At 39.3% G+C, this 72,089-nt stretch overlaps 4 protein-coding genes across 6 annotated transcripts in view; 1 reads left to right on the top strand and 3 right to left on the bottom strand.

Moving 5' to 3' along the window:
- LOC135210749 (uncharacterized) overlaps positions 1–601 on the bottom strand; it is a 134,121-nt gene extending 133,520 nt beyond the window's left edge. The window contains exon 1 of the mRNA XM_064243578.1: positions 296–601. Coding sequence (XP_064099648.1) covers positions 296–386 — 91 coding nt within the window. The 5' untranslated portion in view covers positions 387–601. The remainder of the gene's footprint in view (positions 1–295) is intronic.
- A 5,881-nt stretch (positions 602–6,482) lies between these two features.
- Positions 6,483–20,909, top strand: LOC135210748 (ankyrin homolog). The gene is made up of 11 exons (XM_064243577.1): positions 6,483–7,075; positions 8,115–8,213; positions 8,823–8,933; positions 9,904–10,002; positions 10,461–10,562; positions 17,876–17,974; positions 18,207–18,305; positions 18,745–18,843; positions 19,250–19,348; positions 19,547–19,624; positions 20,541–20,909. The coding sequence occupies exons 1-11, from the start codon at positions 6,994–6,996 to the stop codon at positions 20,891–20,893; spliced, it is 1,320 nt and encodes a 439-aa protein (XP_064099647.1). The 5' UTR covers positions 6,483–6,993; the 3' UTR covers positions 20,894–20,909.
- A 2,194-nt stretch (positions 20,910–23,103) lies between these two features.
- Positions 23,104–65,680, bottom strand: LOC135210745 (anaphase-promoting complex subunit 4-like). Of its 3 annotated transcripts, none has more exons than XM_064243574.1 (6): positions 65,376–65,680; positions 57,533–57,638; positions 57,280–57,429; positions 31,543–31,671; positions 30,231–30,361; positions 23,104–25,178 (listed from the first exon to the last, which is right to left on the bottom strand). In XM_064243574.1, exons 3-6 carry the CDS (start codon positions 57,389–57,391, stop codon positions 23,214–23,216), a joined length of 2,337 nt encoding a protein of 778 aa, XP_064099644.1. In that variant the 5' UTR covers positions 57,392–57,429; positions 57,533–57,638; positions 65,376–65,680; the 3' UTR covers positions 23,104–23,213. The 3 variants fall into 3 exon arrangements, with proteins under 3 accessions (XP_064099644.1, XP_064099645.1, XP_064099646.1); XM_064243575.1 differs by lacking the exon at positions 65,376–65,680 and adding an exon at positions 64,379–64,728; XM_064243576.1 differs by lacking the exon at positions 57,533–57,638.
- Positions 65,681–69,883: 4,203 nt separating this feature from the next.
- Positions 69,884–72,089, bottom strand: part of LOC135210744 (M-phase phosphoprotein 8-like) — a 317,022-nt gene continuing 314,816 nt past the window's right edge. The window contains exon 12 of the mRNA XM_064243573.1: positions 69,884–70,012. Within this exon, the coding sequence (XP_064099643.1) occupies positions 70,000–70,012 (13 nt within the window). The 3' untranslated portion in view covers positions 69,884–69,999. The remainder of the gene's footprint in view (positions 70,013–72,089) is intronic.

The raw sequence follows: 72,089 nt of genomic DNA, 5'->3' as shown, positions 1-72,089 counted from the left end.
CCACTAGGGATTGGGGCGTCCAATGTATTTCACCGTGTTTAGCTAGTACTGGCCCCTGGGGGAGATAATTACAGTCGTCCGAATAATTATTAGGTAGTACTTAAAATTCTTGTTCAGTAAGCAAAACTGCATAGAAAAACTGCAACTGCCATAGTCTGGGCCACCGCGGATACCTAGGTACCCTAGATCTAGGTAGTACCTAGCTAGTAGTACTACCTAGTAGTAGCCTAGGTCTACCTATTCTAAACTGGCTACTTTTTTTTTTTTTTTTACAATTTTCCTGTATGCTACTTACCACGGACCTTATATCCACTTCCAAGATATTCCAGGAAAGAAGATGATTCCAAATTACAATGGAGTATCACGGGGCAAAGGTTTGTGGCCATAGTTTATGTGCAAATTAGTAACAGGCTCAGTGACATTGTTTGACAACTTGACAAGAACCATGGAATCAGGTGTTTACATTCACAGTGACAGATGGCGTTCTTCTTCTTCTTCTTCCAGTAGATTTCGAAGACTTTTTAACTTTGAGACTGAGCAAACACAGCACTATATAACTTTGCATTCAATAACGTTATTTCTAAAGCAAACATGACAGTTACTATCAATATTAATAAAATATGAAATAAATGAAAGAACTTTCATATAAATGAAGATTCTTTCACTTTTTAGACTGCAGCAGCGATGGATCTCTGCACACATACACACACACTGCATTTCTCACTCTTATTTGTTTTGAGTCCCGGGCATGGAAATAATTCCTTTCTCATATTTCTTAAAGTGTGGCTATTTTCCATCCTCTATTCTCTTTACAAAACCGAACTACCCCAAAATAACTTTAGCCATTCATTCATCTTTTTTGCCCACGTTAACCTTTTTACAACTGCTTCATATTTCTTATATCCCTCGCCCTTTCAACCACTTTCATTCTATATTAAGATGTAAATCATTCATATCACTTTCATTTACATTCAACATCCATACTTCAAACTGCAATAATATTGGCCGAGCAAATCTTTCAGTCATTATCATGGACATTCTACTCTTCCAGCCTTTTTACAATGACACAGCTTCCTGAGTGTAGTACAAATATTGGAATCTGCCTCCTCTCTGGCCCTCTCATCTGCTCTAATTTTGCAGTTCAATAGGCCTACTATTCTCTGTTTTTCTCCATCTGTCCAGCCGCCTATGGTGTTTGCGCATGGCAACACTGCGTCCCGGGCTTTATATAATATCCTATTTCGAATATTAACGGTGTAATTCGCATACAGTAAATTATTAAAACACTTTCCAGTTGCAAATGTACACCCAGATATCCTTTTATTTAGCTAAAATTTAGACATAACGTAACTATTTAAGCACGGGACACAGTGTTGCCATGCGCGACCACCACAGGCGGATGGGCAGATGAAAAAAAACGGAGTATAGTTGAATCAACCGTTCCATGATTCTACTACCCATGCCAACACTCATTTTTTAAATATATTTTTGACAATATTTCTCCTCACAGCCTAATTCTTGCTTACTTTCACGGTCAGCATTCTCTTCTTACATAGACTTCAAGCTTATTCACCATTCTATGGCATCTCCTAGCTCATGGTTATACCAACTGTCGGTGTAGCTACTATGAGATTCAGGGTCTCTGTAACACGGATTTTTGGACTTTGCTCCTTGTCAAAGCATAGGATGTAGCTGAAAGTTGACATATGTATATTTTACAACCACACACATATTTTGTCAGCATTATCAATAACCTAAACCCGACAATTTTAATTTTTATAGAGTAAAAATGATCTAGCCGACGCCATGGCCAATGATTACGAGCCAAGAGTCGAAAAACATTCATTACGAATTAAGCTTATATATATAATATATATAATATAATATACTTAGATATATATATATATATATATATATATATATATATATATATATATATATAGATATAATTTATTAAGTATATATATTATTATATATATCGCTCGTTCGGTTTTCCCATTTAAACTTGCTGGACCCCCAAGTAAGCGGGAATGGAGGAAGAGTAAAGAAAAAAAAAAAAAAAGTGTGTGGCTAGGGGAGGATGGGATGCTGCAAACACACTCTAGTAACGCCTACAGTGCAACACGTCAGGTACACAGACGCCTCTATAGCCCCTTTTTACGGAGTCAAGACGCCTAATCTTCATGAGACTGCACCTTTTTCTCATTATATATTTTGTCATCTCATGCTTGGCTGCGTCACCGCAAACAAGGAGAGTAAGAATGTAAATATTCTCGATTTTAATCGTGTGTTTATTACCTGAAGTAACATTATTATGACAAGGTTTCCATTTATGTACTCTTGGGTAACATTAAAAAAAAGAAAAGAAAAAAAAAAAAACAGCCTTCAAACCCATCCACCCCGTTTTAACAAACTTGTATTTCACTGCGAATTATACACAGCGACAAGCTTATCTTCCACGCATAAAAAAACGGAGCCGACATTGGTTTTTTATGGGCGTGATACTCACAACGGTCGAACAATGGCGGGCGTAGCAGACGGGCGGGTAATTCCAAACCAAATCGTGGTGGCTGACTGACTGTATGGAAATGTTCATGGAACGGGCGCAGTGATTAGGCTGGTTGTGGCAGTGGTAACGTTGGGGGAATTTGGTGTACTTTACAAGTGTATTATAACCAGAAGGACAAGGTAATCTGCGTCGATAATTGGCGATCTGTCAGGTGACGTTCTCTACAGAAGGATCATCAAAGTTACGAGTAACGTGAGTATAATTTTGTGTTTGATTAGATGCTTCTCTTTTCCTGTCTTTTAAGGGGATTCCTAAGCCAGGTATATTAACCAAGGTAAGCACAATAACTTACAAGCCTAAAGAGCGGAATTTAATCTCGATAAATACACATGCTTTCTTCATAGACTTATAGGACTAAACAACCGAATTCAAGCTCGACAAATACATATATACCTCATTCATAAACACGTAACTAATAAGATATACTGCTAAGTAGATAGGTTTTGCTAAACTCTCTCTCTCTTCTCTCTCTCTCTCTCTCTATCTCTCTCTCGTTCTCATCTCTCTCCTCTCTCTCTCTCTATATATATATATATATATATATATATAGATAATATATATATATATATATATATATATATATATATATATATATATATATATATTGGCTGGTAAAAATGTTCTGTTACAACAGAATTCCATCTAATGAAAGGAGCCCATTAAAATACCAAATTATAGAAAGTAAGTACTATATTTCAGAAACTGCTGTCTCTCTCTTCAGGCAGGTAATGAATGAGAAAAATTACAGAAAAGGTGGTATTTATACCAAGAGATCCATCCACAGGTAGCTTTTTTACTGTCACCTCCACTGATAATTCCTCTTTAATATTCTTAAGCGTTGGTTGAAGGAAGATTTTTATGTATATCTGAATCCCATGTTCCATTTGAGATGTTCATTACCTGTCTCTGTTTAACCAAGGCCGATTCTATCGTCTGACTCTTGTACCGGCAGTTGCTGCTATAAATTATACGTGACAAATTCCAGTTTATTCTGTGGTTATGTTCATTTATATGGCTGAAAATACCTGAGTTCTGTTGTCCACACCTAACTGACAGTTTATGTTGTATTAATCTCTGAGGAAGGGATTTTCCTGTAAAACCGATGTAAGATTGGTCACAGTCCAGGCATGGGATTTCGTAAATGCCCGTGTCCTTGGGGGATGTCTTTTGTTGGACGTTAATCAGGGATTTGGCTAAGGTATTTGGGTAAATAAATGCAAAAGGGTTAGATTTTCCGAGAGTTTGTGTTACTGTCTTAATCCTGTCCAGGTGTGGAATTTTTATTTTATTGTTGGGTGTCTCTCTGGTCTTGTCTTGAGTGAGTCGGTAGAAAATTACGTTTGCTTTGTGAATTGCTTTCTCAATTACAATTCGTAAGGCTCGAGCCTTACGAATTTGTTCCCCAGATTTCCTAGAAAAAGAATTTGAACTAATTCGTAAGCAGCTTTCGTCCTTAAGATATCCTGACCATATAATTGAGAAAGCAATTCACAAAGCAAACGTAATTTTCTCTAATGTGTATATATATATATATATATATATATATATATATATATATATATATATATATATATATTTATATATATATATATATACTGTCTCTTTTTTTTATCTGTGGATATGTGTGATAAATGAATCACGTGCTAAAGTGATTATATCATCATATATATATATATATATATATATATATATATATATATATATATATATATATATATATATATATATATATATTATATATATATCATACGACACACTCCTATCTCATGGAAAACAACAAGAAAGAAGACAAACGTTAAAGCGCAACAGAGATGCGAATCTCTCGTCACAGATAAATTTATCGTCTGTTTTTTGTTCACAGTTTCGTGCGACAAGGACTTCCGCTTATACAACAAACTCCTTGTTTTTCTTTTATATTATTCGTGCGCTTGTATCAGAATAACGACTTCCGTTTTAAAAGACAGATCCAGACTCGTTACTGTACATATATTAAAAAAAATGTAAAAAATTAACAATTATACGTGAGTAGTATTTGAACTGTGGTATCAGAGTTTACGAACGAGATACAAAGAGTTGACGTGGAAATAAAAGGGTATTTTTCTAATGATTAATTTTGTTTATATGAAAAACTGTTAATATAAAGTCACTTCCCACGGAATTCTCCAGGTATCGACCCAAGACAAGGTTTGGGTAAAATACTTCACGCTGAAAGGATAGGAACCACTTTTGTTGTCCGTTGAATGGATGTTTCCTTACTGAGAGAAAGACAATGAAAGAACCGAGTCATTTCTGAAGAATTCGGTTTATCCAGCATTCTCTAGGCTAAACCAGCTCTGAATACACACTTGAAAATGAATATAAAATGCGAAGTATGTATGCGACCATTCGTGCCAGGTCATTTGTGTGTGTGTACTTACTTTCTATTGTAAAGTTTTGGACGCAGAAAGTGTATATATGCCTCGTGCAACTGCGCCATTATGCATGCAACCAAACTGCAGGTGAACTTCGTGCAAAATTGTGATGTTAAAGCTTTGACTGAGACTCGATTCATAAGATACCTTTTATCTTTCTTGCGTGACTGGCGAATATGCCTCATGTATGATGTTAGCCAAAACGTTCGAAACGTCACTTATACGAAGAAATTTAAGATTCATCCACTTTAAACGATGAACTTTTGAAACCACTTTGTAATATGAGCTGAATACTGTTACTGCTTTTCCCAGGTAAGAAAAAGTTTATTCCCAGTTTATAGAAATAGTTTATTCTCAGTCTATGAAAATAGTTTATTCCCAGATTAAGGACAGGTTTATTCCCAGATTGTGAAAAGTTTATTCCCAGTTTATGAAAAAGTTTATTCCCAGATTAAGAAAAGGTTTATTCCTAGTTTATGACAACGTTTATTCCCAGATTAAGTAAAATTTTATTCCCAGACTAAGAAAATGCTTAATTCCAGACTAAGAAAAATGTTATTCCCAGATTAAGAAAAATGTCCATTCCAAGATTAAGAAAAAGTTTATTCCCATATTCTGAAAAATAAAATTGATTCCCAGATTGTTTAAAGTTTAGCACCAGATTATGAAAAAAAGAATACTTTATTCCCAGAATACTTGTGAAAAAGCATTTTATTCCCAGAATACAACTTTGTTCTCAAAATATGAAAAAAAAAAATCCTTCCATAATACAAGAAAAAAAAATTTTATTCCTAGAATGTGAAAGAAAAATTTTCTATTAGAAAAACCTTTTCCCAGAATACGAAAAAACTTCTTTTTCCAGAATATGAAAAAATTTCCTTCTCCAGGAATATGAAAAAAACATCCTTTTTCAGAATACGAAAAAACTTCTTTTTCCAGAACACAAAAAACTTCTTTTTCCAGAACACAGAAAAACTTCTTTTTCCAGAATACAAAAAAAGGAACTTATTTTTCAAGAATATGAAAAGATATCTTTTTCCAGAATATGAAAAAACTTCTTTTTCCAGAATTCCCCCCCCCCCCAATTCCAGAATACAAAAAATTCTTTTTCCTGAATAGGAATAAACTTATTTTTCCAGAATTCTATAAAACGTCTTTTTCCAGAATACAAAAAAAAAAAAAAAAAAAAAAAAAAAAAAAAAAAAAAAAACAGTTTTCCAGAATACAAAAATATCTTTTTTATGAACACACACAAAAAAATAGTTTTCTAGAATATAAAAAAATCTTTTACCAGAATACAAAAAAAACTTCTTTTTCCAGAATAAGAAAAACAAATCTTTTTTCTAGAATACAAAAAAAAAAAAAAAAAAATTCCAGAATACAAAAAAATCTTTTACCAGAATACGAAAAAACTTCCTTTTCCAGAATACAAAAAAAAATCTGTTACCAGAATACGAAAAAATTTCTTTTTCCAGAATACAAAAAAATCTTTTTCCTAGAAGACAAAAAATTTCTTTTCCCAGAATACAAAAAAAATCTTTTTTTCTAGAACTAAAAAATTCTCTTTCCAGAATACAAAAAACTTTTTTACACAATACAAAAATTTTTTTCCCCACAATACCAAAAAACACCCTTTTCCAGAATACAGATAAACATTTTATTCCCAGAATGAAAAACAACATTTTTCCCAGCATGGAAAATAATATTTTTCCTACAATTCTTTTCAGAATAAAAAAAAATTATTCCCAGAATAATTTTTTTTTTTTTTAGAATATGAAAAAAACATTTCACTCCTAAAATGCAAAACAACATTTTCCTCGAAAACATAAAAACATTTTTCCTAGAATATTAAACAAAAATTTAATTCCCAGGTTCTGCAAAATAAAAGAAAAAAAATTATTCCCAGAATATGAAAAATCGCTTCTGGAGACGCACATGGATCACAAAACTTCGGCATTCTGGTCCTTCCAGTGACGAAGGCATCTAAGGGCAAGAACTGACCCTTTCAGAAGGATGTGGATTCAACTGCTGACTGCAATGGGCATAGTGTTGATGTATGAAAGCGTCCACGGGATTTATCCCACCAAATCTCCAGGTGAGTTGGAGTACGTATAGCCAGTGGAGTTTTGTTTTAGTTTTTGGACTTTTTATTAACATTACTTTATGATTTTTACTGTACACACACACTATATATATATATATATATATATATATATATATATATATATATATATGATATATATATATATGATATATATATACATATATTATATATATATATATATATATATATATATATATATATATATGTGTGTGTGTGTGTGTGTGTGTGTGTGTGTGTGTACAGTAAACACCGGATTCTTACCTATTCGTGGATTTTTCTGTGGAACCTACCTATAAACTATTCAAGAAAAATTGGGCAATTTGCGGACTTTTCTGTCAATAAACATTCACTAATTAGAGTATATTTTGATGTTATTTTCATGACTAAATACATTTTTATGATACAAAAATGATTTACTAATTTTCAAATGTTGATATTGATTAATACTGTATGTAGTATTAAGTTTAATAAGATTAAATGATGTTAATAAAAATAATTCACTGTCTCTTCCTGAGATGTCCTATTACTGTAGTAATCTTTGAAAATATATGTGTATTATTAATATAATTTCAGTCATCTTAACTGTCAGTACCCTTAAAATATATATACATACATACTTCTAAACCGTTCCAGCCAAAACAAAGAGAGAGAGAGCCGAGAGAGAGAGACGAGAGAGAGCTGAGAGAGAGAAGAGAGAGAGAGAGAGAGAGAGAGAGTTTATTTCTTAATCTCTCAGGAATGTTGAACTTTACTAATGACTGTCAACAAAAAATGCATATATATATATAATATATATATATATATATATATATATATATATATATAGATATATATATATATATATATATTTATTATTTATATAGTAACAGATACACACTGATCATTTAGTTTTGGGTTCTTGTACAAATGGGGAAAAAAAATGTCATTAGAAAACATTACATCTAAATATATCCAATTGCTTTATTCTATTTTACTAAACCACCTTCTCTATCTAGTATTTTATTTTATCCTTATTGTTTTTCTTTTTCAGGAATCGCACTCCTGACTGCAGTCAAAAAAGGTCGCAAAGGGAGACTCGAGAATATATTTAAGCGGCCAAATTTTGATATCAATTATGCAGAAAAAGAGGGTAAGAGCCTATCTCGTCTTTCAGTGGTGTGGATTGAAATTATGTAAAAAAACTATGACAAAAATAATAATATTTATCATCAAAGCTGCCTGTCGCCGGGGAATTCTGTGAAATTGCGCCACTAGTGTTTTCCTGTGCTTTATCTTCCGTGGTGTTCCAATTACTCCAGGTAAACAGGCTCCCATCTTCCTATTCTACGCTCGAAAAAGAAATTATTTGTTTTCAGTCATCAAACCAGTTTGTGAGCTTGTCAGTTTTGTCCGCCATGCTCTTAATTTTCATATATTTTCATTTGGTTAGCTAGACAGGAATCTGGTTTTGTAAGAGGGGAGATATTTCTTTGTGAATGATTACTACCTGATATGAAATGTCCTCTGCTACTAAAATATTCCTTTTACTATAGAAATTTTGAGATGCTTCATGAAAACTTCACTATTCAAAGACCATTTTTCTACTATTTTCATATTCTTATACGTGGAATTGTGTCCGCAGCATGTTTTGGTAGGGATGACAAATCCACTGAAATCTCCATTTATAAAAAGTATGATCCATACTTTGAACTCTCAGAAGGCCAGCAATGTTTACTCACAAAATTCTAATCCTCTCTAGGAAGGTATCGCGGATACACAGCTCTGATTTGGGCGGCAGAGATGAACAGCATAGACATCGTGCAAAGTCTGCTGGAGAGAGGGGCCAACATAAATCACAAAAGTTATTTTGGTAAGCACTGTAAGGACACATAATATTACTATATCATGAAAGGGGGCAAATCTTGAAGGGGTTTACATATGAAAGTACATAAAGAACATTCTCTTAGTTTGGATGATTTTTTACTCTTATTTTTATTTCATGGATGAAATCTAAGTAAATTAGTAAGTAATTATAGCCCTTACAAAAGTATCAGTCTTTTATAGCTTGCATTATATCTTATAAGTTACAAAAATTTTTTTTATGATTTTTTGAAATTATACAAGTGCTTCTATAACAAATTACATAATCATGATTAGTGATTTAAAGTTCAATCAATGAACAATGGATTTTGATATGCGAGGGACTCTGGATTTTGCTAAGGTAAAGTTAGTTTATCTACACCGAATAGCCGGAAAATGGCTAAAATTTGAGGTGGAACCTAGGTCATTACTATAATCATGGTCCAAAAAGTGCAAACACTTGTGTTAACGTAACTTATGAACATCACCCACATGCTTAGTAAACTTCTATACGCTGAAATAACCACAAATTTTGCAATATAGAGAAAACGGAGCAGAGAAGTATGGGAAAATACTGATAAAAACAACACAAAGATAAATAAGCATACAAATTACCACATGTACAAATGCTCAGGAACTGCAAAATGATTAAGAAAAATGGGGCATAATCTCCAAGTGCTGTTGCAAAAGCAGTACCTCTCTAATCTCAAACAAACTGAGGAAGAACTGATGATTCAACTAAATTTCTCTCTTATCTCCTAAGGTTACAGGGTCTAAGCATCAAGCTAAACAGAATTAAAATTTCAGAAAATATTGGTGCAGATTTTTTGGTTTATTTTCATATTGTCTCATGTTTACTTGGCCGATGAGAAAAATCAAGACTGTCAGGGAACAAATTTCTCTTTTAAATCTTACATAATTTATTTAATTTTTATGCAAAATCTACTTTTTAAAATCAGCCAAATGTTTTGCTTTTACAGGTGAAACAGCAGCGTACATTGCAGCTAAAAAGGGGTCATTAGAAATTTTGAAATTGTTGTTGGAGAATGGAGCGAATCCTAATGTTCCAGCAGCTGAGGGTAAGTTCATTTGATGAACCAATCACTATAGGTGCAAAGTCTTATTTGCAATATTCTCTCTCTCTCTCAACTGAGACTTCAAAACTAGACAATGGACATAAAGAAACCTGAAAAAAGTGACTAAGAAAGTAGTATAAGGTTTTCTCAAAGAAAATATCAGGTAAAATTAATACTCTCCACTCTTGCACTTTCTCTGATCCCTGTAACCTTCTATCTCTGAGTTGACAGATCTATTATGATCTTTGGGACTAGGCCTCAGCTCTTTAACACCTCCTATGGTGTCCCTTTGTCATTTTGTTATAACAGTAAGTCTAAATGTAATGGTTTAGGAATCAATCATACTTGTTCCGTATTAATAAAGGTTTACGAAAAACGTGAGATCAAATAAGGCACTGGAAGAGAAATGGCATTATTTACATCTCTAAAAGAATTATTCATTTACATTCACCTGAACACAGGTTACACAGCTTTACTGCAGGCTACGTGGCATCGTTCTCTACAGATGGTCAATGAATTACTTGCAAAAGAAGCCAATCCAAACTATCAGACACCAAGCAGCCGTAAGTCTTTCAAGAATTACTAATAAATTTTAGTGGTGATTTTAGATGTTTTGTAAATGAATGAAGCAATTGTGATTCTCATTGTTGTAATTCACTATAACCAGGTAAAATGATATTGTTAAGATACAATAAAGTTTTGTACATACTTACCTGGCAGATATATACTTAGCTATAGACTCCGTCGTCCCCGACAGAAATTCGAATTTCGCGGCACACGCTGCAGGTAGGTCAGGTGATCTACCGCCCCTGCCGCTGGGTGGCAGGAATAGGAACGATTACCGTTCTAGAACCAGATTTTCTCTTCCACCTGTCTCCTGAGGGGAGGTTGGGTGGGCCATCAATCGTATATATCTGCCAGGTAAGTATGTACAAAACTTTATTGTATCTTAACAATATCATTTTTGTACATGGAACTTACCCAGCAGATATATACTTAGCTGATTGACACCCTTGGTGGTGGGAAAGAGACAACTATTTACTGAATAGACAGGTAAACAACATACGTTGTAGGTAATAAATAAATAAAACCTTGGTTCCTACTTGATCAGGCGGAAGCCTCCATGGCTAATGCCTAGGAATCTGCTTCGCCTCAAGAGCCTCAGCGAGGATGTGACCTATGGCTAAGAGTTCTTGTGGGTCTGTCGATGGGGTCTTATCCATTTACTCGACAGAGCTCTTACATGACAATATGCCTATGCCTAGTGGCATTAATTAAGGAGCACAACACCGATCCCGATCACCTGATCCTAACACGAGGGTTAGTGCTTAAGTTGAAAAGAGTTATCTACAAACTCCTTTCAAACAACCCAAAGAAAAAAACACGACGTTAAATAAAATTTAACTCACTAGTTAAGGATCAGTATCTGCTCCCTATCCCAGCAATGTATCCGCAGACACGTATCAACCAAGAGAGAAGGATCCCTCGAAGGTTATCTTGACATCCTTCGGATAATGGGAAGTCAACACAAGAGTTGCATCTCCCGTATGTGACAGCTAATATGTCCTTATGACATATTGTTAGGGAAAAAGAACAAGAATTCGGAAAAGCTCGCACTTCATGCGCTTTTAATTCTCAGCTGTTTGAAGGAATCATCAATGCACTTATCAAGTGCTTAGGAGATCACAATGTCTCAAAGAAGGCCAGGGCGTTCTTTGATATAGATCTCTTCTGGGTGAAGCCTGGAGCCTGGCTAGCGCTTGGCAGGAGCCTAGCGCCTGTCTAGCGCCTGTCTAGCGCCTCGCGCCTGGCTGGAGCCTTGCGCCTGAATGGCGCCTAGAGCCTGGCTGGAGCCTCGCGCCTAGATGGCGCCTTGCGCCTGGCTGGTGCCTCGCGCCTGGCTGGTGCCTGATTGGCTCCTCCTTCCTGGCTAGCGCCTCGCGCCTGGCTGGAGCCTTGCGTCTGGCTGGTGCCTTGCGCCTGGAAGGCACCTGGAGCCTGGCAGAAGACTTCATGATTACTGTCTATGAGTCTGCATGCCTCAAGAGATTCAGCGAGGTAGGGACCTCATGACTGACAAACCCTTCTGGATCATGTCAATGGGGGCTAGCCCGCTTACACGACAGAGCCTTCTCGGATCGTGCCAATGGGGGCTGACCCACTTACATGGCAGAGCCTTACCTGTATCATATCAATGGGGACTGAGCCCTCTTACCATGACAGAGCTTTAGGTTTCTCTTTACTGGAAGGAGCCTTGCGTCTGGATGGATCCTCAATCTGACTGGAGCTAGCCTTGAAGGAGCCTGGCACCTGGATGGCGCCTGGCTGGCTTCTAGAGCCTGGCTGGCTCCTAGAGCCTGGCTGGCTCCTAGAGCCTGGCTGGCTCCTAGAGCCTGGCTGGCTTCTAGAGCCTGCCTGGCTCCTAGAGCCTGGCTGGCTCCTAGCGCCTGGCGGCGGCTCTAGAGCATGGCTGGCTCCTAGAGCCTGGCTGGCTCCTAGAGCCTGGCTGGCTCCTAGAGCTGGCTGGCTCCTAGAGCCTGGTTGGCTCCTAGAGCCTGGCTGGCTCCTAGAGCCTGGCTGGCTCCTAGAGCTGGCTGGCTCCTAGAGCCTGGGTGGCTCCTAGAGCCCCTGGTTGGTCCTGAGCCTGGCTGGCTCCTAGAGCCTGGCTGGCTCCTAGAGCCGGCTGGCGCCTCGCGCCTGGCTTGGCTCCTCCACACTTGCTGGAGCTTCGAGCTTGGAAGAGTCTCTAGGCTGTCTGACGATGTCCACATCGGACACTCTTATATCTGTCCGATTTGTTCGCCTCTGGCGCATTTGCGCCAGGTTGGAGGCCCGCTCCTTCTCAGTATCCGACCATGACAGAGTTCCTTGGAACTGTTCCGCCTCTGGCGTTTTTCGCCTGTATTGGCATTTGGCGCTTGGCTGGCGCTACATTGTCCGAGAGTCCTGAACAACCACATATTTATCAGGAGACTGGAGAAGGGTGGAAGAAATTCTTCCCCTTTGAGCTTTTGGCCCCTGGCAAGGGGAGGTGATTTAGTCAGCTACAACCCCCAGTAGACGACAGGATATCTAACAACACGAGAGAGAGTCGTTCCTCCGAGGAGGATCCTTCGTGAAGCACTTCTTTTGCTAACGAGATCTCTTCTTACATGTTGATAGAGGTTCCTCGTTGCAGAATCTTCCCTATCCTTGCCCGAAGGAAGGGAAGGAGTCTGGAAGTCGAAGGAGACTCTGAGCTGAAATTGGGCGGAACCCTGATTTCTAGCTCTTATTGTATCCTTCTGAATACCTTCTGGGAAGCATTTTGAGCCCTCATCGCACCCCGAAGACTCTGTAGGCAAACGTTTAAACCATCTCTTCTTCTGTAGATGAAAATGTAAGTACCCTGCCTGGGCAACTAAACTTCTCTCTGAAAGCGTTGCGTCAGGAATAGAGGGATTTATTTCTTTTGCCAGACATACTATGCTGGCAAGAACCCATTGCCGAGTCTCCATTGAATCTGATGCGAGATTCCAATGCACAAAAAATTCACTTGTCTTCTTGGTCGTTTAGGGTTAAGAGAAACAAAGAATTCCTTCATAAACTTCCTCAAAGAAGTTAGATGAGGAGCAGTTCCATTTTGTCGGAACACGGAATCTGTGGCCACAAAAAAAAAAAATCCCATTCGAAGTACATGATATCCTACTCTTGTCGTATTGCGGTATCGTATAAGATCCCGAAGATTCTTAATCCTCTGTTATCTCTAATTCCCTTTGTAGAGACAGAGTATGGCCTTTTACTGCGTTCTTTGATAGCAGATATATACATAGGTGATTCTTCCCTCTGAAAGTGAAGAAAAAACCTCGCTATGTGGTTCACAGAGGTATCGGAAGAGGACAGTTTCCTCATTCCATCTAGCACGATCTGCAGCAATTCTATGTCTTAGCCATGACTATTGTCATTTACCTTGAAAAAACCTCTCATTCATGTCCACTTCTGGTCAGTCTGCACGCGGACAGACTCAGAGTGGAGAGAGGTTTTATAGGTCTATTTATAATAGATTCTGATAGAATATCCAGATACTCTTGGAAAAGCCTTACGAAACATGCTGTGAGAAGAACGTGACTTCTGTGAATCCAACCTCTCTAAGGCCAAAATGAGGCATACATCCTCTCTTCCTTTGACGCCCAATTATCTTAATATCTGTTAAGAATTTATAACTAGGGGAAAAAAGGCTAAAGTTTATTCCCCTTCTTTAAATTTAAAGATGTCTTATATTGCTACCTCTCTTGTTCGAGGAAAAAGAAGCAGTCTAAAGGAAGCCTGTTCGTCTTCTACCTTACAAAGAGATCTATGAAGAAGACTTTCCGCAGGTTCTCACAACTCTTTTCAATAAATGTTAGACATACGTTAACAGTTATTATCTTCGATCGAGAAGGTTCTCACGGACATGCAAAATCTTGCATCGAACCTCTTAAGGATCATTACGTTCCGTGTCTGTTCCCAAATAGGTTCTCTTTTGTTAACGCGAACCGGGGCGAAAAAAGAGATTCTCGATGCTCTTTGCGATATGAGAGTGTCGTGGAATTGGCCTAAGTGATTAAAATAAATCATTTCATCATTCCTTGTAAGCGACCCCTTTTCGATTAAATGGGTAACGAAATCAGGAACGAATCTTGCCGTTACCGAGCCTGCTGTCCGAGAGGCTACTGGACTCTTAGGTTAATAACTCGCTAAAACGAGAAAATATCTTGGATGGTGCTTCTGGCACAATTTGCGCCAGGCTGGCGCTTCCTTCTAGTTCTTTTAGGTTATGTGCCATAACATCTATGCCTTTATGGTAACCCGACATCCTTCACATGTTAATTCCGTTCTTAGTGGGAAAAAACTTTTATATACTGTAGTATAGTTCCATTCAGGGAAACAACTTCTGCCACTAAGAGAAGTTTCCCATCCGACTCACCCAACTTCTCTTGAGCAATATCCGAATTTAAAAAGGTTGTGTGCGTTTCTCGAAAGGATGAGAGAATTATATATATCGCGCGCTGCCGTATTAGAATCCTTTATAATACTGTCACATTGTGGTAAACAGCATTAATCTAGGAAACCTTTGTAAGGATACTAGGAATTCTGTAGTTAACCTCGGTATGTGCATAAGACTTGACCATACCGTAGTCTTAAAGTGAATTCTCTACTACATTCATCTTCTCACTAAGCATGTACTCTAATAAGCCCATGCTTTCGTAAGCATGAGAGCATTATACAATATAGAGTTTCGCTGCGTTAGAATCCTTTAAAAATGTTACCTACGGTAAACAGCATTGAAATGTAATATCTTTCTTATTGAAAGCTATTTAGCCAAAGGCAGACAATATTTTATTTATGTTTGCTTAACTATCCCCTCAATCCGAGGCTAAAACCACGATTGTAGGGGAGAGACACGTTATTCATTCCATCCCGCAGGAGAGAGACATGTTACCGCCCACTCATGACCGACACCTACATGATACTGCGTTGGTGCCTAAGCGATAGCAGTCTCGTTAGCCGACTGGCCTTACTCTTCCAGAGTTGCCAGCTACTCCATTTAATAAAGGAATCTTATAACATTATTATCGAACTTCAGGAAGTTCTTATAATGCATATCTAAGCGAAACAAGACTTCGATAAATCTAGAAGCTAAGTAGGTGTTGTCTTAACAATCCCTTTAAGCATAGTCCTTCCTAGGAAATTCCTGGAAGGATACTGGTAATTGAGTTGCTCAGCAAAGAAGTAACTACGGTATGTGCTTATGATTTGCCGTATCGTAGGATCATACAGCAGATACTCTACTACACTTCCTTTCCCTGCCGAGGCAGATAGAGAAAGGATATTCTTGCGCCTGGATCCTTGCACCTAGCGCCTGGAATGTCCCGCGCGCCTCGGAAGTTCCGCGCGCTAGAAAGGAGACTCGCTCCTGGAACGTTCCGCTTGCGTGGAAGGTCCCGTGCGCCCTGACAGTTCCGAGAGCCTACTAGACCCCTTTTAGAAAGAGCCTCTTGCCCGGAAAACGTTCAATGGAAGGATCGTTCTGATTGCCACTCTACTGTAAGGCTCCTTGCTCTAGCGAGGTCTGTTTTTCTGGCGCAATTTGCGCCAGGCTGGCGCTTCGTCTCTTTGAAGGCGCCTTGCGCCAAGAAAAATTTTCTAGAACGCGGCTCGCGTTTGGTTGTAGGAACGCGGCTCGCGCTAGTCTGTTAGCTGGAACGCGCCTCGCTGCTGGCTATAGGAACGTACCTCACGCTAGCTTGCTGGCAACGCCAGGCTATTCATTGGCAGGCGGCCCCCCCTGGTTTTTTTTTCTTGCTCAGTGTTCTCTTAGTTTTCAGAGAACGCGCTAGATCACTCCAAACATACATTCTTCGTCTTTTCGGATGTAAGATGAAGAGACGCACTTTTTTAAAGATGCCTTATCAATGGCTATCCTTGGCAGTCTGGGACGTTCTACAGAACCTGCCGAGGGGACGCCTGACCGGTGGGGGTTCTCCCTAACCTTCCTGCGGCTGTCGACTTTCCTCCTCCACTGTGGTCTGGGAGTTTGGAAGAGGTCTAGGCCTGGAAGCGCTACGGAGCCGATCAGACGCACCCTCCACTGCACTGGGAACACTATATTCACTTCTTACCTTTTTAGAGCTCGCCTTTTGAGCTCCATCCATTTATCTTCAAATTTGCACATATGAATTTGTAGATTCTGTGGAGTAAGAAGGTGATGAGGATGCAACAACTACTAGAATTGTCAATACTCTAACTGCTCGTTAGTACGAGAGCTCTTAAAGCTTCTAAAGGAAGCGTATCTAGTTATATGCTTTCTGACTTCCTAAAGTAGGAAGTTAGATCTTATATTTCCTTCATCAAGTTCTAACACTTATACACGTATTAGTGAAAAAAAAAAAAAAAAAAAATCAATATTTCCCTTATTGCAAAAAATAAGTGTCTACCGAAAAATTCGGTAGTTTCACGTAATATATTCTTCGAAATTTCGAAGCCAAATTCATTAAAAAGTTAATAAAAGCGTATGCCAAACCAAAGACCCAGTACTTCCCTGCAAAAGACAGCCCAGAAGGTCGATGGCGATGAAAAAACGAAAATCAAGTCAGGAGGTAGCAACAACGTATGTTGACACTACCGCGACAGAGAAAATCTGTTTCTAGAACGGTAATCGTTCCTATTCCTGCCACCCAGCGGCAGGGGCGGTAGATCACCTGACCTACCTGCAGCGTGTGCCGCGAAATTCGAATTTCTGTCGGGGACGACGGAGTCTATAGCTAAGTATATATCTGCTGGGTAAGTTCCATGTACAAAAACTAATTATAAAGAATATACTTAAGAACATTCCGTATGTGTGTACTAGAGGTGTATTATTTATCCAAATGTGTCTATAAAAACAGACTATAGAATCAGCAGGACATTTTTTCAGGTTCTACATGAATCCACCATATAACAGTATGTTATAGGGATCATGTTTGTTCAGCTCATATTTCCTATGTAAGCCTACACTGTACTATTTGTCTTTCTCATGATAAATGTTTTGTATCTACTTATTACTACAAGTTTATAACACTTAAATTGATAATAACAGCATTTGGAGTTTGAGCACAAATGCTGGAGATGCTTTGTATCAGCAATGAAAATGTGCTTCCTTGAAGACACTATGTCTACGCAACTTTTCATATTAAAATGAAAAACATGCACTGCATCCTTTTAGAAAAATAGGCTATGCATAAATTTTGGGTCTTCTCATGAAAGCAGAATACTTTCCTGTTGGAAAAATTCACATGCCAAATTCTTAAAATGGCATCAACATTGATTATTTATATGTCTTACTGTGCTCAGACTATATATATGGCTTCATTTGTAGGTTATTTTGCTCTTTACTTGGCAACTAGACACAATGAGCGACAAATAATGGAGGCCTTGATAAACGCTGGTGCTAATGTTAATCTTCAAACTTCATGGGGTAAGCAGTCATATTTTCTGTTGTGTCTAACTAATATTGAATATTTTGTAGAACCCTCCAAAGAATAGATTTTTATAGAAAAGAAAGGTCAAGTGAAAAAAATTAAAAATACTGAAACAAGAGATACTTTTCATGTAATCACAGGTTTAAGTAGTTTTTTCGTCTGAACTTTTGTACTTCCTGTAGCAAAAGTCTTGTATATATGCTAACATGCTTTTTTATTCACTAAAAGGTGTCACAGCTTTGCAAACTGCAACAATATGGGGACACATGAAAGCAACCAAAATACTTATCGAGGCTGGAGCTGACCCAAACTTACTTAACATTTACAGTAAGGAATTTGAAAGTATTTGAATACAATAATTATTGTATGATGCTATACAATCAAGTATTGTTCAATAATATATGTACTTCATTAAGGTATTTTTCTTAATATTTAATTTGCATACCAATGCATATAATCATATAAATATTGTAAAAGGATTTTTGACCCAGTTTATGACGCAGAGTATCTCTTCTTATCAAGAAAGTCATTCATATGGTAATGGATATTACTGATGCTTCCTTTTGCCATTAATTCTGATTCCAATATCCTCTTTCAAACTTATATAAAAAAACATTCCACTTAATGTATATTATCAATCCAGAAATATTTTTGTCCCCTTTTTCTTTGAAATGCACATTTCATTATGGCATTCTGGGATTTGCTAAAATTTCCTCAAACTTCATGATATCATTAACACAGACGCAGCTATTTTATTTTATGACAGATCAAACAGCACTCATGAAAGCATCTATCTATGGACATGGAACGATATTACAAGAACTAATATATGTTGGGGCTCAACTTGACTTGCAGGATAAAGATGGTAAGTTTCTAGCAACACACACACTCATGAGTGTGAGTACATATTGGTTTATTATTAGATGCAAGTTGCTCAACGGCTACCAGTAATGTCATGCATTGCACAAAAATGTTTTTGAAAAAATGGGGAGAATATACAGTGAGGTAAGTCTTCAAGGTATGGGCAAGAATTTATTCAAAGATCTGAGAAAACGAAGCGCATCTATATTCTATGCAAAACTGAAATGTATATGCATAAGCATGATTGCACGCCTACTTAAGACATCAGCATTTCATAATAAACACATTTATTCAAGATAATTTTATCTCAACACATCAGAATTTGGAGTATTGTATCATGATTGCTTGAGTCTATTTAAGATAATATTTGCCATTGCACTATCCCAAAAGTATTTTCACTTGTTGACCAGGATGTACTGCGATGATATGGGCCAGCAAGAGAGGGCATAGCACGGTAATTACTAAGCTGTTAGAAGCAGGTGCTGATCCCCAAATACAGGATAACAATGGTAAGAACAGTCTGGGATTTTCAACAGCAAGTAGCACAATTCACTACCAGTTTTCTCTATTTCTTACAGTTTCATAAGTTAGTCTTCAAAATAATCAATCTGTAAAGGATGAAATGAAATGGTAGTATTCTGTAAAAGCTAACCTATGTCAATTATTTTTAGAGTTGTATTTGTTCTAAGCATTATCCCCTTCTCCAGGAAGAACAAGTTTACAATGGGCAAGAAGGAATGGTCATCTAAGAGCTGTCAAAGTACTGAAAAAACATCCATGTTCAGGTACGAATTAATATTTCAGGCAATTTTTTTTCAAAAGTATGTGATTTCATAAAGATGACAATTTTGAGACAGGAATAGCATGAAGTAGTCTAACTACAGGCAAGTTATCTATACGGAGGTTAGTAGTAATACTTTATCATTACCTATATATTACCTCCTACATACAGGTAATGTTAGTCTTCAGTGACCAGCTGTTATAATGCCTTACACCGTATATAAGTGACATTGTTAATTGATACAGTAATTAAATTGGAATAACCCTGTTTTTAATCTTATTTCCAACTAGCGTTGTCATAAAAGCTGTGTGTACATAGTGTCAGATGAATGGGATGCATTAGTTTATGGAACATGTAAAAAAAATAAAAAATAACAGTACAGTACAAGGTTAAGCTACCTTACAATATTACATGGATCAATAGAACATTTCTGCTTAGATCATTTTATTGCAGTCTCCAGTTTTACTACTTTTGGTTGTTTCTATATTGAAATGAAAGCCAATTCCATCCAAGTACTTGTGCTTCCCTTTGAATGCATGTGTCAGAAAACAAGAGTATTATTAAAGATGATCTGTGACACACAAACCATTCACATACTGACCATATCTACAACAATATGGACCGAGAATAGTTTTCCTGTGTCTAAAAAGATTGGTCATTTAAAGGCACACTATAAACAGCCAGCCAAGACTGACTGTAGCTTGAACAATCACTTTTTAGCCAACAACTTTGTTTAACAATGTGTAGAGGTATTTCAGCTCTTTTATGCTTTACTACTAAGTTGAAATATGTACTATTGCATGAATCATTAATTAATCTTAGCATAAATGGGTCCCAGGGCACTGGCTACTATGTAACCAATATCTGTAAAACATTATTAAAGTCAAGAGAAAAAATTGATTGACGTTATCTTCTTACAGAAAATACTGTGGAGAATGCGGTTCTCTGCCAGCGCTCATCGTCAACAACTGAAGCACCAGAAATAATTCACATACACACACTTCATTCTTCTTCCCCTACACCTACAACCACAGATGAAACACAAGTTGATGAGCACTTTGAAACAACACCATCTTTATATAAGCCATCACCCATCACTGAAGCAGTACTGCACACAAGCAAGAATCCTGAGAGGTCAAGTTCAAAGTATGGTCCCCCTCCATCTTATGTGATAATATGTTCTGCAAAACCACCTTTGACACTAAATATCAACATCATGGTATTTTCTTGTTTATTACACTGGCATACATTGGGGGCTTGTATGTTTCAATGATAGCATATTTATAAATATTAGAAACCATTAATTAGCAAGGGGTATTATTTTCTATTACAATAAGGTAATTTTGCCCACTTGATTTGTTTCTACTCTAGCCATATGAAGCCTTGGCAGTGTTGATATGTCCATAGTTTTTTGCACAAATTCTAAACATTACAATAATATATCAATTCCTGTATTTGTTCCTGATTACAAATCAGGATGCAAGAGAAGGGATAGTACAGGGACTGCAAGGGTAATTATCTTGCCTCACCAAAAGCAAGAAGTAAGAATCAGACCTCAAATGTGCAAATTTCCAGCGAATAACGGGTGGATATGGTCCCTAGAGAAATCCGCGAATATTTGAGTCTGCAAATATAAATGTTACATATTTGTGGAAAATTTGCCTAATTGTGGTATTTTTCACTGAGAAATATATTCACTAATTACTGTATCTTCATATAATTTTCATGACTAAATGCACTTTTTGTGATGAAACTATTAAAATACGTACTCAGGTAAAAGCATTTTACGAGGGTTTTTTTGGATTTCAACTATCAAATTATGCAGTTTTAAGCATTTTTAGTGGGGTTTTAAGTACTATTCGTGGATTTTAGCTATTTCCTTGGAGGGGGGGGGGGTCTGTGGTACCCATCCCCCACAAATCCAGGGAGTTTACTCTAAGTGAAATAAAAATCATGGTGACTTGAAAAATCCAACAGTCCAGACAATGACTGTGCAGCATCACATTAAAACTCTTAGGATTGCAAAGTCTTGCATGTGATGAGATGAGGGATCTTGTCAAGGTCAACAGGTAGACTGCAGGGAGTGAAATATTCCTGTTACATAGGTGAAATACTAGATTGTAGGACCAGATTCCAATGGCCATGAGAGAAAGGGTAGTAGCACTCATATAAAGTGGAAAAAAATTGCCAGTGGTAAATAAGAGTTTCCCACTAGTAAACAAAAAATGTATGGCATTTCAGAATTTATCAAAACTGATATGAAAAGGCAACATCATGAAAAGTGATTTTCTGACAAGCAGTGAAAAGATTCCTCATTGAAAACCCAGCAAAACGAAAGAACAATAAAATGACAGAAAATGACAGGGAGGTCCTAGCACAACATTACACTTGAAGAAGTCACTTGGAATTAGGAGTTGGTCTGAACTGCTGAGATTTGCCCAAAATAATAACTGTGCTCTCATATGAACAGAAAATTACAGTTTGGGACATAAACCTAAAGGTCAGTGGGACATAAAAAAAAAAATTATTACAAAAATTATTTACTATCAAAAATAAAAGTAATAGTAATGATTTTTCACAAATACAAATATACTGTATATCTTATCAAACTCATACCAAAATATCTCATACAGAGGCTCTGAGTTAAGTGCTGAATTCCTATTTATGTCTGAATAAAGAGCAGACTACACACAGCAAGTGATCTACCACCATGTGGAGATCCTCTCTTTCACATGTACTTAAACATACATGCAATGAGAAAGCTAATTAAAAGCTTATTTTATTCAATCTTTATAGTTATTTAACAAGGATGTATCATCACAAGCTTTTCAGAACACTTTATCTAATTGACTAACAGCTAATCACACCAGAATCCCTCCTTGCCAATCGCTTACATCACCTCAATCCAGTCTAATAGAAGCATTAAATATTCAGTATGCATGAAAATTACTGAATAAAACAGTACAATAATGGTGGAATTATTACTATTATAACAATTAATATGTATTAATAATCATAAACCATAATGATTCTTAACACCTAACATGGTTTGAAACATGAAACAGAGTAGGAAATAAGAAATAAAGGTGTAATTAAGAAAACAAACCAATATTTAAATAAAGAACAAGCAATTAAATACACGCAAGCAACTGCAATGGTGCATGGAGCTTTCAAGTATATCACAGCCTCCCTTAAAATTATGATCAGCAATGACACTTCCAGTATATCAATTCACTATTTTACAATAAATGGAAGATAAGGTTTCTGGTAATGGCTGATAACAGGACACTTTAAATGAATTTGGATGCTCATGTTCTGCAAGGCAAATACTATATCATGTACTTGTACAGAAAGATGCTAAGTACTCTAGAACCATCTGCTCTCTGAGGTGAACTAGTAATGACAGAGAGGGACTTCCACCTGGTGGAGAACTGTTCAGAAGTGTAGCCTATGCATTGTTTAAAGGTACTTTGAAATTCAGCGCTTGACTTAAACTTTAACCATCGTACATTATAACATAAGTTAAACAGCAGGTCAATCTCCTGTATGAATGCATCTGATGATATAACAAAGGCTAAAATAATTTTCTATCATCACACATTATCAACAGGATCATCTGAGGCACCAGATGCATTCATGATGGACTCGTGCTGAGCTGTGTCTTCCTCATCTTCATCATCATCATCCTCTTCTACTTCCATTTCAAAAAGTCTAACTCTTCTCCTATTTTCTGACAAGAGAAGGGCAACTTTTCGAGACCCAGACACTGCCAATGTTGACAAAGTACCAACTTCAAGCCGTCGATAGCCACTTGCATCAACCAGTGTGCTTGCATCCCTTGGTGTGATGCCTGCATCAGCCAAGCTTCTTCCCCCATACAAGGCTAAAGGCTGGAGCTCTCCACAAGCAGCTACCATCCACAATTGGATGAATATAGATGCCTTTGGGTCACCTGGATCTTGAGCTAATACTGATAAAGTTTCCTCTGTATAAAACTGAGCCCCGATCACCTTCAGTAAAGGTAATGGTGTACCAGGTTGATCAGCAGAGCATCCTCTCACCCCTTCTAAACGTGAAAATACAAATGGAACAGCTTCTACATGGTGAGCAGGACCAGGAATATCAACTGACTGTGCAAGGTGTTCAGTTAAAGTTGACCATCTAGCCAAATACATTAAGGACTGTTGTGGTCCTGGTAACACAACAGTATACATAGCATTTGTACGTGAACAGCTTATTTGACTTACATTTATCAATCCATTTGTTGTAACATTCATGAAAGGTACCCAAGAGACAATATTAACTGCTCCACTTATAACATGTTCTGGCTGTCCAGCCATATTTTCTAGTACCTGTACAAGACTATTGTGTTCCTGCAACAGAGAACGCTCTTTATTGTGAGGAAATATGACGGGATGGTTAGCCAACTGTGGATGTTTCTCTAAAAACTGAACCCATGGGTTGCGCCCAGAATCAGGAGGGCAAGACAGTGGTTCATCTTTCAGGTACTGACCTACACGTTCTAATCTGAATTTGGTTTGCTTTTCTCCGTCTGGACCTATGGTTGTATCTTCAAGAGTATCATGAAGGAATTCTGTAATGTAAGTTAAATCCTGTTGTGTCATACGACTTATTTCATCTGGTACTGCTTCCCCACGAATTCTCTGAACAACTACGTACAGCCAACGAAGGAAAGACTTAAAAGTATTCATTGAACCATCAATAACTTGTTGTAATTCAACAGCTTTTAACACGAATGAGCCTGTTTCTCTTATTGCATTAATAACTACATCTTCTTGAACACCCAACATCCCAAAATGGTCATAGTCTCGAGCTAATCCTACAAGAGCACTTAACTGAAAAACTAGTGCTTGGCCAACAGACTGAACATTTCGCAGGACCAACTTCTGGATATTTGAATAACTTAATTCTATTGAATGACCCAGTTTTTTCAAACCCTTCTCGGTTAGCTGATTTGATAGGAATATATCAAATTCAGGAGATGAGAGACCAAACACTAGTAAATCTAAAAAATCAGCAGAAACACCACCTGCTGGAACTGTGCTTGCATACTTTGATAATTTTCCATCAAGCTCCAATAATATGTTTTCCCATGCCTCAGTCAGCAGAGTAATTGTCTGTGATGCATACATCATGAGACCATAAATTTTGCCATATCTGTAGGCAAGCGCTTGAAGTTCTTTGTGTCGACAAGCAAGAATCATTGTTTCTACAGTAACATGAATAATTGATTTTTCACCGTTGTTGTCACATTCTGCAACACAACTGATTATATGCAGGTCATGAGAAGGAGTGGCATCAATCACACGACCTGCTCCAGGGACAGAGTCCCTTAAGTCAACAGTGGCACAGTGAAAGAGTCCAAAAGCATATATGTAGACAGATGCATCAGCTGTTGCAACAGTGAGAAGAGTTAGAGATGTCTGATCTTTCAAAAGATGACCATCTTGCCACCCCTCATCACGGTCTTCAATGGTATTGGGAGAATAAGTTTTGGTGAGTGAAGCTAGAGGAGGTAAGTAGACTTCGGAGTTATCCTGCGGGAAATTGAAAAAATAGCAGCAATGTGGCAGAGTAATAATGAATAGTATGAACAAATGTAGTATCAACAAGTTACATTTATTTGAGACTTAAATGGGTATATAATTAAATTTTCAAAGCATAAGAACAAAACCTGAAAGATTCACACATCGATCTTCATAAATGAACAAAGATTAAAATAAAACAGCAAACTACATATGTATTTCAATGGTAGTTTGGAAACTTAACACCCGCTTAAGAACTAGAAAATAAAAAAGATTCATGAAGAATCTGTTTATCTTACATTTACACAAAGCACATCATTTTTCCATGTAGTCATCCTGGATACTTATGCCCTTATGGTGCATTATGAAATAGTGGTAACTTTTTCATCTCTTAAGCATTTCATACCATTCTAATTGGCCCATCAGAATAACTTCTTGGTTGCACAACTGTGGCAGATCATGAAACTTAGGTTTCTTATGCAACACCTGAGAACAAGCATCAACTGATGGAATAACAGCACCCTCAAACCACCATCCAAACAAAGTTAGTTCAAGTATAAACTCAGTCAGAGTCCTCATTGTCTCCTGGGAGACAAGCATTCCACTTTGCTGAGTTCATGCACAACTGAAGCAATTGTGGCAGGCCATTACGAATTGCAAGAAAGCCTAGGGACACTCTTACATATTCAGTTATATGTTAGTTTTATGAGAAGCAGTAAAATTTTGTCAAATGAGTACATAATTTGGACTGACAACCCATATGAAACCTAGACATGCTCACTTAAAATCAGTTGTATGCCTCTTGAAGACTGACAGTCAAAGTACACTTGTGGACTGGACTGTATGGAAGGTTCCAGTCCAACCACAGCTGTTGGCTAGTGAGGATGTCTGCTTGTGTCACATTATGCTGCTAGTTGATAACATATCAATTTCTTATTGTCTAATATTCTTATTAGTTTCTGCTAATTTTGCTGGGCCTGCAAAACTATTTGCAAAAGAAGCTCAGCCTATCAATATTAATTTTCTACTGTCTGCCACTGGAATTACAAAGGAAACTTCAACAAGTACGGTATAACAAATAAAATTGCCAACATATTGAAATATGATAGTATACAAATATGTACAACGTGTAAGTATGTTATATACGTATCTGTTTATTATTATTATTAAGAGGGGTTAGTTTTTCCAGACCTCTGAGTCTCAAGTAGACTTTTCTCGGGCTGGTTATGTACGTATCTGTTTAGCTCAATTGTATTTCAATAATTGAAACTGTGACAAAAACTATTTTGTTTTATCTACAGGGTTAAAGAAGTTAACAACAAACTATTTTGTTATATCTAAAGGGTACAGGAATTTATTTCAGCTATTTCTTATTGTGTCAACAAGCCAATTCTTATTATTCCAGCAATGCAATCATGCAAACAAGAGCTTCATAGGTATGTATAAAGTTTCAATGTTCTTGGGCTCTTGAAGAGCAGCCATTGCCTCTCCAGAAACTGTTTAGAGAACTGACACTGCGCTTTTGGGACTGACTAAATAGTGTATGGGCTTCCAGGCCTCACTAAACAGTGTACTGGGAGGCTTTAGAATGTAGCTCCTAAAGTTTTTGGCTAAAGAGCTGAAAGAACCAGTCATTACATATCTAATGAGTTAATGATAAGTACGTACAAGGGAATCTAAAAGCTTGGCACACAGTACAATAATTTCTCAAAAGTCCAGTCTGACTTTGAGCAAAAATAGTGTAAGATGTGAAAAAATATATAACTACCATTATTTTCTTCATTACCATTTGTCACTTATTTTCAAATCTTGAAACAGGTACCAGTTTCTGAAATACACTACATACTACCTCCTTAATCTCTGAATAAATCCATAGTCATGTGGAAAATGAAACAAACATCTAACCTACATTACTAAATGAAAGCCTATTGATATATGAATGTGTCAATGAATTTCTGATAGTGATTAAAGTAAAAATCAAAACTAGAAAAAATAACCACAAAATACCAAGAACTGGTTCACCAAAAGCTATCCCACTGCAGACAACAAATACAAGTAATAGCTTATAAACAAATGGGGTTCCTGATGAGTGTCTTTGTCTACAAGACATTCTACACCCAACTACTATAATGGAATTTATTAATATCTTGTATAAACACCATTTGTGACTAACATTTCTATTTATGTCTTACATATATAGCAACTGTTGGCTATGAGTGAGGGAGCAATTAAATGAACATGACCTCCAACAAGCTCTCACTTCTCTACTTCACCTTCAAATTATAGATAGGAATCAGTCAGTGTGGCCATGTGGAAGACAAATAAAAACAATATAGTGTGACCATGTGGAAGAGAAGTAAAAACAATGTCTTATTAAAAAAGAAATTTGGAATTTCTTTTACTATACATACACTACTTTTAAATAGTCTTTGTGTGTTGCATGTAAATCCCTGACATGTCATTCCCCTTGGCAAACTTGAGACCATATCTTATGCATGACTTTCTTACATTCAGCCAAATTTGTCAAGTGATCATAGGCATGTTGATTTCTCATGGACTCAGGATAACACCAATGGCTCCACAAGACCATCAGTTTGTGCAGATGCTTTGCCATTACATAACAGACCATCCTGTAAGACAACAGCTTTTCTTGCAAGGCTATGCAGATGTCTTATAGCATCTGTAAGACTTCAGCAGCATGCTTACCTGGTGTCAGAGTTGCCTCTCCTGTTAGAGCTACTCTTCAACAGATAACAGACTTCCACGTCCATCTTTTCTGAGACAAACTCCTCTCAATCCCTTTGTAAAAGGTTATTGCTAAGCCATCAGTCATATCTTCAGACTGAAGAGCATGGACCTCTCTTCCTCAAGCCTCCAGAGTGGAATCTATTCTTGTCACCTAAAGTCTCTAAAGGCGGCCATACACGTACGCGACTGGCGCGCTGATTTCATAGCGACTGGCACGAACGGCCAGTCTTTATCGTGTATGGGGGCTATTGATGCCAGTCCTGTCGAGCCAGTCCTGTTCCGACGTCCTTTCAGCATGTTGAACTGACTGGCGCATCGTGACTAGCGCTACAGGTGTTGGGAAAGAGTGAGGCAAAGTTTCAACATGTACAATACCCTATTTCCTCGTGGGAGTCAGGGCAGTACTGCTGTTGTGAAAAGATGTCGCAGTCAGTCAAGTATTTATCTCACGATTTCATTCGTGATTTTTTTGGACCTGTACAGAGCACTACCGTGCTTGTGGAAAATACGAAGTCCGGATTATTCCAATTAAGTAAAATGACAAGCAGCTTATGAGCAATTACTGGAATTATTTAAAAAAAATAGATAAAGATGCAAACAGCTTTTGTGAAAGCCAAAATTGCCAGCCTTTCATGGTATCTTTTGACTAATATAAATTAGTTTTACAATTAATTTGCAGAACGTTTTAAAGGATAAACATGGCGATAAAAACATTAACATTCTTAAACGACTGTGAATTTCACTAGTAAAATATTTGAGAGGAAATATGTTCATAGTGATCCATATCACACCTTTCATCGATATTCAAATTCATTCATCTCCAGAATCAATTTAGATTCCTGTTATACGAAGTAAAGCAGGTTTAAGAATGATACATTCCATTTCACCTTGAGAGAGAGAGAGAGAGAGAGAGAGAGAGAGAGAGAGAGAGAGAGAGAGAGAGAGAGAGAGAGAGAGAGAGAGAAAGAAACATTCTGAAATGCAGGTAAACCTTTGGGTAGGTTAAATAAAATGAAAAATCTGAAAAGCATATTGTATATTCAGAGGTCCTCCTAAACTATATGACTGGATTTCGTTACCCGATTACTGTACCTGAAGCAGCAATCAAAATTAGGAACACCCCAGTCATCATCAGTCGTTCTCAAATAATTTCTATAATTTTCCGGGTTATTTTCCTTTAATTCTTTCATTTAAGTCATATGGTAAAACCCCTCTTTATTAGCCATGGTTTCACCCATACTTTACGATTTTTCTTGCATATTTCATGCTCGTATTCGTCTTGCAGGAGTGCTATTATCATTATTGCACTTATCTTCCTTTTACTTGGTGCCATGACTTAAAAACACTCACTATATCAGGACACTACAGGACTGAAATGAACACGGCCACTGCATATTAACTCTGCCCTCTCAAAATATGCGTAGAGCAAGTCCTCTGCGTGTATGGGCAATACCCAAGCGGACTGGAGCGCGCGCTAATCCCGGCAGGACAAACCCCATGCCAGTCGCGTACGTGTATGGCCGCCTTAAGTCACAATATGAACTCCTTGAGGGAAACTTCACTTCAGAAAGACATATTGGTGAACTACACGGCATCTCATATCAATTCTGGCACTCAGAGGGCTGGGTTCTCTGTCACTGTCATTTGTTCTTCAGTTTGTGATGAACACTCAGATCCCATCAGTTCCTAACTTAAGACCAGAATTTCTCACTCCCCTATCTAAGGGTCTATTTGTTATGATACTGCTACCTGCTGACCTTGCAGGCCAGTGGAGTGTGAGCTGGGCATGCCCAGTGCAACCAGGAACTGAAAACCAGGTTCTCTAAGAGCATTAGATGACTGATCAGTACCTGCCATAACTTGGTAGAAGGTCATGGATGAAGCAGGAAGTCCTGGATGGTAATCTATAGCAGTCAAGAATAGTTGTCAGCAGTATGGGTCTTTATTTTTCTCTTAATATCACTTTCCTTTCCCCTATGCATATTCTTACCAGTATACAGTATATAGTATTGTACTCTGAATAATGAAAAGAAAATAAACACCCCTTTTGGATATTATAATAACCCTAAAACAATACCTGACTGGCTAATTTTCACTGCATTTCTAGCAAAGATATTATAACAGTATGTCGCCGAAAGTTCCATTATCACATTCAGGGAGGTAGATTCCTCAAATTCATAAGGATATAAAGTATCAGAATCTAAATTCTGACAAATAAACAAAACTAAATAACTGTAGAGTACGATACACTTTTACATCATAATGCCTAGCAGCAGAATTTGTTCTGGTTTAAATAAATATAATTTGTACCCATACCTCACACAATGTCTCATCTTTGGTGTCATCTTTTGATATGTGCTGTGCCCAAGTGAGAGAAGTTACTTCGGCATTTACATTCAAATTGTGAACAGGGTTACTATCTTCAATATCAACGAGTACCACTTCTCCTGGAAAACAACACAACAAAAATTTATATGGGTGCTTAGACTTACCCGTGTAAGACAGTGGTATTCACATTAGGAATGTTTCAAATAACTTCATTGAAATTCTATATTATGAGAAAATACCAATAAAAAGAAATACAGTATTCTATCATTGAAGCATTAACTAAAACAAAATACAAAACTCAAAAAGGCTTGTTTCATAAATACGTACCTACATTTTGAAATATTCTTTCACTGAAGCATTAAGCGAATACAAAATGCAAAACTCAAAAAAATCGTCTCATAAATACCTACAAAAATGCTTGTTTCATAAATATCTATCTTTTTATCACTGTAATGGTTTAAAATAACGTAAAATTCCTGATCAAGACAAAATACAACAAAAGGAATTATTGTATCACAGAAGTAACACCTGATTACAAAATACACTATTAAAAAAAACTCTGTTTCATCTAAACAAACTTTTATTTTACTTCACCTTGACACCCAATATGGTGAACAGTATACAGAATTATGTAGTCCCAATTCCAGTCTCAAAATGCAAAAAAACCTTTTTATCATTCTCTAAGGCAAGTATCCCCCTCTGTTAGGAAAAGTCCTCATGCTCATTGTATCAGAAATGTCATTCTCTGTCATAGTAAGTTGAAGATGTGGGCAAAACCAATCATATGGTTAGGAAAATGGTACTACTCCAATAGAGTACCTGTAATACGTTTAATTTTACTGAAAATAAATGCTAGCTTATTCAGATTTCTAGTATTAGCCTATACAATGTACAGACAACTGTAATCACTGAGTGTGAAGAGGGAACAAAGGAGAATTGTTAGTGAAGATGAAGTTACTTAACCATCCGTGTACCAAAATAATAACTATCAACGAATCCACAAAGTGACTAGTGAAGCCTATATCAATTTGAAGAGAAATATTTTTATCATATTTCCAATATATTAGAGAAATCCTGCTAGTGAACAAAAAGAGATCCAATTAACACATCTACAATGCAAAAGACCTTTTCAACTCTAAATTATGCTGATTACACAAGAATGCAATGCAAATGATCATTCAACTTAGTTCTGATATGATTTACTTATTGGCCATTCAATCTCTGGAAGTGGTGAAAAGGGGCAATGTATCTTGCATATATGCAACTAAAATATAAATTTTCCAGTTTTAATAAGCATTACCTGATGAATATCCAACAGCAAGAATCTTACTGTCAGGTCTCCAAGCTAATCCTGTCACTTTTATGTTTTCTCCTCGTGAGCTGATGAGCCAAACTCTCTGCCATGACAAACGATGCATGGCTACTTGACCTGTAATGGTAAACTAAAATTAAAAACAGTTCCTTAAGAAAGTATATCTTTCAGAAACTCAAAATCCTTCAACTATCTATCATACTTTTACCCTGAAAGTTAATCATTCAGAAGTTATATCATCCCATTCTTTATATCCTTATTAAACCTCCTTTAAATCTTTCTTGTTTGAATAAACTTGAACAAGGCTATACTTGAAAGCATACTATACTCAGGTAGATAAATGATTTAATCATGAAAACAGGAAGAAATCTATGAATACTCCATGAGTCATTGAAAGAAAAATATCCCATAAAACTTTTTACATGCAAATGTATTTGTAATAATTTCTTTCTGGTATTAGAAATTCTGAATGAAAAACTTCAATTGTTCTTGATACTGCTGGACCCATTTCAAGATACAGATAGTACTAGCAACTTATGCCTTGCAGAATTAACATCCTCAAGTATGATTTTTATGTAACAGACAACATATACATTAAACTATAACAAATTAACTTTTCATGGTTGTGCCCTGTCAGCTGCATTCAGTTCTCTATTAACAGTTACATATCCCTGAAATACCTTCACACATATGGTGTGTGTACACTGTACATGAATCCAGCTTCTACTACAAACTTTAATGTAAAACAATAGTATTAAAATCGATGTTTTTATAATAAAAATAACAGAAATATAGTAGGCAATATGTACATAATACTAGAAATATGATATTGTTAGTATACAATAAAGTTTTGTACATACTTACCCGGCAGATATATACTTAGCTTATGTCTCTGACGTCCCGACAGAATTCAAAACTCGCGGCACACGCTACAGGTAGGTCAGGTGATCACCCTCTCCCGCCGCTGGGTGGCGGGAATAGGAACCATTCCCGTTTTCCGACCAGATTTTCTCTTACACCTATCTCCTGAGGGGAGGTTGGGTGGGCCATTCATCGTATATATCTGCCGGGTAAGTATGTACAAAACTTTATTGCATACTAACAATATCATTTTTGTACATGCAACTTCCCCGGCAGATATATACTTAGCTGATTGACACCCTTGGTGGCGGGTAAGAGATAGTTACTCCATATAAACAACAATAAAAACAGGGAAACAACATCTGTTGTAGGTCATATATATAAACTTATTTAAAACCTAGGTTCCTACCTTATTGGGCAGAAGACTTCATGATTACTGTCTATGAGTCTGCTTGCCTCAAGAGTTTCAGTGGGGATGAGACCTGACACTGATAGCTCGACTGGATCGTGTCAATGGGGGCGAGCCCACTTACTTGACAGAGTCTTGTCTTGGATCATACCAATGGGGGCTGACCCACTTACATGGTAGAGCCTTCACCTTTGTCATATCAACGGGGACTAACCCTCTTACATGACAGAGCCTAGGTTCAAACCACTAACAAGCAGCACAAAAAACCAATCCCGACCACCTGACCACACTACATTTGTTAACACTACGATTTGAAAGGAGCATTCCCAAAACCCCTTCCAATCGACCATAAAACACAACACCAAAAAACATTTAAAATTACTAACTTAACCCTCTTACGCCGGAGCGGTAAATAAAAAATTGTCTCCCGTGTGCCGGAGGGGTTTCAGAGTGAGCGCGGAAGCGGAAAAAATATTTTTTTCAAAAAATCACAGCGTGCTTAGTTTTCAAGATTAAGAGTTCATTTTTGGCTCCTTTTTTTGTCATTGCCTGAAGTTTAGTATGCAACCATCAGAAATGAAAAAAATTAAAAAATTCATTCATTATCATATATAAATATGATATATGATAGCAAAAACAAAATTTCATAGATATTGTATTCAAATCGCGCTGTGCGCAAAATGGTTAAAGGTAACAAGTTACTTTTTTTTTCGTTGTAATGTACACTAAATAGCGATCATTTTGGTATATAACACATTTTAAAACGATAAAAGCAACACAGAGAAAATATTATCACAAAATAATGCATGAATTCGTAACGCGCGGACTTAAACAAATATTTTTTTCAAAAATTCACCATAAATCTAAATATTGTCCTAGAGACTTCCAATTTCTTTCAAAATGAAGACAAATGATTGAATATTACTATACTGTAAGAGTATTAGCTTACAATTGCAGTTTTCGACCATATCTGACGAGTTAAAGTTGACTGAATGTAGAATTTTTTTTATATATATATTTTTTATATGCAATTATTTCGGAAATAAGAAAAGCTACAACCTTCAAATATTTTTCGTTTTATTCTACATGAAATTGCGCACGTTTTCATATATAAAACTCTATGAAATGCCTAATATGAAATGGAGCAAATATTCCGTGAAAGTGGACGTACGTATTTCGGAGATTTGTGGCGGAGAATCCGCGCGTGGAGGGAAGGAAAGATTTTTTTTTAAAATTCACCATAAATCTAAATATTTTGCTAGACTTCGAATTTGTTTCAAGATAAAGATAAATGACTGAATATTACTAGACTGTAAGAATTTTAGCTTACAATTGCGTTTTTTGACCATTTCGGTAGAGTCAAAGTTGACCAAACGTGGTTTTTTTTCTATTTATCGTGATTTATATGCAAATATTTCAAAAATGAGAAACGCTACAACATTCAATTATTTTTAGTTGTGTTCTACATGAAATTGCGCACATTTTCATATATAAAACTTTATGTAACGGCTAATTTAAAATGGTGCAAACATTACCCCAATCGCACGTATGATTTTTTCGGAAGAGTTATCGCGCGGACGTAAAGAAAATGTTATTTTTTTCATAAATTCACCATAAATCGAAATATTGTGCTAGAGACTTCCAATTTGTTGCAAAATGAAGGTAAATGCTTGAAAATTACTAGAATATAAGCGTTTTAGCTTACAATTGAGTTTTTCGACCATTTCGGTAGAGTCAAAGTTGACCAAAGGTTGAAATTTTGGCAATTATCGTTATTTATATGAAAATATCTCAAAACTGATAAAAGCTACAACCATAGGTTGTTTTTAGTTGTATTGTGCATGAAATTGCGCACATTTCCATATATAAAACTTTATATAACGGCTAATTTTAAAATGGTGCAAACATTACCACAATCGCATGTATGATTTTTTTCGGAAGAGTTACCGCGCGGACGTAAGGAAAAAGTTTTTTCATAAATTCACCATAAATCGAAATATTGTGCTAGAGACTTCCAATTAGTTGCAAAATTAAGGTAAATGATTGAATATTACTAGAATATAAGCGTTTAGCATTACAATTGCGTTTTTTCGACCATTTCGGTAGAGTCAAAGTTGACCGAAGGTTGAAATTTTGGCAATTATCGTTATTTATATGAAAATATCTCAAAACTGATAAAAGCTACAATCATGAGTATTTTATTGTTGTATTCTACATAAAAATGCGCACATTTTCATATATAATACTTCATGTAACGGCTAATTTACAATGGTACAAAAATTATGTCAAAGTGACAAAATAATTTCCGAGATGTGTCACAGATACTTTTTAGTGCGGCAAGAAAGAAATTCCCGCTTGCGCGCCTGCGTAACGATTGTAAACAAAACAACACCTTGATCCGTGAACTCCCAGCATCCCCCAAGGCGCGTGATTCAAAAGTTTTAGGCTGGTAGGCCTATAAGTATTTTTCCGCGAATTTAAAAAAAAAATTTTGTAAGTCGACGTAAAATACGTCCAGTCGCCACACGGGAGACAAAAAATGTCGACGTAAAATACGTCCAGTCGGCATAAGAGGGTTAACTAACTATAAAGGATTAGGTTCAGCTCCTTGCCCCAGCAACGAATCCGCAGACACGAACGGTCCGAGAGAGAAGCACTTATCATAAGTGACTCGCACGTCTCTTAAGTAATTTGATGCAAAAACAGAATTGCACCTCCAGTAGGTGGATTCCACAAGAGCCTGTATAGACATATTCCTATGATACGCTAAAGAGGTAGCTACAGCTCTGACCTCATGTGCTTTGACTCTTAAAAGCCTTAAATGTTCCTCTTCACAGGAAGCATGCGCTTCTTTGATAACGTCTTTAATAAAAAACGCTTGAGCATTCTTAGAAATCATCCTCTTAGGATTTCTTACGGAACACCAAAGGCTATCCACATTTCCACCAAGTAGCTTCTTCCTCTCTAGGTAGAACTTGAGGATCCTGACTGGGCACAATGTCCTCTCTAAGTCTCTCCCTACCAAAGAGGACAGTCCCTTAATCTCAAAAGTCCTTGGCCATGGTTTAGAAGGATTTTCGTTCTTTGCTAAGAACAGGGGATTAAAGGAGCATACTGCAGAATCTTCCTTAAAGCCTAAAGTTCACTAACTCTCTTTGCAGAGGCTAGTGCAAAGAGAAAGAGAGACTTTCTAGTCAAGTCTCTGAATGAGGAATTTTGAGGAGTTTCGAATTTCTCGGACATTAAATAACTAAGAACCACATCCAGGTTCCAACTAGGTGGTCTTATAGTCTTGGACTTCGAGGTTTCAAAGGACCTTATCAAGTCATGCAGATCCTTGTCCTCCGAGATATTAAGGCCTCTATGTCTGAAAACAGAGGACAGCATGCTTTTATATCCTTTTATTGTGGTAATGGCCAGATTGTATTTCTCCCTCAAATAAAGGAGAAAATCAGCTATTTCCGTTACAGAGGTACTGGAAGAGGATACTTTCTTGGCCCTAGCCCATCTTCGGAACACCTCCCACTTCGACTGGTACACGCGAAGAGTTGAAGGTCTTCTGGCTCTTGCAATTGCCTTTGCAGCCTTGCGTGAAAACCCCCTCGCTCTGACGAGTCCTTCGACAGTCTGAAGGCAGTCAGACTGAGAGCTGGGAGGTTTTTGTGGTATCTGTCGAAGTGGGGTTGTCTGAGAAGATCCTTCCGCAGTGGAAGGGACCTTGGGAAATCTATCATCCATTCCAGTACCTCTGTGTACCAATCTTGGGCTGGCCAGAATGGGGTGATGAGGGTCAGTTTTGCTCCCTCCGCCGAGACGAACTTCCTTACCACTTCTCCTATCATCTTGAAAGGAGGAAAAGCGTACCCGTCGATCCCCTTCCAATCTAGAAGGAGACCGTCCACTGCAACTGCCTTTGGATCTGATATCGGAGAGCAGTAGTTCTCCAACCTCGCATTCCAATTCGTTGTGAACAGGTCGATATTGGGTCTCCCCCAGAGGTCCCAAATCTCGTTGCACACTTCTGAATGCAGAGTCCATTCCGTGGAAAGGACCTGATCTCTTCTGCTCAGAAGATCTGCTCTTACGTTCTTTTCCCCTTGGATGAACCTGGTTAGGAGAGTTATTCGCCGTTCCTCGGTCCAAAGAAGCTTCCTTGCTTTCTCGAAAAGGGAGAAGGAGTGAGTCCCTCCCTGTTTCCTTATGTAGGCTAGAGCTGTCGTGTTGTCCGAGTTCACTTGCAACACGGTACCCAAGACTTGAGGTACGAAGTGAACGAGAGCTAGAAGGACTGCTGCTAGTTCCTTCTTGTTGATATACCAGGACACCTGTTCCCCACTCCAGGTGCCTGACACTTCTCTCGAGCCTAGAGTCGCTCCCCATCCTTTTTCCGAGGCGTCTGTAAATAACACTAGGCGAGTGCTCGACAACTGAAGGGAGAGCCCTTGCTTTAATCTGTTTGGCTCTAACCACCAACTGAGGTCCTCCTTTATGCTCTTTGAGAGCTGAAAGGAGTCCGAAAGCTCTTGGTGCTTTTGATCCCATTTCTCCCTGAGGTAGAATTGTAGGGGCCTTAAGTGTAGCCTCCCTAGAGAAACAAACTGTTCCAACGAGGAAAGGGTCCCCAGCAGACTCATCCCGTCCCTTGCGGAACATTGTTCTTTCTCTAGGAAGGTCGTCACTTTCTGTAAACATCTCTCCTGTCGTTCCTTTGATGGATACACACGAAAACCCAGAGAATCCATCAGAATCCCCAGATAGACAATGCTTTGCTGGGGATTCATGTGGGACTTCCCGAGGTTTAATAACAGTCCTAGGGACTGAACTAGGTCCAGTGTTAATTTCAAGTCCTCCAGACATCGATCCTTTGATTGGGCACGGATCAGCCAATCGTCGAGATACAACAAGATTCTTACTCCTTCGATATGTAGCCAATGAGCGACATTCCTCATAAGACCCGTGAACACTTGAGGGGCCGTGGCAAGACCGAAGCATAGGGCTCGAAATTGAAAAACTTTGCCCTGCACCATGAATCTTAGGTACCTCCTGGACGAGGGATGGATAGGCACATGAAAATAGGCATCCTGAAGGTCCAGGGACACCATCCAATCCCCTGGACGAAGAGCTGCAAGAACGGAGGATGTAGTCTCCATTGTGAACTTCGTCTTGACAATGAAGCGATTCAGGGCACTTACGTCCAGGACTGGCCTCCACTCCCCTGAGGCTTTTGGTACAAGAAAAAGACGGTTGTAAAACCCTGGAGATTGCAGGTCTTGAACCCTTTCTATCGCCTCTTTGTCCATCATTTCTTCTACTAGTTGTCGCAGGGCCCCGGCGGTTTCTTAAAGAATCTCGATATCTTGCTGTTAACTCCCTTGGAGTTGTTGTTAAGGGAGGTTTCTCCCTGAAGGGGATAAGGTATCCTCTCTCGAGGATAGAGAGGGACCAGTTGTCCGCCCCTCTCTGAGCCCAGACTTTCGCAAACTTCAGCAGTCTGGCTCCTACTGTAGTCTGGAGGACTACTTTCTCATTGTGGTTTAGGAAAGGGCTTGCGTGCTGATCTTCCTCTCTTAACCGGCCTCCTACTCCTAAGAGAGGGTCTAGCAGTCGTTCTCCCTCGAAAGGGCTGCTGAAAAGCAGGCTTCTCTCTTTTAGTTAAAGGGACTGCCGGTTTCAGTCTTTTCGCCGACTGCGCAAGAAGATCTTGCGTTGCCTTCTCTGATAAAGACTTAGATATGTCCCTCACGGTCTCTTGTGGAAACAGGTGACTAGACAGGGGCGAATAAAGCAAGGTGGCTCTCTGTAGAGGAGATACCGATTTCGCCAAAAAGGAACTGTAGACAGATCTCTATTTAAGGACTGTAGATCCAAAGAGAGAAGCCACTTCCGTAGATCCATCCATCAAGGCCTTATCAAGACAAGAAAGGATACTCGTTAACACTTCCATAGAAACAAAGTCTGGATCCTGTGCTCTCTTGGCCAGGGCTCCCAAGGCCCAATCCATAAAATCAAAGACCTCAAGTGTGCGAAATAGACCCTTAAGTAAATGGTCCATTTCGCACATTCCCCATGAAGCCTTTGCCGAAAGAAGAGAGCGTCTTCTAGACGAATCCACTAGTGTTGAAAAATCAGCATCTGCTGAAGAAGGAAGGCCCAATCCCATTGGTTCTTTCGTGTCATACCAGACACCTGGCTTACCTGCCAACTTCGAAGGAGGGCAGGAAAAAACAGTCTTGCCCGCTTCTTTCTTATAAGAGGAGCCAGTTCTCCAAGCTCTTGATGGCTTTCTTCATAGAAAGAGTCGGATTCATTTTCACGAACGAAGACGACTTGGAAAGCTTAGTGCTTGAAAGCAGTGATCCCGGCGAAGGAGGATCTGCAGGATGAAGAGAGTCCCCGAACTCTTGAAGAAGCAGGGCTGCCAGTCTCTTGTAATCCGAGACGCCCGCATCTATAGGAGCTTCATCCTCAGATACCTCTTCAAAGGTAGCATTAGGGGAAGAATGCCTCTTCGGAGAAGGAGTCCTAGTAGGAGAAGTGCTCTTCTCCTCCGAAGGAAGCTTGGAAGAGGAAGGAAGACCACTTCCCGAAGCGATCCTATTGCCAGAAGAAACAGTTTCTACTGGAAGGGGCCTAGCAGAAGAAGAATGCCTGCTTCTTCTCAAAGGCTCTTGCTGCCTGAGAGGGGAAGAGCTTGCATCTTTACAGGAGGAGAGGCGCTAGCGTCACGTCGGTGGCGCCTATCAGGCGCTACGCGCCTTGGGGTAGAAAAGCGTCTGCTCTCATCCTGGCTCCTGCCAGGAGAGGGGTTTACTTCCTTTCGAAGACTCTTGCGAGAAGGAAAACTCGGATCTCCTAAGGAGAGCCTAACAGGAGTAGGGCGTACAGAACCAATCATGCTCTTCTCAGGTTCCTGGCGTCTGCGTGGAGAGGCGCTAGCGTCCTGTCCTGGGCGCCTGGAAGAAGTAAATCGCCTGGGTGGCGAATACCGTCTTACATCACGATGGCGCCTGCTAGGAGAGGCGCTAAAATCTCTCCGAGAACGTCTGGGGGGAGAGATTTCTTCATCTCTCTCTCTGCGTCCCCGGGAAGAACGGAGACTATCCTGTTCCTTAAGATAGCAAGGAGAGGCGCTTCTATCTCTCTGAGAACGCCTATAAGGAGAAGAGCGTTCTCTACTCCTACGTAAGGATCGACGATCCTGGCTCCTGTCAGGAGAGGGGCTTGCGCCCTTACTCGGGCGTCTAGACGAATGCGGGATCCTACTAGGAGAAGCTCTTCTGGTAGTAGTAGATCGTTCTCAAAGGAGAAGCGTATAGCAACGATCTTGTTGGAGAGTAGCGCCTTCCAGGAGAGAGACGCCTACCAGAGTCCGAACGCCGACTTGACGACCGTCTCTTAAGAGAGCTCTTTACTGGAAGAGAGGCGTCCTTCCTGCGAGAAGGCTCCTTAGACAGCGAGCCTACTAACGAGGATAACTGCTCCTGCAGTCCTACCAAAAACTTCTTGGTAGAAGAGCGAATTCCTTCCGGAGAAGAAACAGGAGACTTCATCGCTCTCTTCCTCTGAGCGGGAGAATACTCCGGAAAAGGCTCTGGGCTGGAGTCTAATGCGTCTCCTGCAGGCGCCTTCCAGGCTCTCTTCAGAGGGCGCGACTTAGAAGCGGAGCTCCATCCGCGTCTCGGAGAAGAAGAATCCAAGTCAGAAAAACACTTCCTAAGGACGCTTTGTCTATAGCTGTCCAAGGCAGCCTGGGACGAGTCTACAGGAACTGCCGAAGGGACGCCTGACTGTTGGGAATACTCTACATCCCCCTTGCGGCTTTCGACATTCCTCCTCCCTTGGTCATGGGAGTCTGAAAGAGGTCTAGGCCTAGGAGCAATGCGGAGTCGGTCAGACGCCCCCTCCACTACACTGGGGACACTGTACACTTCACTCTTACCTTCCATCTCTCTTAATTGCCTTTGCAAATTACGGATCGACGCTTCCATTGCAGCTTTCTCCGATCGAGACGAATATACGATTTCGCTGTGGGGGGAAGGAGCTGAACCTGCGTTAGCAGTAGGAGAAATTACATTGGAAATAGAAAGATTGTCCTGATCCATAGAGCAGGACCTACTTGAACTTTTAGCAGAAGCTTCCCTAATTCTATCTTTCTCCAACTTATTTACATACGCAGTCAAACTCTTCCATTGCATTTCAGTGAACTCAAACATTCCTCACATGTGTTACTAACTGAGCATTCATTCCCCCTACATTTAACACAAATAGTGTGAGGATCCACCGAAGCTTTCGGCAGTCTCACCTTACATCCTTCTTTCACACAAACTCTAAAACGAGTTTCAGGCACAACATCAGCCATAATGAAGAATCCTAAGCAAATCCAAAAAACGGTCCAAATCAGCGTATACCAAAGCCAAAGAATGAATACTTCACCAAAAACAATCCTTAGCAAAGCAAGCAGAATTCCATGCAGGAGGAACTAACAACGATGTTGCCAGCACCGGCAACAGAGAAAATCTGGTCGGAAAACGGGAATGGTTCCTATTCCCGCCACCCAGCGGCGGGAGAGGGTGATCACCTGACCTACCTGTAGCATGTGCTGCGAGTTTTGAATTCTGTCGGGACGTCAGAGACATAAGCTAAGTATATATCTGCCGGGGAAGTTGCATGTACAAAATTTAAATGTAGCACCAATACAAATTTATAATTCAGCATCATTTATGAGAGAAGATAAAATCACATATTGGTCTCAACATTTACCATTGAGAAAAACTGGCATTTCTAAAACACTGGTTTGCACTTAACCCTCTTATGCCGAAGCCCTAAAAATCAAAACCTCTCCTGTATGCCGGTGCCGGTTTGGAGTGAGCGCGGAAGCGGAAAAAATAATTTTTTCAAAAAATCACAGTGCGCTTAGTTTTAAAGATTAAGAGTTCTTTTTTGGCTCATTTTTTTGTCATTGCCTGAAGTTTAGTATGCAATCATCAGAAATGAAAAATGATATTGTTAAGATACAATAAAGTTTTGTACATACTTACCTGGCAGATATATACTTAGCTATAGACTCGGTCGTCCCGACAGAATTTCAAAACTCGCGGCACACGCGACAGGTAAGTCAGGTGATCCACCATTCCCGCCGCTGGGTGGCGGGGTCTGGAACTATTCCCGTTTTCTAAGCCATAATTTCTCTTCCACCTGTCTCCTGAGGGGAGGATGGGTGGGCCATTAATCGTATATATCTGCCAGGTAAGTATGTACAAAACTTTATTGTATCTTAACAATATCATTTTTGTACATGAAACTTACCCAGCAGATATATATACTTAGCTGATTGGCACCCTTGGTGGCGGGCAAGAGACAGCTAAAAACAAAATAATACTTAAACTAAATACATTAAAAAACAGGGAAAAAACAACCTATGTTCTTGGATAAAATAATCCATAGTTCCTACCTGATTGGGCTGAAGACTTCATGACTACTGTCGATGAGTCTGCCTGCCACAAGAGTTTCAACGAGGAATGAACCTATGGTTGAATAACTCTTTGGATCGTGTCAATGGGGGCTAGCCCGCTTACGCGACAGAGCCTATACTGGATCGTACCAATGGGGGCTGACCCACTTACATGGTAGAGCCTTGACCTTTTGTCATATCAATGGAGACTCACCCTCTTACATGACAGAGTTAAGGTTATTAAAAAATCACAAAGAGCACTGAAGCCAATCCCGATCACCTGACCATGTTAGTATTGTTATAATCTATGAATTGCAAGAGGGTTCCCTATTCCCTCTGACAATTAACCAATAAAAAAAACAACCACCAATAAAAAGTAATTTAAACACTAAACTAAATTAGGAAGGATTAGCCTCAGCCCCTTCTCCCAGCACTGAATTCGCCGAAACATACGCTCCCAGAGCAAAGCACTTTTCGTACGAAATTTTAACGTCTCTTAGGTACTTCGAGGCGAACACAGAATTACATCTCCAAAACGTCGACTCTATAAGAGCCTGAAGAGACCATGTTTTTGTGAAATGCCATAGACTAGCTATGGCTCTCACTTCATGAGCTCTCACTCTGAGAACCTTGAGATGCTCTTCATCGCACTTAAGGTGAGCTTCCCTTATTACATCTTTTATGAAGTATGTAAGGGCGTTCTTAGAAATCGATCTTTTCGGATCTCTTACAGAGCACCAAAGACTTTCTTCTGTACCTCTCAGCAACTTCTTCTTCTTTCCGGTAGAACTTTGAGTGCCCTGACTGGACACAAATCCTTTCTAGTTCTCTCCCTGTTATGAAGATAGTCCTCTTATCTCAAAGCTTCTTGGCCAAGTTTTGAGGGATTTTCATTTTTTGCTAGAAAAAATGGTTTAAAGGAGCAAATCGCTGAATCCTTCTTAAAACCCACTTTACCTTCCAAAGCTTGCAACTCGCTAATTCTCTTGGCTGTTGCTAACGCAAAGAGGAATAATGACTTTCTCGTTAAGTCTCTAAACGAAGCTGCGTGAGACGGTACAAATTTTTCCGACATTAGGAACTTGAGGACCACATCCAAGTTCCAGCTAGGCTTCTTGATTACATGGTCTTTCGTGGTCTCAAAAGACCTTATAAGGTCATGAAGATCTTTATTATTCGTCAGATCTATTCCTCTATGTCGAAAAACTGAGGCCAGCATAACTTTCTGTAACCCTTCACTGTTGAAACTGCCAGGTTACAGTCTTTTCTCAAATAAATATGGAGGAGAAAATCTGCGATTTCAGTTCCAGATGGTACTGAAGAGGATATTTTCTTTCCTTACACCATCTTCTAAACAACTCCCACTTCGACTGATATACTTTAGAGGTGAGAGACTCTTCTGGCTCTTGCAATAGCCTTCGCCAAATTCTCGTGAAAAAGCCCCTTGCTCTGACAAGTCCTTCGACAGTCTGAAGGCGGTCAGACTTAGAGCGGGGGGGAGGGTTTTTGTGAAACCTGTCGAAGTGGGGTTGTTTGAGAAGATGAAGACGTTCCTTAGTGGAAGCGATCTTGGAAAATCTACTAACCACTACAGCACCTCTGTGAACCAATCGAGAGCTGGCCAGAAGGGAGCGATGAGGGTCATTCTTGTTCCTTCCGAGCAAGCGAACTTCCTCAATACTTCCCCTACTATCTTGAAAGGAGGGAAGGCGTATGCGTCCAAGCCCGTCCAATCTAGCAGAAAGCTGTCTACTGCTACTGCTTGTGGATCCGAGATCGGGGAGCAATAGGTCTCTAATCTGTGATTCTTGTTGGTCGCGAACAGGTCTATATTGGGCCTTCCCCACAGATGCCAAAGTTGTTGGCAAATCTGAGGATTGAGAGTCCATTCCGTGGGTAGGACTTGTTCTTTTCTGCTCAACAGATCTGCCCGACATTGTTCTCTCCCTGCACAAACCTTGTGAGAAGAGAGATCTTCCTTTCCTGAGCCCAAATCAGCATATCCTTTGCTGATTCGTAAAGGGAAAAGGAATGCTTCCCCCCTTGTTTCTTTATATAAGCGAGGGCTGTTGTGTTGTCCGAGTGAATCTGAATCCCCAGACCTGAGACCTGTTCCTCGAAATGAACTAAAGCTAGATGAATGGCTGTTAGTTCTTTCTTGTTTATGTGCCAGGACACTGTTCTCCTTCCCAAGTGCCTGACACTTCTTCCGAACCTAGGGTCGCTCCCCACCCTGAATCTGAGGCGTCTGCAAACAACGCTAGGCGAGGGTTCTGTAAGCGAAGGGAGATTCCCTTGCTTAGTTTCTGTGGATCTAACCACCAACGGATATTCTCCTTGATCCCTTTCGAGATTGGAAATGTATCTCCTAGATTGTTGGACTTCCAATCCCACTTCTCCTTCAGATAAAATTGAAGGGTCGTAGGTGTAGTCTTCCTAAGGAAACGAACTGTTCCATCGAGGAGAGGGTCCCCAGTAAGCTCATCCATTCCCTCGCGGAACAATGTTCTTTCCTTAAGAAGACTGCCACCTTTTCTAAGCAGCGTTCTCTCCTTTCCTGCGAAGGATACGCTAGAAAATCCCGAGAATCCATCTGAATCCCCAGATAGACAATACTCTGCTGGGGAGTCAGCATGGATTTCTCGCGATTGACTAAAAGTCCTAGGGACTTTGTCAAATTTAGAGTAACTAATAGGTCCTCCAGACATTTTTTCTCCGATTGGGCTCTTATTAGCCAATCGTCCAGATATAACGAGATCCTGATCCCTTCCAGATGTAGCCAATAAGCTACATTCTTCATGATGTCCGTGAAGACTTGAGGGGCAGTCGAAAGTCCGAAGCACATCGCTCGGAACTGGAACACTTTCCCTTGGAACATGAATCTCAGATATTTCCTTGCTGCTGGATGAATTGGCACATGGAAATACGCATCCTGAAGGTCCAGGGACACCATCCAGTCCCCTGGACGAAGAGCAGATAGAACAGAGGAAGACGTCTCCATTGAAAATTTCTTCTTCAAGACAAAAAAGAAATTCAGGGCACTGACGTCTAGAACCGGTCTCCATCCCCCCGATGCTTTCGGTACCAGGAATAGCCGATTGTAAAATCCTGGAGACTGGAGATCTTGAACCAGTTCTACCGCTTCCTTGGAAATCATCTGTTCCACTGCTTGCAAAATAGCAAGCTTTCGGACCAGATCCGAGTATCTTGCAGTCAACTCCCTTGGAGTTGTCGTCAAGGGAGGATTTTCCCTGAAGGGGATCAAGTATCCTTTTTTCAGGATAGAGAGGGACCAAGAGTCCGCTCCCTTCTGCGCCCAGACTTTTGCAAAGTGGAGTAGTCTGGGCGCCTACTTTCGTCTGGAGGACTCCCTGCTCATCTAGACTTCCCGAAGGACCTTCTAGATGGTCTACTCCTTCTATCTGGTCTGCGACCTCTAAGAGGGGCTCTAGAAGAGGAGGCACCTCGAAAGGGCTGTACAAAAGAGGGTCTCTCTTTTTTCTCTATAGGCACTGCTGGCCTAAACTTCTTGGCTGAGTGCGTGAGGAGATCCTGAGTTGCCTTCCTCCGTAGATTTGGAAACCTCTCTAACAGTCTCCTGTGGAAACAGATGCGGGGATAACGGTGCAAAAAGAAGAGATGTTCTTTGCAAAGGTGATACGGCTCTTGCTAGAAAAGAGCTAAAGACCGATCTCTTCTTTAATACTCCCGTTCCAAAAAGAGAGGCAACTTCTACGGAACCGTCCATGACCGCTCTGTCCAAGCAAGCCAGGACGCTTGAAAGTTCCTCCATGGAAACAAAGTCAGTGTCCTGAGCTCTCTTAGCTAACGCTCCCAAAGCCCAGTCCATAAATTGAAGACTTCTAGGGGTTTTAAAGAGGCCTTTAGAAGGTGGTCTAGCTCACACTGCCCCATGTTGCCTTAGCAGACAGCAAGACTTCCTCCTGGAAGAGTCCACTAAGGAACAAAATACGCATCTGCGGAAGAAGGGAGGCCTAACCCCATAGGTTCTTTGGTCTCGTACCACCTTCTGGGTTGCCTGTTAACTTGGAAGGAGGGCAGGAAAAAAAAACTGTCTTGCCCGCTTCCCTTCTGGAAGTCAACCACTCTGAAAAGGTCTTTAAGGCCTTTTTCATACAAAGAGCGGGGCGCATCTTGACGAAGGAAGACGACTTGAGAGCTTTTGTGCTAGACATCAAAGATCCTGGTGAAGGAGGGTCAGCAGGATGAAGGGAGTCTCCGAACTCCTTTAGCAGCAAAAGTGAAAGTCTCGTAGTCAGAAACTGCTACATCTACTGGCTCGTCGTCTTCCGATACCTGGTCCAACTGATCCACCGAAGGAGACCGTTTGGAGGAGGGGGGGGGGTGATCTGGCTCTTCCCTGGGAGAAAGAACTCCTTTCCCGAGAAGGGGAGCGCTGAACATTAGCACTTCTATACGAAGAGTGAGGCTCCTGCCTGTCCGAAACAACTCTTGCGCCTACTAGACTCTTGTTGTCTAGTTCTTGCGGTTCGCCAGGTTCGCGGCGCTTGCTATGCTCCTGGCGCCCTGATTCAGGGCGCTTGAAAAGATCCCCGCTCCTGATTCATGACGCTTAACAGGCTCTTGGCGCCCTAACTCTTGACTCCTAACGTACTCTGGCGCTCCTGCCTCCTGGCGTCCTAACTCCTGGCGCCCTGACTCCTGGCGCCCTGACTCATGGCGTCCTGGCTCCTGGCGCCCTGACTCATGGCGTCCTGATTCCTGCCTTCTAGCAGAATCCTGACGTCCTGAATCCTGTGGTCTGAGAGGCTCTTGACGCCCTTTCTTGCGTCTTGCTGCCTCTTTGCGCCTGTCTGGCTCCTGGTCCTGCAGACCCAAAGGATCCTGATACTTAAATCGGTTTTCCGGTTCCTTGAACCTAAACCGATCGAGACTTCTGCTCGATTCGCGGCGTCTCAGAGGGCGCTTCGGAGAAGACAGCCTATAGGGCGAAAGAAACTCTTCTCTCAGGAGAACAACTCCTATCGGACGAGTCTCTCGACGAAGGCGATAAACGCCCTGGAGATTGTGAGGGTTCTCTCCTATACGAAGAGGGGCGCTTAGCGGAACTCTTAACAGGGAGCGAAACATCTTTCCTCCTTGTCGAGTCCTTAGCAAAGGAGCCTACTAAAGAAGCTAACTGCTCTTGCAGATTAATCAAAAACTTCTTCGTAGGATCCTGAAGAGAAGGCTCCTCTTGTTTCGTCTTCTTAGGTCCCGAAGGCCAATCCTCGGGAAAACGCTCTGGGCTGGAATCAGCCGCGTCTCCTTTAGGCGCCTTCCAGGCTCTCAAAGGGTCAAAGGGCGAAAGAGAGGCCGAACTCCAATCCTCGTTTAGGAGAGGAAGAGTCTGAGGCCGAAAAAACACTCCCTTAGGACGCCTTTTCTGCGGCAATCCGAGGCAGCTGGGACTTTACAACAGGATCTGCCGAAGGGACGCCTGACCGTTGGGGATGTTCTGCATCCTCCCTGCGGCTTTCGACATTCCTCCTCCCTGGTCCTGGGAGTTTGGAAGCGGTCTAGGCCTAGGAGCAATGAGAACCGGTCAGACGCCCCCTCCACTGCACTGGGGACACTGCACAAGTCACTATCACCACTCTTACCTTCGTTTAGAGCTCGTAGCTGAGCTTGAAGTTTCTTGATTGAAGCTTTTACATTTTCCCTCTCTGAAGAAGAATCTTTGGATTCAGAACAGGGAGAAGCAGCTGAGGCTAAGGGAAAATCGTTAGTAGGAGAGTTAACTTCTTGTTCTAAAGAGCAAGATCTACTAGATGACCTAGCTGAAGCCTTTCTCACTCTATCTCTCTCAAGCTTCCTAACATATGACGATAACTCCTTCCATTCAAGCTCGTAAGGTTCTCGCATTCAACACAGGTGTTATTAAAAGAACATTCATTCTCTCTGCATTTAGCGCAAATACTATGAGGATCTACTGCCGATTTAGGCAGCCTAACCTTGCAACCTTCCCTACTGCAAACTCTAAACATAGGTGAAGCCTTAGCGTCAGACATCGTGAAAGAGTAGTCAAAACCAAAGTCGAAAAACAGTCCACAATAAGCGTATGCCAAGCCAGAGAAAAAAACAGAATACGTCACCCAAAAAAACCAATCCAAATTCTCGGCAAACGAGTAGAAAATCCAAGATGGAGGAACGAACAATAGGTGTTGTCCGTTCAACCGACAGAGAAATTATGGCTTAGAAAACGGGAATAGTTCCAGACCCCGCCACCCAGCGGCGGGAATGGTGGATCACCTGACCTACCTGTCGCGTGTGCCGCGAGTTTTGAAATTCTGTCGGGACGACCGAGTCTATAGCTAAGTACGTATATATCTGCTGGGTAAGTTTCATGTACAAAAATAATATCATTATCATATGTAAATAATGCGAGATATGGTAGCGAAAAAAAAAAAATTCATAGATAATTGTATTCAAATCACGCTGTGCAAAAAACGGTCAAAGCTAACGAGTTACTTTTTTTTTCATTGTATTGTACACTAAATTGCAATCATTTTGATATATAATACATTGTAAAAACAATAAAAAAGCAAACACCGGAAAAACATTATATCACAAAATGATGTACGAATTCGTAACGCGCGGACGTAAAAAAATTTTATTTTCAAAAATTCACCGTAATTCTAAATATTGTTCTAGAGACTTCCAATTTATTTCAAAATTAAGACAAATGATTTAATATTACGATACTGTAAGAGTTTTAGATTAGAATTGCAGATTTCGACCATTTCGGACGAGTTAAATTTGACCGAATGTCAAAATTTTTATATATATATTTTTTTATATGCACATATTTCGGAGATGGAAATAGCTACAACCTTTACTTATTTTTTATTGTATTCTTCATGAATTTGCGCACATTTTGATATATGAAACTCTATAAACGGCTAATGTGAAAAGGAGCAAATATTAGGATAATGCGATGTATGTATTTCGGAGACTTGCGGCCGCGAATCGGCGCGCGGAGTGAAGGTAAATATATTTTTCAAAAATTCACCATAAATCACAATATTGTTCTAGAGATTTCAAATTTGTTTCAAAAATGAGAAAAATGATATTGTTATGTTACAATAAAGTTTCATACATACTTACCTGGCAGATATATACATAGCTAAGACTCCGTCGTCCCCGACAGAAATTCAAATTTCGCGCCACTCGCTACAGGTAGGTCAGGTGATCTACCGGCCTGCCTGGGTGGCAGGACTAGGAACCATCCCCGTTTTCTATCATATTTTCTCTCTTCCACCTGTCTCCTGCGGTAGGCTGGGTGGGCCTTTAATTGTATATATCTGCCAGTAGTATGTATGAAACTTTATTGTAACATAACAAATATCATTTTCATACAATCAACTTACCTGTCAGATATATACATAGCTGATTGGCACCCTTCGGTGGAGGGTAAAGAGACAGCTACTATATGGAATAGACAGGTAAACAACATATGTTGTAGGTATAAATAAAAAAACCTTGGTTCCTACCTGATAGGTGGTAGACTTGGTGGGTGTTTGCCCAGTAGTCTGCATCACCTCAAGAAACTTTAGCGAGATATGTGATCTATGGCCAAGAGTTCTTGTGGGTCTGCGATGGGGTCTTACCCACTTACTCAGCAGAGCCTAAAAGGACTTTGTCAATGGGTGCTGATCCAACTTATATGACAATACACCTTATGACAAGGAGCACAAACAACCAACCCGACCACCTGATCCTAACCATGTGTTAGAACTAAGGATTGTTACGAGTTATCCCCGAACTCGTCACAACAACCGTAACTCAAAAAACCACTACGCACACATACATAATTTTTCAAAAAAAAAATTATACTCAACTAATTGGATATGACGAGAATTCTCTTATGAACAACATAGACGGCCGCCCTCCCGTGCGGCCTGAATCCTCCATTGTTCGAAGAGATTCTCGACCATATCCAACAGAAGAACAGTATATACATATTAAGGATGGTGTCGGCTCCCGTACCCAGAATCGTATCTGCCGATACGATAGGACCTAGAGAAAAGCCACTTCTCATACGTCACACGCACGTCTTTCAAGTAATGAGATGCAAACACCGAGTTGCATCTCCAATATGTCGTATCTAATATGTTTTTAAGCGACATATTCTTATAAAATAAAACGAGAGAGACGTCGCAACCGCTCGTACTTCATGAGCTTTTACCCTCAGAAGTTGTAATTGGTTCGTCGGACAGACCTTAGTTGAGAGCGTCCGTAATGACGTTTCTTACAAAGAACGCTAGAGCGTTCTTGACATCAGTCTTGTTGTGGGGTCTTTTAACTGCGCACCAAAGACCTTGTCTAGAGCCTCCCAACTGACGCTTCCTATGAAGATAGAACTTCAGAGCTCTAAACAGGCATAGAGACCATCTCTGCTTTCTCTGCCTACGAGACTAGACATTCCTTTGATTTCGAATGACCTAGGCCAGGGATTCGTGGGATTCTCGTTTTCGCTAAAAAACAGAGTCTTAAACGAGCAAATCGCCGAGTCTCCCTTGAATCCTACTTTATCCTGCAGAGCTTGTAACTCACTAATTCTTTTTGCCGTTGCTAACGATAAAAGAAATAGGCATTTTCTAGTTACGTCTCTAAATGAGGCCTGATGAGGAGGTTTCAAATTTATCCGAAGACAGGTATTTGAGGACTACGTCCAAGTTCCAGTTCGGAGGTACTGGCTCCTTAGACTTTGACGTCTCAAATGATCTTATGAGACGTGGAGATCTTGTTATTTGCCAGATCTAAACCTCTGTTCCTGAACACAGCCGAGAGCATACTCCTGTATCCCTTTATTGTGGATACAGCTAGATGCGATTTTACTCTCAAGAATAGCAAGAAATCAGCAATTTCCGCTATAGAGGTAGAGGAGGAGGACAACTTCTTGGCTCTACACCACCTTCTAAAGACCTCCCACTTCGACTGGTATACTTTCGAAGTGGAGGTTCTGCGAGCTCTCGCGATCGCGCTTGCCACTTCGCGAGAAAAGCCTCTCGCTCTGACAAGTCTTTCGATAGTCGAAAGGCAGTCAGAGCGAGAGCGGGGAGGTTTGATGGTACCTCTTGAAGTGTGGTTGTTTGAGAAGATCCGTCCTTCCTGGTAGGGATCTTGGAAAGTCTACGATCCACTCTACCACCTCCGTGAACCATTCCTGGGCCGGCCAAAAGGGGGCTATTAAAGTCATCCTCGTCTCTTTTGACGCCACAAACTTTTTCAATACTAACCCCAGGATTTGAATGGGGGGAAAAGCGTACACGTCCACTCGAGACCAGTTTAGCAGGAAGGCGTCTACCATAATTGCTCTTGGTCTTCCACGACCGAGCAAAAACACTGGGAGCCTTTTTGAAAATGTATGTTGCGAATAGATCCACGTGAGGAGTTCCCCACAGAGACCAGAGATCGCGACATACTTCCTCGTTCAGAGTCCATTCTGTATGAAGGACCTGGTTCCCTCCTGCTGAGCCTGTCCGCCCTCACATTCCTTACTCCCTGTACGAACCTTGTCAACAGGGAGATGTTCCTGTGAGACGTCCAAGTAATAAGTCCCTCGTGAGTTCGTTAAAGGAACGAGGAGTGAGTCCCTCCCTCCCTTTTCGAATGTAGGCAAGTGCGGTGGTGTTGTCCACGTTTACTTGTACTACCTTGTCTCTCCACCAGAGGTTCTAGACTCTTCAAAGCCAGGTGAACGGCGAAGAGCTCTTTGCAATTATGTGCCAGGACACCTGTGCTGGTTCCCAGGTGCCTGACACTTCCTCCGAGGCCTAATGTCGCTCCCCAACCCGTCTCCGACGCGTCGGAGAACAACACTAGGTCTGGGTTCTTTGAACTTAGAAGAGACCCCTTTGTTCTCTTCCAGATGGGCCGCAACCACCACTGTAGGTGTGCCTTTACCTCCATTGGAATGGGGAAAACGTCCGACAGTTGTCCGTTTTTTCCAGCTCCAAGACTTCTTGAGGAAGAATTGAAGTGGACGGATATGCAGTCTTCCGAGAGGGAAGAATTGTTTTCCAGCGAGGAAAGCGTCCCCAGAAGGCTCCACCATTCCCTCGCTGACGTTTGCTGTTTCTCTAAGAAGCGAGAGATTATCCTCAAACCTTTTTCTGTTCTCTCTTGCGAAGGAAAAAACTCGAAAACCCCGAGAATCCATCCGAATCCCCAGATAGACTAGGTCTTGTCTGGGGGTCATCTGAGACTTCTCGAGGTTCACAAGCAATCCCAACGCCTTGGTCAATTGTAGTGTTAACTTTAGGTCCTCCAAACACTGTCTCTCCGATCTGGCCCTGATGAGCCAGTCGTCTAGGTACATCGAGACATTCACTCTCCTTTTGAGATGCAGAAATCTCGCCACATTCCTCATCAGGCTTGTGAAGACCTGAGGAGCTGTGGACAGGCCGAAACACAAGGCTCTGAACTGAAAGATCCTTCCCCCCGTCATGAAACGGAGGTACTTCTTCGATGAAGGGTGGATCGGGACGTGAAAGTAGGCGTCTTGGAGATCTAGAGACACCATCCAATCTCCTTGTCGTAATGACGCTAGGACTGAAGCAGAAGTCTCCATGGAGAACTTCTCCTTCTGAACAAATTTGTTCAGAGCGCTGACGTCTAGTACTGGTCTCCAGCCTCCCGAGGCTTTCGCCACTAGAAAAAGGCGATTGTAAAACCCCGGGGGAGTTTGATCCAGTACTAGTTCTACTGCACTCTTGTCCCACATTTGTTCCACCATTGATCGAAGAGCTATCCCTCAGCACAGGATCCTTGTACTTGGCTGATAGTTCCCTCGGTATAGACGTTAGGGGCGGAGTATTCAGGAAAGGGATACGATATCCCTTCCTTATGATCTTTAGTGAAGACGCGTCCGCGTCTATCAGTGTCCAGGCTTCCACGAATTCCAGGAGTCTGGCACCTACTGGTGTTTGGAGGAGAAATGTTTCATTTGCCCTTTTTAAAGGGACGAAAGGCGGACCTACCTCTTCTCTCTGGAGCCTTCCTACTTGCGGGAGGTCTGGAGATCGGACCCCCTCGAAAGGGCTGCCTAGAAGTGCTAGGTTCTTTCTTGTCCGACACTAAAGCAGGTTTCTTCTTCCTAGCAGCTGCGTCAGAAGATCCTGTGTCGCCTTCTCAGTTAAAGAGTGAGCTACGTCCTTCACTAACTTAGAAGGAAACAAAAAGTCCGAAAGAGGTGCATATAGCAGAGCTGCCCTCTGCGCATGCGACTGCCTTTGTTAAGAAGGCGCCATACACTGTCCTTTTCTTCAAAAGACCTGCTCCAAATAATGCAGAGACTTCCAAAGATCCATCCTGTACTGCTTTGTCGATGCACGACAAAATGCATAGCAAGGCTTCAGGTTCGATTCCCTGCGAATCGTGAGCTTTCTTGGACATCACCCCAAGGGACCAATCTAAGAAGTTGAATACTTCCAATACATGGAACAGTCCCTTGAGGAGATGATCCAGTTCCGAAATACTCCAAGTAATGCGGGCAGAATTAAGACTAGGACGCCTTGACGCGTCAACTAACGTCGAAAAGCTGCCTCTGTAGTCGAAGGGAGAGCGATACCCATATCCTCCCCCCGTCTTGTACCATATGCCTCTTTTCCCAGCTAACCTTGCTGGAGGCATGCAAAATACGTCCTGGTTAAGTCTTTCTTCGACTTCATCCAGGCGTCTAAGGCGTGCAAAGCCCGCTTCATCGAGATGGTGGGCTTCATCTTCAGAAAAGACGAAGTCTTCTTCGCCTTCGCACTCGAAAAGAGCGAGCGCGGGAGAAGGGAGGAGCAGCCGGAGTCAACTCGTCTCCGTATTCCTCCAGAAGCATGGTAGTCAAACCCTTACTTTATAGTTTGACAAGCCCTCTCTTCCAAGATCTTCATCCTCCGAGTTTCGTTCGAACTCGTGAAAATCCTGAGTTTCTGCTCTCCTTTCAGAACTTTCTTCTTCTGGGGGAGACAAACTCCTGTCGGAGAGGGGCTAAGGGAATGAAAGTCTTTCCTTTTTCCCGTTCTGATCGACTTGGAAGGCGTCACAACCTGCGGCTTCTCTCGCGCTTTAGAAGACGTCATGTATGACGCTTCCCGCTCTCCGAGCGTCATGTATGACGTCTCTTGTTGACGTTTAGATGACGCTTCGCGTCTGAAGACGCTTCGCTTTCTAAGGGCTTCCTACTCGGCGTCACAATCTCTGACGGAGCGTCACGTCTACGATCCTCTTGATTTGACGCTTCACTTCTACAAGACGTCTTCCGAGCAGGAGCGAGAGGACGAGACTTCTTAATAGGAAGCGTCACGTCCTTCCGACGGGGCGCTAAAACTCCCACAAGAGATGAAAGTTGTTCTTGCACCGCCATAATGATCTTCCTTGACGCTTCTCCTACGTCTAGCGCCTGGCGCCCTTCGTCATCACTAGGGGAAGCAGCATGATAAGGTACTTCCTCATAAGCGTCAGGTGACGTTGACGCCACCTTCGCCTTCTTGATAGCAGACGGGGCGTCATCAGAGAAGCGCTCCGGGCTCGAGTCGATATCTTGCTTCATATGAACGCTTCAGCGGTCTCGATAAGTTCGACTCCTTCCACCCTCGTTTAGGTAGAGGGAGAGGGAGAGGACGAGAAACACTCGCGAAGGACGCTTTTCCTGTAGCGTCCTTGAGCTGGCTGCCATGAAGCAAAGCTAGCTGAAGGGACGTCTGACCGTTGGGGATTCCCTCCGACCTCCTTAAGGCTTTCGACTTTCCTTCTCCTCTGGGCATGTGAGCTTGGAAGAGGTCTAGGCCTGGGAGCGCCGCAGGGACGATCAAACGCCCCCTCCACAACACTGATAGGGCTCACTTCACTAAAATTTTCACTATCACTAGCCTTACCTTTCGAGTCCGCCATCTTGGACTTCATGTCTCGAATCGTCGCTTTCAGATTGGCGATTTCCGATGCCGAATCCGAAAGACACTCTGAATGAGATTTATAGGGAGATCTCCAGAAGTAGGGTTAGAATTACCAATTAAAGGCTCAATAGGCCTTGAATTCACACCTTTCAGTCTTCTAACTCTATCCCTCTCTAACTTCTTCAAATAAGAAGTCAAAGTCTTCCATTCTTCTGCATTCAAACTCTCGCATTCCTTACAAGTGTTAATAGCAGAACACTGCACTCCCCTACATTTACGGCATACAGTGTGAGGATCAACCGAAGCTTTCGGTATCCTCACCCTGCAGCCTACATTCACACACATTCTCACACTCACATTAGAATCAGACATTCCTGAGAAAAATCCAAAAGAGTTATTCCAAAAAACAGTCCACAGTAGCGAATGCCAAAACACGATCCAAATACGTCACCAAAAGTCGAAAAAAACGTTGATCAAATGTTGAAAAAAGAATCCAAGTCAGGAGGTAATAACAACAATGTTGATACCACCGGCGACAGAGAAAATATGATAGAAAACGGGGGTGGGGATGGTTCCTAGTCCTGCCACCCAGGGCAGGCCGGTAGATCACCTGACTACCTGTAGCGAGTGGCGCGAAATTTGAATTTCTGTCACGGGGACGACTGGAGTCTTAGCTATGTATATATCTGACAGGTAAGTTGATTGTATGAAAATGACGGAATATTATTAGGCTGTAAGAGTTTTTTAGCTTACAATTGCGGTTTTCAAACTATTTCGGTAGAGTCAAATTGATTACCGAACGTGATTTTATTTCTATTTTATCGTGATTTATATGCAAATATTTCAAAAAAAAGAGAAAAGCTACAACCTTCAATCATTGTTTTTAGTTGTATTCTACATGAAATTGCGCACATTTTCATATATAAAAACTTTACATGTAACAGCTAATTTTAAATGGTGCAAACATTTCGACAAGTCGCACAAAAAAAATTCTGATTTTTTCGGAAGAGTTACCGCGCGGATGTAAGGAAAATGTTTTTTTTTTCATAAATTAACCATAAATCGAAATATTGTGCTAGAGACTTCCAAGTCGTTGCAAAATGAAGGTAAATGATTGAACATTACTAGAATATAAGAGTTTTAGCTTAAAATTGCGTTTTTCGACCATTTCGGTAGAGTCAAAGTTGACCGAAAGTTGGAATTTTTGCACTTAACGTTATTTATATGAAAATATTTTGAAACTGACAAAAGCTACATCCATGGGTTGTTTTTTGTTGTATTGTGCATGAAATTTCGCACATTTCCATATATAAAACTTTATGTAACGGCAAATTTAAAAGGGTGCAAACATTAGGACAATCGCATGAAAAAATTTATCGGAAGAGTTATCGCACGAACGTAAGGAAAAAGTTTTTTCATAAATTCACCATAAATCGAAATATTGTGCTAGAGACGTCCAATTTGTTGCAAAATGAAGGCAAATGATTGAATATTACTATAATATAAGAATTTTAGCTTACAATTGCGTTTCTCTACCATTTCGGTAGAGTCAAAGTTGACCGAAGGTTGAAATTTTTTCACTTATCGTTATTTATATGAAAATATTTCAAAACTGATAAAAGCTACAATCATGAGTAATTTTTTGTTGTATTTTACATGAAATTGCGCACATTTTCATATATAATACTTCATGTAAAGGATAATTTAAAATGGTGCAAAAATTATGTCAAAGTGACGAAATAATTTTTGATATGTGTCACTGATACTTTTTAGTGCGATAAGAAAGAAATTCGCGCTTGCGCGCCTGCGTAGCGATTGTAAACAAAACAACGCCTTGATCCATGAACTCCCAGCATCCCCCAAGGCGCGTGATTCAAAAGTTTTCGGCTAGTAGGCCTATAAGTATTTTTCCGCGAATTTTTAAAAAACCTTTTTTGAGCCGACGTATATACGTCCAATCGGCATACGGGAGACATTTTGACTCGACGTTTAATACGTCCAATCGGCGTAAGAGGGTTAATATGAAGAGATTAAAAAATGGATTATACCAACAAAAACTTAACTACATGGAGCTTTACAAAAGCATCCCTTACCTTGGACATTGGCAATAGCCACTAAATCCATTTTTGGTGACCAGATGCATTTTGTGATTTCATTGGCAACATGGCGCTCCTCAACTTGTTTCATAACACAAGTTACCGCCATTTTGGATAATCTTGTCTTACAAGAATTAATCAACAGACCTGTGAATTTCAAAAGAAAGTTATAAAATATTTTACACAAGTACACTGTCCATGTATTTCACTGGTTCATTTATTAACACAAGACAAAAATGTACATACTTACTTATCTATTGAAGCTTCTTACCAAGCTTCAATGCCCATTTCCAGCTCACTCTTGGAATACTACAAAAAGGCAATGGCTTGCATTCCCTTGGCAATTGGTTGCATTCCTATAAGAACAAATAAATAAATCAGTATATCCAAAGCGCAGAAGAGCTGCATACACTATTTCTATGGGTTGCAGTTAACCTGAAAGCTGACCAAAGTCATGTTTCAATAGGGATACATCTCAACCTAACCTTTAACTAAGGGCTTCTTACCCCGACCTAGTAGAGAGAGAGAGAGAGAGAGAGAGAGAATGATGTGTACGCAACCATCCTGCAGTATTACGAGAAAATCTTGACTAATGATCCATTAACCAGATTGGGAATGGGACAAGAGGTAATGTGGGCCTTCTCAGTGTACCTTCCAACCTCAAGAGGGATATGAGGGGTGGCCACATGCCAGTAAGGACCCAGTGTGCATGTTTAGGCTCAGATGAATTCCTGTACATATTTCACTTTTATGATTAATGGTACACTCTATGTTAGATAAAGATGGAGGGTCTAGGGGAAGCAAAGCTCCCAGTGATGTAAGGACCCAGTATGTACTGTAAGTTAAGTTTGGGTTTGGACTATGGAATGTTAGGCTAGGATGCATTTCTGCAACCACCTGTGCTACATTTATGGTAAATGCTTTATATAAACTTATAGGTGTTCATTAATATTTATAAAAATAAACATCTTTTTTTTTATTTTGACTGATGATATTACCAAGCCTATGTATTTTTTTTGAACTGATATTACCAAGCCTATGTATATCTTACTTTACTGACCAATGTAAGTTACTTATTTCTAATTTTCATTTATCTAAAAACTTGAAACACATAAAGGAGGGTTAAGGTGCATAAAGGTTTGCAAATGCCATTTCCACAGGTCAGTGACCATAAATCTGCCAAAACTTTGGCATATTTAGGATAGAGCCAGCTTAAGGGTATCGGCGGCCTGTAATTTTGGCGATATTGGCTCAAACTCATGAAAATGAGTTATCGTCATATTTCCATATATCTGGGTCCCAGCCATTTCCTCACGTAAGATAATATCGATACAAAGCGTTTTAAATGGTTTAAAGGCCAATTTAAAGGCCACATCCAAGTAGAGAATTAAAGGTCTGGTTAGGGGTGGTTTTACTATTTCATTTTGCATTCATTCTTTAAGTATTTGAGTTTCTTTTCATTGCATTTTGTTTCGTATGCCGTACAATATGTTTTCCTGATAGAGATGGCAACTCTTCCCATGACTGAATAACGTGAGCCACTTGTCTCGAGAGAGAATTCTTGTATTTTTTTATGCAATCAAGTATTTGTTATTTTCAATTAATTGCAACACTTCCTCAGACTTTTAGACATCAATTGTGTATTATGTATACTACTAACATGCCAAAAAAGAAGTTTAGTAAATGAAGGGAAGCAAGCTCTCATAATATCAAAACTTATCTTGAAACTAAAAGTATAGAGAGCTAATGTAGCTTCTCACATGTGTGCTGAAGAGATGCCAAATACTTCCTATAACGAAGCTCCGTGGGAAATCTATTATTCCCTTGCACAAATATATCAAGATGATGATGATGATAGCACCGACAACTTTGTTTTGAAGTTATCTGATGATGAGGAGGGGGAGAAGGAAGAGAATGAACATTTTCAAGATGTAATTGCTGTCGGTGTTTTATCAGGAGCCAACCTAAGGAGTTTTTTTTTTATTGAGAAGTTATATGACTGAAAAAGAAGATGTTCTGAGTGTAAGCAATGATGGAGAAAAAGCTTCATTACCCTTGAGAGCTCTACAAGACGCTGTTAGTTCGACGTATTGCGGGCAGTGTGACAGCAATATAACACTTGAAATTGATAAAAACAGTTTTGATGTTGACTTGAAACTAAAGTGTAAGTGTGAGGTGCCATCTGTTTTTCAATATACCAAAGTCCAGGCTAATGAAAGTGTGAAAACAGAACATATCGGTGAAACAGCAGCTTCATTTATATATCAAAACATGTTGCTGCAATGGAACAAAATATTGGCTATGCACCAAGTTTATTGCTGCCTATTATGAGAAAAATGACAGGAGAAAGCCTGAAAGGCCTTCAGATGAAAGAGAAGACCAGGAAACGAATGTCTGCTATGCATTCAAGAAAGCAAAAGAAGCAAAGAACATCAAAAGGAGGATATGAAGGAGGGGCTCATTAGCCTTCTAAAAACTTGGCAGCACAAGAGTAGAGTGGCGTTCTACGATAACCTCCCAAAAATAATATAAACTATTTTCTTTCAGTGATAAATGTTTTTTTTTTTTAAAGGGAATAATATCTCTTATAAAAAAGAAGGAAACAGACGCCATGTAGGCTTTTCCAAGAAACTTTATATGCTTATAAAAGCAAAATAAATGGTTAGCAAACTTTAACTGCGTTTTTCTCAAAACATACATTTCCTACATTCAAATTCTAAAAACTCCCTTATTTCTGAATGGATTTTAATAATTCAAAAAGCAATTGGAATAAAGATAGTGAGAGAACACATCAACAAATTAATTTTTCTTTTTTCTCTCAAAAATTTTTTTTTTACCAATATCTAGTACATAATTTTAGGGTATTTTTTTTATTGAATTTTTAAAAATATTTTTTTTAAATAGCACACATTACATATTAGATTTCTGAGTTTGCCGTTTTATTTGATAGGTATTAAACTTTCTGCTATTACTTTTTTCTTTAAATTGAATGATAAATAAGGAAGGAGATATACTTTAAAAAACAAATACAAAATGCTATGTTTTAAAGAAAAATATTTGTTAAAAAAAGTTTCTGAGCCCAGAAATAGATCTTTCCTACGTCAAAATCCCTTATCTAATTCACCTGAAATTTTGTGTGCATCTTTAGTCAAACTAGAGGTAACACCTGTGCAAGGTTGAACACCGTCACTCAAAATTAACCCCCGACCCCGCCGATACCCTTAATAGCAGGCCAAAACATCCTTTTTCAATTGGGGGTAAAATTTTACTTCAAACCATTATCACATTTAGAACTTGAAAATATAATTTTTCAGTTTTAATGTGTACAGTACTTTGAAAGTTTCTGATATTTGTTTCTTTTAGTGTGAAGTTTCACTTTAATACCAGCACCACTGCAATAAGTGCTGTACTATTCTGTACGAGCCCCCCTGGAATAATTGGTAAAACAAATATGAAAGATAGTAAATATCTCAGTAACTATAACTTGGTAAAACAGCTCGAATGGGATTTGCTGTCTCCTCTGCTTGGCCTAGGCAACATGAAATCATGCATGAGAGTGTGTCACTACCCTGCACTATTACCAAATGGAATACTGTAGGTAGCCTATGGTTTATGTCTCTGGTAGAACTGAGCAAGAGCTCTGTATCGGGTATTACTTTTGAAATTGATTTTTCTAATAATATTTTAGTTGCTTGTTAAGAATTTACATTTTTTTGTCAGTAAATTGTAATTAACCTTAATATTATTACCTCAGATGTATATGCTAGCTTGACTATGAATGAAATTACTGTAGGTACCTATAATCAACATTTGTATGCCTAGGGTAAATGACCGAGCGGCCTAGGTTCTGGGGAGGATTTAGGGTGTATGGGGACCTAGGCTGGTGGCCTCTGGAGGCCTTCTCATTAAGGGCAAGCAAGTGGGTCCTTCCTTTACATATATTTATTAATTCATTGTTATTTCACTAATAAATTATCTAGTATTTGTAATTATTATTATAAATAATTTTGGTAGTAAATCTAGGTACCTAGTTACTCTGGATAGGGTATTTCTTTGGAAATTACAGTTTCCTATCATATTTTTGTTGCTTATTAAGAATTTTATTAAGAATTTACCGTTATTTTGGGGGGATTGACTGTAATTAACCCCCAGGGGCCAGTACTAAACACGGCAAAATAGGGTAAACAATCACGGACGATCCATTGTCATCACACTGGCCAGGCCTTATTCACTCGATATTTAATTGGTGAAACAAGAATACAATTCAACTTTAAGCATACCATTCAAAAGATTGAAGCTTCGTCAGCATAATGTGATATATGAAATCCCCATACGAACTAAAATAAGCATGTGATGCCTTTCGTAAAATATGTTTTCAAGGTAGTTTTGAAATCCAATATGGTGACAATCGTGAGGCTGGCCGGTCTAACCACGGACAATCCACCATCTTTCCCAGCCTTCCCAGCACTCATTTGAACAATGTTAGCGTATATAAGTAACGTTTATTGATCTTACTCAAGATTGCAGTTGTAATCAGCACAATAAAACAACATTTTGTTGCCTATATTAGTGAAAGTATGAAACTTTTTATTCCCGGGGTCATGGTTTGAATTTAATTCAATTTTACCTAGTAATAGGTGGTTTTATCCTTACTGCCATCACAACTAAAACTCCACAGTGCTTATTTGACTGTAATTATACACATTTTGGTCTTAATTCACTCCACATTGCACTTGAACCACGTTGCTGTTCCTGGCTCCTAAGTACTCACTCCGCAAACACAGTTACGAGCAGCAGACGACAACAAATATTTTGGATGTATATTTACGAGCAGACGACACGAGGAATAAGTTTCGTCAACATAATGTGATATAAGAAAGCCCCGTACGAACTAAAATAAGCATGTGATGCTCTTCGTAAAATATGTTTTCAAGGCAGTTTTGAAATCCAATATGGCGGCGATCTTGTGGCTGGCCGGTCTAGTCACGGATGGCGACCACCTTTCCCAGCACTCATTTGAACAATGTTAGCGTATTATATGTAACCTTTATTGATCTTACTCAAGATTGCAGTTGTAATCAGCACAATAAAACAACATTTTGTTGCCTACATTAGTGAAAGTATGAAACTTGTTACGTATTCCCTGGGTCATGGTTTGAACTGAATGCATTTTTACCTTGTAATCGGTGGTTTTATCCTTACTGCCATCACAACTGTAACTACACAGTGCTTATTTGATTGTTATTATACACATTTTGGTCTTAATTCACTCCACATTGCACTTGAACCATGTTGTTGCTCCTGGTTCCTAAGCGCTCAATCCACAAACACAGTTACGAGCAGCAGCAGACGACACTGTTTATGATGTGCAAAGTTTTATTCCCTTAATTGTTTACTTTAATCATTATTTAGTTTAACTTTACTTTGTTATTTCAAAATGTTTATTTAATTCATGTCTATTACCCCGTTTTTGCAACCAAATTACCCCGAAAAATTACAGATATTTCTAAAGTAGATACAATCAAATGTTTCTAACCTTGTCGTACATCTGGCTGCCGAAAACCATCGTGTAGCAGATGACGATTAGTGGATTATTATTATTTTTTTTTTTGCTAGCACTTTTCATTGATTTAAGTCTATATTAGTATTTTGATTTTTTTAATAACTGTATGCCAGAAATAAATGTAACCTTTAATGTTTGCATGCTAAGAATGGCAAAATCATTGTTGCCCCATTAGTGGAGCTTCACACATATGCCGATGCATTATTATAAACTGTTTCCATGAATTCTAGTTGTCATAGTAATGCAATAATGATAAAATTGCTTTAATATTTATGTATATATACTTTCAATACATAGGCTAATTTCACCAATTTCCACGTTTTGTGTAAGTTTGGAGGGTGAACACATACCAATTGGCAACAGAGAGAGAGAGAGAAAGGAAGGTGAAGGAAGGAAGAAGGACAGGGGTGGCGGTGGAGGTGGAGCTTTTTACGTGTGTTCGTATCCATTTCTGGATAATGGAGTTTTTGTCTCTTGGTGTCGTTATTCTTTACGATTAGTGATTCACGATACCCTTCTAAATTACAGCACTGGGTGTAATACACTATAGCAAAATCTCGTTCTGATACGAGTGTTCGTTACAGAAATATTGCCAAAAAACGTGCTTGCACTATCTCTGAAACCCATAGTAGGTATGCTGCTTAGTTGTCAATCAAGTTTTTTGTAATCAAGTATATTTTACAAGCTAGCTATTGTATAAATTTGTATTTTTCTCAATTAAAACATATGCCGCCCCTCAATGCTAACTTTCCTCTTTTAACGACTTTCTGGTCATTGCAAATTCGGCCCCAATAATTTCTTATGGTGTGAAAACAGACAGAGGCTCAGGGACCGAAAGCGATTGTGTCACACTACGGTGGTAATCCGGCAGTAAAACATCTTCATGTATCCAAAAAGTAAATAATAAAGATATATATGCGCATTACGATTATAACAATTACATGAATAGCTGATAACAATCTGCATGAATAACTGGTAAACTGTTCTGTAAGAAAGTTGAGTATAGCAATTCATTTACAATAGGTACGAAAGTCAAGATGTCGTGACGTCATAATACAGGACTTAAAAGAACGTTCTAATTCCAAAAAATAATTACTTAAATTTGAGTCAGAATTGAGTTACTTTTTCAATAACGAATATTTTCAAATTAATCATCATAAATATGTAAAATATTGATGTTTTACTATTTATCTAAATAATTATCTAGTGCACGCTTCGTCATTTTCTTCTACCAAAACAGTTGTTTCCTTAAAAATGTCGTGCCCAGTGACCGTGTTTTGATTCTTGTGATGATAGTGGCCCCGTCTATGGGTTTAAGTGGTGTGCAGATTTATCACAGGAAATGGGAAGTTTGTTGACATAAGCGACCCCGCAAACATCGAGATGGCGTCAATCTTCTAAAATATTTAAGCGTAAGTACAAATTTCGAAAGCGTTTTGGTGAGATTTGCACTGCATTGGCAACCCTTTTCACTACCCTCTGTTTAATGCTTTAAATTTGGCCTTAATTTCTAACTTTGGAGAAAATACTTACTTCGAAAGGAGAGTAGAGGTCTTTAGCTCCGTTCTTCACCAACAACAAGCCACGACTGATGCCCACCTCCGGTGTCAGGATGCGTTATAAGTACTTTTTCGGAGGGTGTCCATCCGTGACCGTCGGTGTGTTGAGCTAGTCCATGCAGTTGTTTACCCTATGTATATATACTACCAATAGATACGCTAATTTCACTTATTTCCCCGGTTTTGTGTAAGTGACATACCTAGTTTGGAGGGTAAACACATACCTACCAATTGACAACACTGATAAACAGTACTTTTTCGGAGGGTGGCCTAGCGGAGTTATTCCCTAGAATTACCATTTTTTTGCTGAGGTGCGGGGCCCTACATCATGGCCTGCTCAGCCCCCCTCCCCCCACCCTAAATCCACCACTGCCTACCTAGGTTATGCTGAAGATGGAAAAACAAACATTAATGGTCAACAATGCCCGGGCCTATGATTCAGGTAGGCCTATGTGGGTAGATAATATTGTTAGCTAGGCCCTATATACCTATGTAAATAACAATATAGAAATTTAGGGGGGGGTGTAGCTAGAACAACAGGAACAAGTAGCCTAGGTAATGCAGACAAAACAAACCTAACTTTCCCTTGGATACCATGTCCTGACCTAACCAGATCTTACCTAACCTAAATTAGGACGCTGGCTAGGTACCTGTGCCCTAACTTGGCTGGGGGGCTTTGCCCCCTTCTGAAGCCCCTCCCCCCCACAAGTAACACAGCGGAATGGCTCGATCCAGTCGTCCTGCAAACTACCCAAATTTGTCATTGCCTAAATTATAGACTACTCCAGTTAGGAAGCTATGACCTGACTCGGCTTGAGGGGGAGGGGGGGGGGGGGGGGACTTTGGCCCTTCTGTACCCCAACCCCACCTTTCAATTGACACATCGGAAAGGTTTGATCCAGTCGTTCTGCAAAACACCCAAATTTGTCAGTCTAAATTCTACATTAACTAGGACAAAATGGGAGAGTTACCTTTCAAATCACTCCATTATTAGTATTTTCCTTATGAATTGAAGTTTTCACAACTGATAACCTCGTTATAACACAAATGTCAGATCAGAATAACAGTCAAAATAATAACCGCTTTGTTTTGGTGGTAGAGTAATGATTTACTTATGTAACGGCACCTCTATTAGATGTCGGAAATGTCGTTACGTTCAATTTGAGTTTCTCTTTTTACTCGACACCTAATTAATTAATCAGCTTAGTAGCCTCTACATTGCCTTCGTTAAACGATAAACTTTTATATGCGTTTTATACACAATTCTATATGATTTTGTTGTATTTCTTGGTCCCTCATGTAGTAGTAGTTATGATTCGAGGCAATGTCTTTGCAACGGCGCCTCTTAGTCTTGGTTTTTTTTTTGTTTGTTTATTTGTTTAGCTCTTTCCTTTTTTCTCTCTTTTTTTCCACATCAAGTATATGGTTTCTTTTCTTATTTCGTTGTTACCTGAAAATAGAAATTTTCCCACTACGTCACTTTCCTTCTCTTCATAGGGTTGTTGTAGCCCTATTGCTTTAACCCGTTCCTCTATATATGTATCACAATATAAAAGGAAATGAAATATGTCTTCTACTGCATCATTGCAAAAAGGACAACAGGTGTTCTCCTTCTGGTGCCTTTTTGCTATATTTAAATTAAGAGAGTTGGTTCTGGCTTTGAAGAGAAGGACTGAACCCATAGAGTTGTCATAAATTTCTTCATTTTTTATTTCTCTTTTCCACGTTTTATATATGTTCACAGTCACTTTATTTTCCAACTCTTCTTTCCACCTCTCTGTGTCCCATATTCTGGCTTTGTCCTTTATTTCTGTTCTGGACATTCCTTCTAATTTTCTTAAATTTATTTTAACTTCATGCATGTACTTTTCCACAGTTTTCCACCATTTTCTTTCCTTTTCTTGCATATCTGTAATTATTTTCTTCAGTATCTCTTTCCGTCCATTTAAAGTATTATTTACATAGCTTATCTTCCCATTCATAATTCTACTTTTCATTGAAGAAGCTCCTATCTCCCCCCTTAATGTGGCTACTACTGTACTTCTACATGCCCCTAATATTTTCCTATATACCCCATTCTCTATTCTTTGTAATTTTTCTATTTCTGCGTCTGTTAGATTAACCATTGGTTCCGTATAAGATTGATGGTAGAGCTATGTTTTTCCAGAATGTTTTCCCTATTAGAACTTTGTTGCAGCTTTTTTCTATCACGGAGTAGGTTAGGTTGGCTAACTTCTGTGCTTTATTCAACATTTCTTTTTTCTGTAGCTTAAACAGATTTCTAGAGTCATTTATCTTTATTCCTAAATATGTAATGTTCTCCCTCACCTTTATGTTCTCTATCTCTTCTGGTTTATCTTTCATGTTGAAAATAATGATGCTGCTTTTCTCTTTATTTATTTCTAGCCCACATTTGTTCCCTATATCTATTAAAATCTTTATGTTTATTCTTGCGTCTTCTATATTACTTGCTAGAACTAATCCATCGTCGGCGAAGAAAAGTGTCCCTATCTTTACTAGTTCATTTTCAAATCCTGTCCCTTCCTCCTCCATTTTCTTAATTATTAAATATGTCATTAGTTTGAAAAGTGAAGTAGAGCCTGTGCAACCTTGCCTAATCCCACTTGTAATTCCCATTTCCTGTTCTACTCCCTCCCCTAGGTCTATTATTGTGCTATCCCCTTCATATATGTTTACTGCTGCCTCTATGATTTTTGGATGTATTTTGAACTGTTTAATAACTTCAATCATGACTTCTCGTTTTACCGAGTCAAATGCTTTACTGTAATCGATAGCTATTACTATTAATGGTTTTCTATTCCTGTAGCTCTCTTCTACACCATATTGTAGTGTAAGGATGTTATCTTCTATCCTACTCCCTCCTGTAAATCCTGCTTGGCATTCGTGATCTTGTTCATTCAGTCTGAGGTGTGCTTCTATTTCGTCTTTTATCAGCATCATGAATACTTTGTATGATATATTTAATAAAGCTATAGGCCTTAAATCCTTAGCCCTTGGTTTCCTTTTCTTTTCTATCATTTTTGTTCTAGATTTCTTCCAAGATTCAGGCTTTTCTTTGATTTCTAGTTCTTTGTTGTAACACCTAACTAGTACTTCTATACAGGTTTTGCTCTTCATTAAAGCTTTGTAAAGCTCTGGTTTGATTCCATCTGGGCCTGCAGTTTTTTTAGCTTTGAGCTTACTTAGACAAGCTATGACTTTTTCCTTGGTTATCACAGGCTCTTGCATTGGGATTATCTTCCTTTTGCATTCCATCACTAGGTCCATGTGTTCTCTTAGTACTTCTGGGAATCTATAGTCTCCAATTTTTATGATATCATCTTCTGCTGCCAATTCATTTTCATATTCCATCCTTTTCTCTTCGTTCCAGATTTCCTTTATTTTATTTTCGTGTTTGCTGTAAATGGTTCTCCAATAATTCACTAATTCTTCCTTTGTTTCAGCCTCATTTAGCTTGCTTCCCTGTTCATTATATAAGTGTATTGTTTCTTTTTTGGCTTTTTGCTTATTTCTTAACTTACCAATATTTTCCCAGAGCTCTTTGTTTTTGTTTCTTTTTATTTCTTCTGTTATTTTCTTTTCATATATTGTTATCTTTTCTCTTATTAATATCTGCACTTCTTTTTTCTTTTGTATATATTTCTTCTCTAGACTTTCTTTTACGACATTATCTCTCTCATTCCTTTTCTTCCTATTCAGCTCCTTCCTTTCCTTGATACCTTTTCTTATTTCTTCACTGAACCAGGGTTGCTCTTCTACTTTCTCCTCTACTAGCAACTTTCTCCTGTATGTTCTCAATAGCTTGTCTTCTGCTACTTCTTTTATTGATAAGTCCATATCTGTGATTCTGTCAATGTCTTTATCTATTAGGATCTCTTCTAATTTTTTAATAAAGTCATTTAGGTTGTCTTCATCTGTTTTGAAGTATTTTACTTCCCCCCATTTACCCTTGTTGAGATTCTTGTTCTGTCCTTTGAATGTTAAGTGAATGGTAATTAGGTTATGGTCTGAGATATCAAATTCCTTTTTGTCTTCATCAATTACCATCTCCTCAAAATTTTTGTATAACTTCTCATTGACTAAAGCAAAATCTATTACGCTTTTCATCTGCATTCTCTCCCATGTGTATACTCCAGTGCATCTGTCTTCTGCGTTAAGTAGTATTAGCCTATGTTCATTCATCCATTCTAATATTATTTCCCCGTTTCTGTCTGTATTCTGGTGGCCTAAGAAACCTATATGGCCATTGAAATCTCCTAAAATCAGTAATGATTCTTGGTCGTTTATGTTTTTCATTATGTTTTCGCATTCTAGTTTTATTGCTTTATCTCTATTTTTATCCTCCTCTGTATTTCCTACTGATAGGTATAACAATAAAATATGGATAGTATTATTGTATATTTTGCACAAAAAAGTAGTAGTAGTAGTAGTAGTAGTAGTAGTAGGCGGGAAATGTCTTTGAAACAGCTTCATTTTTTGTTTTATTCCTTTGTTTTGTTTCCTTGAGTTTCTTCTCTCTGAAATACCACATTATTTTTATTCATTTTTTTCTTTATTTTTATTTATTTATTTACTTATTTATCTATTCATTTATTTGTGTATTTATTTTTGCTTTTTTGTGAGGGATTACGCAAGTCAGTGTTCGTGAGTTGATGTTACATTTTAAATTATATATTTATTTATTTCTTATTTCATATTATTTTTTTTTGGTGAGGGTTTACGCAAATCAGAATTCGTGAGTAGATGCTACATTGTCCTTGTGAAAATCAGGGTTATTCTTTTCAGTACAATGGAGATCAAGGAGACCGAGTAATTGGAAATGTTATCGCTTTAAGGAGTCACTATCCAGAATTGACAGCATCAAGATCTCACGTGATCCAGAAATATAGAAATACGTTAAGTCACCGGATATGTGTGCCGCTCTTTTAGAGCGATATACCACCCTTTAAGAAAGAGGTCGAGTTATTCATAAGTCTGGGAAACCAAAAGCAAGGAGAGAATTCAAGTTTCCAGAGCTTAGGTGTTGTTGTTGGGGGTTTTTGATGTCCGCTGGATTATATGGGGAAAAGAGGTCGAGTTACAAGTCTGGAACACCAAGAGCAAGGAGAGAATTCCAGTTTCTTAAAATAAATGGAGGAAAATATCTAAAACGAAGTGCTAGGACGTAATGCAGATAGTTCCAGTCTATTTCGTTTAACAAGGTCTAATCTGGGAAGCCTTCATCTAGCTAATATTGCATAAAATATATGTATTAATTTACAAACTTATTAAAAATGGATGAAAATGTGTGAAACGAAGTGCTTGGAGGTAATGTAGATAGTTCCAGTCTATATTTTATAATAGGGTCTAATCTGGGAAGTCTACCTCTAGCTGATGTTGAATAAAAGATATATATTTATAAACAAGTTTATTGTGCAAAATGGAGAACATTATTAAACTAAGTGCTTGGAGATAATTGAGATAATAACATAATTCCAATCTGCGGGTTTGCGTAAAGGATCATTATTTATAATAATATATATCCAGTTGTAATTAATCTGCGATGCTTGGGGCCACTGATAAGTTATAAGTTCATTACCTGAAGGTTCTGCAAGAGAGAGAATTTCATAGTTAGTTCAAGTGAGCTTAATTTATCATAACGAATAAGATGTATCCTCGTTACGTTTTGCTAGATTCTGCTGTTTGCACTGTGAACTGCGATTTCTCTGTTACAGGAATTAACCCTAACGCCTGGATTGGAAGAGAGAGAGAGAGAGAGAGAGAGAGAGAGAGAGAGAGAGAGAGAGAGAGAGAGAGAGAGCTTTCAGAGTATTTTTTTTATAAAAATCACATTAATATGTTGACGCCATCTAAATTATATTACTTTGAGAGAGAGAGAGAGAGAGAGAGAGAGAGAGAGAGAGAGAGAGAGAGAGAGAGAGAGAGAGAGAGAGAGAGAGAGAGCCTTTCACTGCATTTTTTTTATAAAGATCTCATTAATATGTTGATGCCATCTAAATCTATATTACTTTCAGAGAGACCTTATCTTACAGACCTTAAATCTTGTTCGGGTTGCCCCAAGTCCCTCAGTGTGAGGCACCTCTAATGTCTACTTGAGAGTTGCTAGTACATCTTCCGGTATATTTTGCATCTTCCAATCTTGGATGGTCTGGGATGCAGCTTAGATATTTGTCGAGCTTATTCTTAAACACATCTACGCTCACTCCTGATATATTCCTCTGATGAGCTGGCAACGCATTGAATAGACGCTGCATTATCGATGCTGGTGCGTAGTGGATTAATGTCTTGTGTGCATTCCTTATTATTCCTGGTATAGTTTTGGGCACTATTAATCTACCTCTGCTTGCTCTTTCTGATATTTTTAGCTCCATGATGTTTTCGGCTATTCCTTCTATCTGTTTCCATGCCTGAATTATCATGTAGCGTTCTCTTCTCCTTTCTAGACTATATAATTTTAAGGATTGTAGTCTTTCCCAGTAGTCAAAGTCCTTAACTTCTTCTATTCTAGCTGTAAAGGACCCTTGTACACTCTCTATTTGTGCAATATCCTTTTGATAGTGTGGGTACCATATCATATTGCAATATTCAAGTGGACTACGAACATATGTTTGATAAAGCATAATCATGTGTTCAGCTTCTCTTGTTTTGAAGTGCCGTAACAACATTCCCATTTTTGCTTTACATTTTGCCAATAGAATTGCTATTTGATCATTGCATAACATGTTCCTATTCATCATCACACCAAGGTCTTTAACTGCTTCCTTATTTGTGATTGTCTCATTATTAAGTCCCCTATATGCATATAGCTTTCCTTCTCTGTCTCCATAATTTATTGATTCAAATTTATCAGAGTTAAATACCATCCTATTTACCTCTGCCCAATCATACTTTGTTAAGGTCTCTTTGTAGCGCGTTCCTATCTTCATCACAAGTAATTTCTCTACTTATTCTTGTGTCATCAGCGAAACTACTCACTACCGAGTCCTTAACATTACAATCTATGTCTGTAATCATAATAACAAACAGTAGTGCAGCTAACACCGTACCTTGTGGCACACCGGATATTACCTTAGCTTCATCTGATTTCTCATCGTTTGCAATAACTATCTGTTTTCTGTTGTGTAAAAATTCTTTTAACCATCTTCTTACTTTATCCACGATATTGTGTTTTCTAATTTTCTTCGCTAATATATTATGGTCTACCTTGTCAAAAGCTTTTGCAAAGTCTAGATAAACCACATATGTTTCATTTCCGCTTTTCATATTTTTGTATATGTTCTCATGGTGGACTAACAGTTGAGTTTGTGTACTTTTTCCGGGTATGAAACCATGTTGTCCTATATTAAACAAATTATTTTTTATTAAATGTTTCATAATATTTTTCTTCATTACCCTTTCATACACTTTCATAATATGTGATGTTAGACTCACAGGCCTATAATTACTTGCCTCTAGTCTTGATCCACTTTTGAAAGTAGGGGTAATATATGCTAATTTGTGCTCATCATAAATCTTGCCTGTATCTACACTTTGTCTTAACAATATTGCAAGTGGCTTTGCGATAGAATGAACTACTTTCTTTAACAAAATAGCAGGGACACCATCAGGCCCTGCAGCAGCTCCATTTTTAATTTCATTAATAGCCTGCACAATATCAGCTTCAT

This window comes from Macrobrachium nipponense, chromosome 4, assembly GCF_015104395.2.
Source record: "Macrobrachium nipponense isolate FS-2020 chromosome 4, ASM1510439v2, whole genome shotgun sequence".
Lineage (NCBI taxonomy): Eukaryota > Metazoa > Arthropoda > Malacostraca > Decapoda > Palaemonidae > Macrobrachium > Macrobrachium nipponense.
The sequence above is the reverse complement of the archived record's forward strand: the minus strand, read 5'-3'. Positions and strand labels throughout refer to the sequence as shown.

What these genes read in the sequence shown, in the direction of transcription:
- LOC135210748 (XM_064243577.1), top strand. Translation starts at nt 6,994, where the DNA reads ATGTGGATTCAACTGCTGACTGCAATGGGCATAGTGTTGATGTATGAA. An exon ending in CAATTATGCAGAAAAAGAGG is followed by an intron (nt 8,214 to 8,822) that starts GTAAGAGCCTAT and finishes AATCCTCTCTAG; the next exon opens with GAAGGTATCGCGGATACACA. An exon ending in AAATCACAAAAGTTATTTTG is followed by an intron (nt 8,934 to 9,903) that starts GTAAGCACTGTA and finishes TTGCTTTTACAG; the next exon opens with GTGAAACAGCAGCGTACATT.
- LOC135210745 (XM_064243574.1), bottom strand. Translation starts at nt 57,391, where the DNA reads ATGGCGGTAACTTGTGTTATGAAACAAGTTGAGGAGCGCCATGTTGCC. An exon ending in TGCTGTTGGATATTCATCAG is followed by an intron (nt 30,362 to 31,542) that starts GTAATGCTTATT and finishes GTTGTTTTCCAG; the next exon opens with GAGAAGTGGTACTCGTTGAT. An exon ending in AAGATGAGACATTGTGTGAG is followed by an intron (nt 25,179 to 30,230) that starts GTATGGGTACAA and finishes AATTTCCCGCAG; the next exon opens with GATAACTCCGAAGTCTACTT.